Here is a 54,186-nt window from a genome sequence, read left to right on the forward strand (position 1 = left end):
CCTATTAAGGAATGAATTGGCTGCGCTGCTCACTGGAACAACAACCTCTGATTTTGAGGAAGGGGTTGCTCGCCAGAATAGGCTCACTGATTTTGTTAACAAAGGTGGCCTGCATCTTAACATGTTTTTCCTGAGATAACTGAGGTTTGACCCTAAGCTCACCTAAAGGTGGTTAAACGAGAAGATAAAGAGCTTTTAAGGCCCTCAGCTACTTGAAACTTGCTAATTTTAAAATTTTAACTTATGAAACAATGTTAAGCAATTAAAGACACGTCTACATAAGGCTCTGTTGGGATAGCAACCTGGAAATTTAAGATATGAAGCTTAATCCTAATTTCAGGATGCCCCCTACCCTTCCGCTCAGATTTACATTTTTAAAGCAGTTCTCTTCCTCTCAACCACAATTTTGTAAGTTTAAAAATAATATATTAATAAAATAAAATAAAACTGCAACTTTTTATCAAGCTGAAACACTGGGTACAGATCACATCCAAATAGGGCTTAAATTTTCCTAATTTTGATAGGATCCTCTATCCAAATGGAGCTAAAAATATGTCGAGAAGTTCAAGGGCTGGATCAGAGCCAGGTCCATTTTTGCATGGTCCAAAGCTAAGTAGGGTTCAGTGTTGGGTGAGTTCCAGTCAATTTGGAAAGGTTCCAGACCAAACCCATTTAACAATCAAGGCGGTGTTTCGGATAAAGACCTGATCCACTAGGCTGAATTCAGATCATGGACAATTTTATAATTGGGTTGCATCAAATGGGCCATTAAGTTGACCGTGCCCGTTTGAAGCCCTGGTCATTATATAGATACAAGGATCAGTTCTTTACAACTTCACTAAACATCCGTACAGATACAATTGGAAAAGATCACTAACATGAATAACAAAGAGCTGCTCTTATGTAGAGACAGACTCCCGGATGGCAGCCGCGTTAAGCAGGACAGAGAAAAAAACAGAAAGTCTTATTGCAGTAAAGAACCGCAATCTAAACCTTCTATGGCAACTCATCTTTCAACCAAATGCTCCACACCGGCAATGAATTAACAACCGTCTGCTGCACTGGGACCAGCTTTCCCTTTAGTCTAGACCATCAATTTGTCAAAGCCTTCCGATCCTTTCCAACCCCATCCAAGTAGTTTGTCAAAGCCTTATGGCCCTTTCGAACCCCATCCAAGTAGTTACTAATGTCAAAGTTGGTTACTGCTTTTAGGCCTTGTAGCTCAATGGCGGCGATGTCATATGCTTTGGCTGCTTCTTCCTCGGTACCTGGTTTCCCAAAGCAACAAAAATGGCAAATTTCAGTTTCATTGCTGGCTGTTTTTATTCAACTGCATTTAGTTCTTGGCAAGGTATAGGTGGAAATAGGGAATTCTACTCACTGAATGTTCCAAGGTAGAGGTCCTTCAAGCCAGCAACCCGGCCAATTCGAGCTTGCCAGCGGGTGTTGTCTTTCCGGTGTCTGTCAAATGAGTTTTGTTAGCCTCCAATGCTACAGAACCAACTTCTAAAAACTCTGGCTTGAGTCAGATATCAGCCTTTCAATTTTCCGGTTCCCGGTCGAGTCACTCAGGAGCAAGGTATTGCAAAATGGTAACGGTGGCCATAACAGCCACCACCATTACCTTTACGATACAGGTCGTAATGGCAGTTACGGCCCCCGTAACAGCCGTTATGGTCTTTTTTTTATTGAAAAAAAAACACTTGAAAAATCTAGATCTGCCCCATAATGTTGAAAAAAAAAATCAAAAAACAGTATCTACCCTATAACAGGCCATTACGGAGCTATTGCAGCCTTTACAGGGGGCGTAATGGGCTGTTAACAGCAGGTACAGGTCGTTTTTTTCATAATTTCTGTTACGACCTCATAACGTGTAACAGTTGCCACCGTAACCTTTACGTAATGGCCTTTACGGCACACCTTGCTCAGGAGGAACTCACTGATCCTTGAAAGACTACAGTAAGGGAGTGACCAGACTGAATTGAACAAACTGAGTTCCCAAGTCAGACCAAAGTTTTTTGACGTTTATACAAGAGAATGAGTTCAATGCACACAGTGAGCACCATGAGTTGGTGCCCACTCTATCTCCCGCCACAAGATAAAGGTTGGTGGAAATGTAACAGACATTACAAAATGAGAATTCTCAAGCACCCATTTTGAAATGTGTTGAGAATCTAGCCCACCATTATTGGATGGTGGGTATGTGTGCAGGACTCTCGATGCACATTGTGCACTTCATCTTTTTCCCTCTAGGCATACAGGAAAGAAGACCTCAATCATTGATAAAATGTAACATGAAAGAGAACCTTGTTACTCCTCTGTAAATAGAAGCCCCTCTTGAGAAACTATCACTCTTCCTGTGACAGTGGAGTCATGGAAACAAGCCCACAGTTCAGAAAAAGGAAGAAATTGGACGAGTAGATGATGATAATGATGATGATACTTCAAGAGTACCTTTTCAGAGATGCCACTAATTCCTCGGCAGTTACATTCTTCATCTCCTCGAGTTCGTTCTCGTAGTCAGAGATCTGCGGATGAAGCACTAGCACCATGAAGGTTGACGCGCCAGGTTATTGCCTAGCTAGCAAAAGACTTGGTCCCGATCAGGGAAATTCAAGAAAAGGAGGAATTCTACTTGCACATGTGCAGTCGCCTAAAACCTCAATGCCACACATGTCAAAATATGCATACATGCAGGAACCCTGCATGCATCGGGCTTGCCCCACTGTAATCCTGGCCCAAGAATCTGGTCTGTTCATCCATCAGGTGGGCCACACATGCAAGTGGACAATTAGGAAAGGATAACCAACAGTTCACACTCAACAATAGGCCCACCTGATGATCTCTCCGTGTGGTGTCTGGGTTTAATGACTGCATGTAGCATTCCTCGAGAAAAAAGGAAAAGTATAAACACCAGAATGGTAGAAAAAGCAGAAACACCAGACAGATACACTGGATCAAATGACATACAGGGAAGTTCAGTTTGGTACTTGGGCCCAAGAATTTGAGAGCTGCAAGGTCATATGCTCTTGCTGCTCTCTCTTCAATGTCATATCCACCTGCATGAGGGTTGCAAAGATTACAGTGAGTGCTACAAATCGTTGTGCAAATTCGAAACATAACCAAAGCCAAACCCCAATCAATACCACTGACCTAGATAAACTGAAGGACGGTCACAGCATCAAAATCCAGCACCAACCGCCGCGATGACACAGCCCAAAAAGAGACAAAGCTTTAGTCATCTGATAACAGAAACTAGCATAGCTTCTCATGGTATGGAACACAATGCAATTATTAAAAGGATGCTCAGAATTTGAATTCCTCAATGTCAGAGCTCAAACCAAGAATCACACAAAATGGAAAAAAGAACCCCATTGCATAAGAGAAGTGCAAAAGAGATAAAAAAGTTAGGATCATCATGAGGCAAGCATGCAACATCTGGTGGGCCACGTGTGTATGTGTGAAATGGATGGTTAAGAAAAAAGAAAAAGAGTCTACATTCAACATACACATCTGGCCCACCTGATCAGTGGACCAGCCTGATTTTTCAGCCAACGCATGTTCATATTTTATCCACCCAATGAATGGCCTGTGTCCCAGGCACAAGTGCACCACAACGATCCTCTTCAATCCATGTTCACGTGAATTTCCATAGGAGGGATCATTGCCTGAAGATATACCATGTCTTCCATTACGTTTTCGACCTTCTCCTCTGTGACTCTTATCCCATATGTGTGCTTCAAATCTCCCAGTCCATCTGTGCCTGCAACAAGCCATTATACCAACACAGTTATTTTATAACGCCTTCTTTCAAACTTGAGTAAAAAGAATTTTAAATAAAATAAAATCAAATCAAATCAAATCAAATCTCTTCTAAAGTAACATCATAGCTACCTGGTGACTCCATGATATATTGATGCTTTCTGACCAAATCTGTCAATTGACTTCTTTGGAGCAGAATCATCCCCATCTAGGTTCCTTTTGGCGGTGTCGGTCACAGATTTTTCACCGTTGTTTAATGGGGGAGGCACAGCAGAGATGGGAATTGGTGTCAGGGGAGCAATGTCACAGTTTTCTTCTGAAGAAGCTTGGCATGTACTTTTGTCATTCACTGTCTGAAGGTCTTTCTGTTTTCCTTGAAAAAGCAAGAAAAAAAAAAAAGTCTGAGATCATTGACACAAGAATTTGGAGCATACGTACAAAAGAAAATCCAAATCCATAGAAATTGGAAGAAACTCAGCCAGTTATCCCAAAAACAAGGGACACAATGCAGCAAGAAATAATCCGAAATTCCCAAATTTTTTGTCGAAGTACTGCTGGAATATGGAGTCATATGCCTTAAAAAGTCTTAAAACACAATAATATGTGTAAAATTGGAAATCTAAATAAAATAGAATGGTGTCCTTTCTAAGTAACACATTACAGCCATCTACATTAACTAAATAAGTACGAACAAGCATGGATAATCTGGAAATCGTCATATTTCTGCAGAAATTGTAACAAATGACCTTATGGCCTAAATTTGAAAAATGAATAACCAAGCATCCAGAAATAACCTAGATTTCAAAGATCACTTGATCAGCTTCAATTACTGAAGAAACCTAATACAAGCTCGAGAAATCATAATGATCAAAAGATATCTTCATAGATTACATAATTTAGTTGATTAGCTAGCCTAATTACTGAATTCTATAAGACAATAATAGAAAATTACCAGAGATATTTTTTGAGGTTTGCGTAGTTCATGACTTCAAGCAATCGGTTCCATTGTATTCTGGAAATTCATAGAACTAGCAAAAAAAATCAAAAAAAGGCCTAGATTTCTTCAAACATAACATGATTTAAGTGACTGTATATCTTACACACTAAAAAACATTAAGATTAGCATAGATCAAATACACACTAAATTACTGATATGTTTTAAGTCAGGCACTGGAGATCAACAAATTAGAAGAAATTCTTCAACAATCACATCATTCCAAGGAAACTATCTAATTTGAGTGTTGATAAGTCAGCAAAGCAACACAATAGAACATTAGGCTACAAAATGGCAAGACAACATTCTTCAGTGCAACATTTCCTATAACATCCACTGCAAAATAAAGGTAAGAAAAGGAGTGTGTGTGTGTGTGTGTGTGTGTGTGTGTGTGTGTCCTTGGAAACGATTTTAATTTTGTACACTTCTACCCGGCTACTAGGAACCTACACATAAAACCCATAAGAACCTGTGTGGTAGAAACACATGCCAAACTAATAATGGAGAGCATGGGATCCAACACAGTTAACAGGCTGGGACCAACTTTTCTATTTCAAATGTCTCACATCCATAGAATTCCAATTTCCATGGCCTATGATTTTCCAAAACAACTGCAACTATTCACTTCATATGGTTTTCAACTTCTCACTTCATATGGTTTTGTCTCAAGTCATTTCAAATGGCAGAGCATGGGAGGATTTTGTACAAGAACCTGTGTGGTAGAAACACATGCCAAACTAATAATGGAGAGCATGGAATCCAACACAGTTAACAGGCTGGGACCGACTTTTCTATTTCAAATGTCTCACATCCATAGAATTCCAATTTCAATGGCCTATGATTTTCCAAAACAACTGCAACTATTCACTTCATATGGTTTTGTCTCAAGTCATTTCAAATGGCAGAGCGTGGCATGTAACATGCTTTTGAGCATCAGGCTAGTTTCATAAAAAGTCTAAGATCACCAAATTTCTATAGCCAATTATCAGGATACAATGGAAACACCAAGTGTGCTAGAGTACCACAAACTATGTAATTTCTAAACTACTCCCCATTCCAATCTCCAAATCCTTCAAACCGTGCGGATTCAAATATGAAATAAAAGTCACTAGACAGCCATTGGAGTTTGCTTTTATAAGTAGAAAAAAGAAAGAACAAAAAGACACTAAATTCTTTTTCTTTCTTTCTTTCTTTCTTTTTTTTTTTGGAAAGGCAACAGAAACTTTCATTGAAAGAAAACAAGGCACTGAGGTAGCACCAACTACAAGCCCAAAACCAAAAAACACTATTCTTTTACCTATCCGTAACCAAGAGATGCAACTAGAAGGCCACACAAGCAGCTCAATCAAAGATCTGACTAATCCAACCGCTCATATCATCTTCATTGATGATATGAGAGAGAGAGAGAGAGAGAGAGAGAGAGAGAGAGTCCCATTAATACAAAGAAGATCCCCCCAACTGCCCTGAAAAGCCTCTAAATGGCACCCAACAAAAGCATTATTAGCCCTACCCCATTCTCCTACCAACCATTTAGCCTTGTATCTTGGTTAGAAGATGCGATATGGTCATATGGACCATATCCACAGTCCGATGATAAATTTGATAAGATCACTGATTAGTTTACACTGTGGGGCCCATGAGATCAACCAAATGGTCATCAACTTCATATGATTTATTTGATTTAATATTTTTGGGTTTAGATTGGTCTAACTTATTTAATAAGCTTCCCTTTTATATTTTAGTCACTTGTTGGCAGGCCACTTTTCAGGCATCAAATAACATCAAAATGACACAAATTAGCCCCACTTGATAGCTTATTGAGTCTGTTTTCAAACAATCCCAAGATCATGCAATTCAAAAGTTGTTCTAGTTATGGTCAATTTATAGAAGGTCTATGTGGTTGTGACAGAATTCAAGGCATTCTGGCAATTTCCTATTATATCAGAGTTTTTATTTAGTTGTCAAAAGTCTACATAAAGGTAACCTGCTTGTAACAACACATTATGATTATTTTGAATTCGAAAAAATCAGATTTGAAGTTTTTTCTTGCATTTGATTGTGTGTGTGTGTGGGGGGGGGGGGGGGGGCGCGGGTGGGGGTTGATTAGGATTGTTGGAGTTTTACCACAATCTTTATTTCTTTTCACTTTGATCCACTTGCACCTCTGGTTGCACTACCGAGATACTGAACCTACATGAGCCGAAATTAGGAAACCCTAAGGCATCTTCTAGAACCACCAAATTACCCATTACCTTAATCTCAGACATTTAACCGAGTCACATACCACAAATCCAAGATTTCGTTTTAATTGAAATTAGAAACTCAAAGGCAAACATCCAATGGGTTAAGAACTGCATATTTCAACATGAAGCCCATATGTGTGTGTGTGTGTGTGTGTGTGTGTGTGTAAACTGGCCATCTCAACTAGAAAAATTGACTATTCAGAAATACACACACGCACACCAGAAAAATCCATTGAAGTTTCAATATATCAATGAACAGGGAAAGAGAAGGTACCTTCAATTAAAATCTCTAGCTGATGGTAAAGAGGGAACCGTGTCTTTCGGTATAGCTTGGCCTCAGGGTGTTTCTATGAGTCAAGAGATATTTGATTCTAATCAGTAAAAAATCAGGCACAAAGACTAACAAAGAAATGCATGAACATAGTAACTAATCATCACAAGAAACCATATTTGATTAACTCACTAAGAGATATTGATCCCACACTTCGTTGTCAGCAGTAACAACACAGGCATGATCATCCCAACCAAATCCATTATGTTGACGTAGAGTTTGCACAGTGAGATAATGCTTTCTAAGTAGTTTATAACGACTCTTTAATTGTTGCAAATCATTTTGAACCCCAAAACGTAGATTAAATGCATCTCTAGTGGACTTCCACGCTTCTTTAGTCCACCCTGTGTCCGATCGTTTCCCGATGTTAGTTTGTTCTATCAATTTTTCAACTAAGAAGGCATCACGTGTCTCGTTCCAATCTACTTTGTCGCGGTCCTGGGAGATGGAACAAAGTGTAAACATCTTATATTAAATGAGAATGTCAGATTTCTCGCAATAATACAAATAGAACCATCAATGTGAATTGATTGCACTCTACTGGATGTAAGAAGCATGAAAATCCATTGTGTGGCAGTTCTTTGTTAAGATCAAATGCATATGCGTGATAACAATAATCATTGTATGGCAAAATTTAAAGATAAAGGAAACTATTTCTTACAGCATGAAGATAATTGAAACTGCAATAACTTGCTGGTTCATGCTTCATATAGGTGGTGCTTGAACCAGCCTTTTCAACCATCCAAAGTGATTTGCAGGATTGACATGGATGAGTCTGTTTGGGCTATTTGTTGAGGGTAACTTTTCAATACAAAACACAATTTGCAATAGTGTAGCTATTGCAGTAATGTTTGCAGTCAAACTTCTTTTTTCTTTTGTTTATCACCCAATGTTCGGTTGGTGCATTTGTTTTTGTCAACTTCTCTCTCCCTCATCAATCACTTTATTTAAAGTTTCATTAGGGGTGCCACAGATCATGCCCGCAAAACCCACATAAACCCAGCCACCGCCTCCTTCAAAACACCAAATCAGATGCAAGCAAATTTAAATACATGATAAGACAAAACAATGACAGCGGGCACTTGTTTGAACAGATCCAGACCAGATGGAACCCCAAAAACCTTTCGAACCAGCAGATTTTGGGGTAGTTCCCCTCCCTCCCATGGTTGGACATGTGTCCTCACCAATCAATGGCCGGTAAATTCTGGCAATACTGAATTGTAGACTAAATGAATATATCAGATTGGAAACTGTTAAAGACCGCCGATGTAATGTATGCTGCAAACTGAGTAATGGATAAGAATAGGATATTCCGAAACAAGTGTTTTCGATTTGTGATGGGTAAACTGCTAAGCTACTCTAGAATCTTAGTTTATTTGGGATCCTTAAACTGATTGGAATTTACCAAGATGTCAGAACTGGTACTACAAAATTTGTTTCCCATCTTTATGGATCAGCACGAAAATTTGCTGAGTTGATCAATTTCGAATACTGAGCATTGTGCATTTTGTACCTTTCAAAAAAAATATCGCGCTGTTCTTTTTGTCTTTTTTTTTTTTTTTTTTGAAAGATATTGCTGTGTAACACTTTACAATATAATGTTTATCAATGAGAACCTAACCTGCCGTCGATTATGAAGACCACTGTCTCCAGATATCACATTCCCTGATGAATCTGTAGCATTTGAATTCTGTAGCAAATCCTGAATTTCAAAATCAGAAACATTCTGAATGCAAAACAGCATAGTTCATAGATTGAAGAAAGAAAAAAAAAAAAACAGTTTCCATTGTTTGAATTCATGAAAAGAGATAAAATCAGTTGCTTTCACACAGAAGAAGTAATAAAACCACACCTGAACTTCGTCAAAGCTTTCCTTTGAGATAATAGCTTTTGGCTCAACACCTACAGGTAGGAACATTGAAATTGTATATACATCAATGTAATAATTATCTTCCTTCGGTTAGCAAGATCTGATAGAAACCAATTGCCAAAAAGATGCATCAAGAACACTGACACTGGTAGAAACCCATAAACCTAAATGACTAGATAACTAATTTTTGAGAAAGAGCGAGCTTCATTACACAAAATGACCACATTGCCATACATGTTCTCCAAACAATATATCACAAGCACATATTTATTTAACTTTGTCAGAATAGCATGTTAAAAGCCAACAATGAAAGGTGTTGTGGGAGTGGTCCATGCAATAGGTGTTAAACTTAATGAATAAAAAGGGATAGGCTTTCCTTTTCTCCAAGTGAAAGTTGTGAGTTTAGGATTTGTCTGTTATGAGATTAAATAAGTTTTAAAGTCTATTACCTAAGAGTCTCCAAAAACAAAGCTAACAAGAGTAGATAGATTTCCCCATATTTAGATTTTACTTTTTGTTTCTAGGTCACGAGACTCACAACTAGGTGCATGTCCATGGATTACCATGAACTTGAAGTACAATCATATGGAGAAAGTCCCTGAAAGAGTACCAAGGAAATTTGGATCATTAAGAGTATAGGAAGCAGCCTATGGCCATTTGCAGTCAATATGTTCTAGTGGGACAGTGTACTAGACTTGTTAATACTTCAAAATGGGTGTGATCAATGACCCAGGCACTTCAAGAAAACGGGAGTGCAAATCGGATACTCAGATAGCTGGACAAGAGTAAAGGATTTCCCTTTCCCAATCAATTTTGAACTCTAATTATCAATTATTTTGGACTTGTAGTGAAGCGCACAAATTGAGCAAGCAACTCAACTCGTGATATTGTTAAGGCCTAAGGGAGTGTTTTAACATGATTAGACTCATCACTAGTGACAATTCCTCACCGTAGCCATTTCCCGAAGTTTTGGATTTTAAGGATCTGCCACAACCAATCCTTTGTTGTACTCGACACCGATACCTGAAGTTGGGAACATAGGGTGTGATACCCATATCACACATTAATATCAAGCGTATATCCTGCAAGCTATATCCACAGACCCTTGTGTACAAATGCATCATAAATCACAAAGGAAAGCCATATAACTAAGCTGATGGTATGATCAATGAGCTATTCCATATTTTCCATAGAGAAAAGGGAGAGGGGGGGGTTCTTGAATCAATGAGAATTTGATAATCGAATCACAAGAATGGACAGGAATTCACCCTACGAATTTGAGTGGAGAGGAATGAGCAACTTTATTGAAAATTGAACTTCTCCTTAAAAAGAGTTGAACAAAAACTGATAAATGTAGAAAATGTGAAATGCCTACCTCCTACGCCACCTCCCCTTTTATAGACTCCAAAAACAATCCCTACGAATCTTTATTGAAAATTCCCAACTATTAGAATGATTTCAAATAATCTATAATATATATAAGATAATAAAAAATCCCACCGAACAAAGATTTGGCCTAAAAAAACAAAAACAAATTTACTGAATACCCTCAAAATCTTCAATTATATCTTCCACGTCAACTAATTGTCTTCTACACATGGCAAATCTGATCTCTGACAACAAGGCTCAAAATTTTGCAATAAATAGTCCAAAATCAGCGCATGATAGGCCCTATGGTGGGTTTTGTGCCTACATCATTACTTCCGTGTTGGAAATAACTCGACTCCGGCAAGTTGGATGTTTTAGACTAGTAAAAGTCCAGATCCAATCTTTTTGATTCGCCATCTGTAATCTATGTGCATTCAAAATAAGGATTGTTCTTCCATTTCACCAAATATTGCTTGTATTGGCCCCGTCAACATCAATAGTCTTCATGCCCAACACATGTTCAACTTCTCCTTTTTTTTCGAGTAGTGTTTATGCATATTGATAATGACTTCATCTTGCGCATTAGACACCTTGTCGCCGTACACGAACAAATTCACCACATTAAAAGTCAGCAAGATACCTAAGTCATTTGGCAACTCGATATCATAGGTATTGTTACCTAACTTCCTCTTGACTTGGCATGGACCAATCTTCTTAGACTTGAGATTGTTGTAAGGTCCCCTTGGAAACATTTCTTTGCGGAGATAAACCATAACCAAGTCACCTTCTTTAAATATCTTCTTGCGATGATTTTCATTTGTAGCTTCTCAATACTTGGTTCTGGTCTATTTAACATCCTTCTTCCACTTCTTTTTCTTCTTTTCAACTTCTTTATGCTAGACCATTCAATTGGTGGGAGTTTGGCTTGTTTGGTTGGTCTCATTTGGTAATGCGCGAGATTCGGCATGTTTTAATCTAGCAATAAGTCAATATGATGCCAAATGTTCTTCATAAGAGGAAGTTCATATGGGAGTTCTTTGGGTACCAAGTCTTGATATTCACAAAGGAGCTTTTGCATAAGAGGTGGATCATCCAACTAATTTACTTCTTCTTTAGCAACAAAGACATAGATGATGTCAGTCTCCTTTCTTTCTTTTTCATATTTTTTTACACCAAGAAATTTTTTACCCTTTCTTTATTAGATTTGAGCATCAGGAGTTGTTTCATATGGTGCAATGTGATATTAACATCAACCTTGACAAAAGAATAAGTGTTAACCCGAGACATATACACCATATCTCAATACCATTGGCACAATTTCCCCAAAAAATGTGGCAGGCCTCCACATATCGTCCTTGTACTTAGATCCAATTGAGAAGGAAATTGAGCACTTGGAGTTAACGAGGACTTCACCATTGTTTTTAAACCAATGAATCAAGTATAGATGCAAATGCTTATACTCTTTGAGTTTTAATTTATTCACCATCTTTTGTGAGACAATGTTCTCACTGCTTTGCTCATCTATCAAAATCACGCACATCTTCCCACCAAAAGTGCAAGTGGGGGTGGAAGATATTGTGTAGCAACCATTGCCCCTCATCAATTACCCGAGGCACCAATCGCAGTTCGTTGGATAACCACCAACTCACCCCTATCACCATACACATTTACTACATCTTCCTACCAGGCACCTCATCCTCATATGTATGTTCTTCGTATTCTACGTCATTCTTGGCTTTCATACAAACGGAAGTGTCTTCAATATATTCTCATTCCTCAACTAAATTCTTTAATTGTGGATTGATATTCAGGACTGAAAAAAAAAAAACAATGTCCCGATTGCTCACACTTAACACATGTGAAAGGAGTGTTATTTTGCCCTGTTCTAGGTGCACTAGCCCTCCGCCCATAACTACCTACCCCCAAGTTGGGGTTTTGGCTTCATTGTTGGACATTGATCCATCATCCCTCCGCATATCGAAGGCCATGTGGTTGCCTTACTTGGGAAGTTAACATGTTGCTCCATCGTTGATGACAGTCCTCGTGGGGCTCAAATCATCTCTAAAGTCCAAAATTAATTATCTCCTCAGGTTTTTATGCAAGTGCGTATGCATCGGACACCTTTAAAAAGCCTACTTATTTCCAATATCCGGGTGCAAATTAACAATATCGCATTAGTAACTATAGAAACACTGCATTCACATGCTACAGTTTAGTTCCATAAGGAAAGCAGTATCATTTCAGCATCTTCATTGGACCTATTGTTATGAGCTAAATACAAGGATTCAAATTAAAACACAAATAAAAACATACACAGATCTGTGAATACAATTTGTTTTTGTTGATTAGACACAAAGACATATTCTCTTCTCCACAATATCTGACTCGTATTTAGTCATCTTCTTTTCTTCTTTTTCTTTTTAAATTGATGTTCTCCTTTTCTTTTTCTCCACAAAATCTGACTCGTTATTTAGTCATCTTCTTTTTCTTTTTAAATTGATGTTCCTAGTCATCTTTTGGAAGCAAAGATATCTTTCCTTCTTATTTCTTGGGATTATTTCAATTCCCTAGACATGTGAGTCATGCAGTTGTGATGTTTGTGTCACTTCCGCAATGCAAAGAACTCCAGCTGCAGCACCATTCCACATCTAAAATCCTTTTAAATCCATGTATCAGAAAATTGATTTCTTCTTGTATAAGTGAAGATCTGATGTTATTCTTATTGACATAAATAGTAGAAAACAAATAAAAGTAGTGGGAAAAATTGAAAAATCATATAGTAGACTAAGGAAATAAATTTTCAAACACAATTCACAATGAATCATTAAATACAAAGAAGCAGAAAATTCAGAATATCAATCAAACTAGCAGGCCAGGACAGATGCAACCTATTACTATGAAATCTCAAAATTTTGAGTAAGAAATGATAACAGAACATAACCTTTCTGTAAATCTTCTAATTCACTGAATTCAATGAACTCACAATTTCAGATATTTGCCGCACAAATTGAAATTATATATCAGAAGAAAAGAAAAGAGCAATATTAGAGGATCTTGCCATTTCCATTCATTACATATAAATAACTACAGGAAAAATATACTACAAAGTCTTCAAATTTTGAGAAATTCACACACCTAGATAGAAAAGATGTTAGGGTTCTCATCTCCATCATAATCTCAGAATTATCAGAACAGTAATGAACAGAAAGAAACATCCTTCATATTCACACATTTGAACCAAATATGTAAATGATGCATGCTTTAACATAGAATCCATAACTTTGGAAAAAGAAACAAATCAACTAGAAAAAATAAATAAATAAAGCTTTTAACATTTCAAGAAAATGGAAAGAAAACAAGTACCTTCTATTAATATGGCTAGCCGATCGTAAAGAGGGAAGTTCGCCTTTCTGAAAAACTTGGCTTCAGGATGCACCTATGTTCAAAAGATAATAGATTCTCATTAGCGAAATCATGCACAAACTAACTTTCAAAATAAATCATAGTTGACGAACATACTGAGAGATATTGATTCCACACTTCTGTGTTAGCAGTAACAGCATGGAAATTATCATCCCAACCGAACCCATTTTGTTGAAGTAGTGTTTGTAGAATGTGATATAGCCTTTTGAGAAGGTGGTAGCGACTTTTAATTTGTGACATATCAAACTCTAACCCAAACCTAAGATTGAATGCATCTCTAACAGACTTCCATGCTTCCTTCTTCCACACCGAGGCATTGCGTTTCCCAATATTAGCTTGCTCTATCAATCCTTCAACTAAGAAAGCATCACGTGCTTCATTCCAGTCTGCCTTATTGCGGTCTTGGGAAGTAGGATGAGGTGCAGACATCTAATATTCAACGAAATTTAAAAAAAAAAAAAAAGGTTACATTTTTCACAATAACATTCATCATATATAGCATTTTCCAGTAAACATTGGTGGAAGCATGAAAATTCACTACATGGATACTTCCTGGATCAAGTTAGAATCAATGGAACCATGGAAGAATAAGACAGCAATTCATAGATGGCACAAGATGACAAAATTCAAAGAAAAAGGAGGTTAAAGAAATGTTTGTTTTCTTTTTTACCAAAACAAAAAAGGGGAGAGGGGGAAAGAAACAGTTGATTCATGCAAGGTTTAAAGAATAGGCCACACCTTCCCTCAGTCAAATCACTCCTTCAAGATAACTTTCAGCTAAACACCTACAGGTAGAGAAACTCAAATCAAATACAATCAACTTCAGAAGTATCTTCCTTAGATATGGTATCGCTCAGGCTAAATTTTACATAAGAATTCCCAGGCATTTCATTGGTGGATTGTGTCCAAAGCAGTTGGGTTTAATCTATAGTCATTACATAGAAAGTTCAACACTCTAATGCTCTTGATTTGAAGTTGATGGTACTTCACTTGGGAAGCTAATTCCAGCCAAGAGAAGTGCAAAATCAGAAGTGTGGAATCCAAGAAAATGCATGCATGGAGCATATACTCTGGGCCACTAACTACCAGTTGGGGAGAGCTGAAAAGCTACTGTGGAATTTTTTGTTTCATTTACCTTTTTCAACAATAACTAGAAATGGAAATGGAATGGGAGTTCAGAAAGCTTTTTCCATTTCCTTGTAACCATTACTATGTTTGCAAGATTTTCAGAAATACCTCTCAGTTGATAAGATAGCTTTTATGACCTTTAACAAAAAATTGATTTATTAGGTTTTCTGGTGTTTAAACAATGGGTTTTCCTGGAAATGGAAAAGGAACATAATGAATTTTTATAGAGGGGGCATTTCCACAAACTCGCAGATGAACAAACAACATGGTTTCTGTGGAGATGTATTTCCGCGTAAGCATTTCAACTCTCCCAAACTTTCTATTTGTTACGAACCATGTTAGCTTTTTTATTTGATGATGAAAGTGTGGCAGTACAATGAAAGAAACAATGACAGCAGACATGATATTCTTGCTGTGTGATGAAGCAAATCAGATAGGAGAAGATAGTTTGAGTAGTATCTGCTTTTACTTTCTCATCATTTCTTCGATCTCATGAGTAGGCGCACATCTTCACAGCGCACATGCTAACTCAGCACACGTGTGATCCAGACTATTCATCCTGTGGAGTCACTTTGAGCACACCCTGGCGAGAACACAGGCGGTCCATTCATCAGATGGGATGCACTTTATATTGAATATGGACTGTCCGTCATACTTCTTTAACCGTCCATATTTTCTCATGTTTTCGCAATTTATCTGCTGAATGAACCGACCTAATTTTTTGCCAAGGCTCTTCTCACTGTGGGCTGCACCTAAGGAATGGCCTAGATCCCTCATATCACATGTACACCACATTGCCATGCGTACCAAGAAGAAAGCCACAAATCCCACATGACTCCTGTCGGCAAGGCTCACTTGAAGAGAAACCTCCTACAAGAGTAACAACAATCCAATAGAGGTATCACAAGCATAGGAATCTGCTTATACCAACTTCCACATTAGTTGTCAAAATCTCCCTCAAGCAGTGGTGCCCCAATCTCCCACCACCTGAGAACAGGCAGGAATCCCAATGCAAATGGAAGTCAGGACTGTTTGATAACTGTTTGAAACCAGATATCATAACACTGCAGTGCACCCTCAATTTCCCTCCACCTGAGAACAGGCCACAAATGGAATTGGGACTGTTTGAAGCCAGATATGTAAAAACAGCGGGTTGCCCTCAATTTCCCGCCATCCTGAGGACATGCAGGAACCCCAACGCAAATGGAAGCTGGCACTGTTTCAAAACAGATGCGTTAACACTCCAACACACCCTCAATTTCCCACCACCGAACAGGAATCCAAATGCAAATGGAGATTGAGACTGTTAGAAACCACATACGTTGACACTGCAGCATACCCTCAATTTCCCTCAAACTGAGGATGGCTGGAATGTCAATGCAAGTGGAAATTGACACTGTTTGTAACAAGATATGTTAACACCACCGCCGCTAATGCTGGTAGATTGGGGGCAGATTGGGTGTTCCCTATAGATACGCAACGAAGCCAGCACACCCAATTTCCCATGGCCTGCAGCCCACGGACAGACGGTAAGAATCCCAATGCAGATTCATAGCGGGATATTTCACCGTAGAATTTTGAGAAGGGTGATTGCATGCACTTATAGTCTTTACCCAAACATCCCGCCCGCTCCAGCAAGCAGCTGGCGGGAGTCCCGACACGGATCCAAAACGGGATCTCTCCGGATCCCATCTCAGAACTGCGCCGGGATTCCCACCAGCCGGCCTTCAGTGGCTGATTCTAGGCCACACTGATTTCTCAGTGGACTCCCGAGCTGACGAACGAGCTAGAGTCCGATCTTAGTGAGAATGCGAGTAACATTTCAGGAATCATTCCCAGAACAGAAACACAGAACGAGAGGATTTGAAGAAAACCCCAACAACCAAGATAGCGGAAATGGAGCCTAGGATTGAACCCTAATTGACGGTTTGTCAATTAGGGTTCAATCCCAAGCTAGGGTTGAGAACCAACCCGCCCGACTTTCAGCCCTACTCCCATATACCTAATGATGGGACCCACGGAACTTGGTGACGTCAACACACTAGCCAGGTCGGTGATGTGTGGTACACCAGCCAATCTGCTTCCTTATACTATAGTCTGATTTGCGTGGTTTTACAGCCAATGGCCATTATCGAATCGATCTTACGGAGATGCACGGGGATTATGCACGTGAAGCAGCTTCAAGCCCAAATGATCACCTCCGGGATTTTCCGAAACTGCCCCTCTCAAACCAAGCTCGTCGAGCTCTGCGCAGTCTCTCTCGCTGGAAATCTCGACTATGCCTGTGACCTTTTTCGTCAGATCGAAGAACCCGTCACCAACGACTGGAACGCGGTCATTCGCGGCCTCGCCCAAAGCGACCCATCGGGTGGTACCTCTCAATGATTTGCCAGCCCCACAGACTCGACGCCCTCACGTGCTCCTTCACCCTCAAGTCCTGCGCACGTGTGCTGGTCCTCGTTGAAGGGAAGCAAATCCACACCCAGCTCGTCGGTTTCGGCTTCGAAGGCAACGTCCAGCTCCAGACGATCATCCTTGACCTGTACGCCAAGTGCGTGGATCTCGACTGTGCGGAGCAGGTGTTCGATGAAATGCCGCTGAGAGACGTCGCGACGTGGAACGCCTTGGTAACTGGCTTGGCTCAAGGGAGCCGGCCCAGGGACGTATTGACTCTCTTTAGCCATATGCGGCTTAAAAGGGTTTGGCCTAACGAAATCACAGTCATCGGTGCGTTGTCGGCCTGCTCACAGCTGGGCGCATTGAAGGAGGGTGAAGTCGTCCATTCCTACACGTGCGAGGAGGGCTTCGACATGAATCTGCGCATTTGCAATACGCTCATTGACATGTACGCAAAGTGTGGCTCCATCGACGGGGCGTTGGATATATTCAGTAGCATGGGCACTTGGAGCCGAGTGACTTGGAACACCATAATCATGGCGCTTACCATGCATGGTTGCGGGCCCCATGCAGTCGAGCTGTTTACCCAAATACGTCCGACTGGGGTCGAGCCCCGATGCAGTAACTTACCTCGCCATGCTCAGTGCATGCAACCATGTGGGCCTAGTCGACAACGAGCTCCGCCTATTCAACGACATAGCAGGGTCTGATGTGGCCCCAAACATCAAACACTACGGGTGCATCGTCGATCTCCTAAGCCAAGCCGGGTGGCTCGACGAGGCATACAGTACCATAATATCAATGCATTTGCCACCCGACGTCGTCCTCTGGCAAAGTCTACTGGGGGCGTGCAAGATGTATAAGAACGTCGAGCTAGCGGAGTGTGCCTCGCAGCGACTGTTTGCAATGGGGTCGAACAGCGGCGGGGACTACGTGCTCATGTCGAACGTTTATGCCGCACACGAGCAGTGGGACAACATAGGGCGTGTAAGGGAGGCCATGAAGAGCAACGATGTGAGAAAAGTTCTGCGCTTCAGCTTCAGCGAAATGAACAGTGTGATTCATAAGTCTGTGAATGGCAATCATGAACACCCCGATTGAAAGGAGATTTATGGCACGTTTGATAAGATCGGATTCCGAATAAAGGCATTTGGGTACTTGTCCGGGACGGATTCGTATTACATGACATTGGAGATGAGGAGAAGGAATATGCACTTTTCTACCACAATAAGAAATTGGCTGTGGCCTACGATTTGGTTAGGACGGAAAGTGGGGCCCTGATTCAGGTGATCAAAAACCTTAGGATGTTGATGATAACCATGTTTGGAAGTTGTTCGATCCAGCAAGTTCACCTAGGATGTTGGTGGTGACCATGCAATATGCACCGGCCGGGCATGTACTGAGGTTTACTTTTGCAGCTAAATGGCAGGTGGAAATAGCGTAAGATCAACCTGTCCATCACGTACAATGCCTAGTAATAACCATCCAAAACTCAGGTAGGCCATACCATGGGAAATAATTGGTATGGAACACCCACGATTAGTTTTGTGTGAGACCCACCGTGATGTACATATGCCATCTATTCCATTCAAATGATCTTTCATTACATGCAAGCATTACCAAAAAATTTTACAGCATTTCTATCATCTGATGTCTTGTTAGGATGCAAGCATTACCAAAAGATTATAGTATTCTAACACTCAGGTGGACCATACAACATGAATTTGGAGGTTTCTGGTATAGATATTTTGGGGTGGCCCCACTAAAGTGTTGAATCATCTTGATTTTTGGGATCAAGGCCGCAAAAGGGATCTTGTACATCACAAGTGGCATGGATTTTATGCTTTTTAAGTCATTTCTCCCACATTAGTGAAAGTAATTGAAGTAGGTAGCTAGCTATGCCACTTGGCCCAATCATATCCCACCACATTCCATCAACAACATACACCGTGACCCCACCCTAAATTCACATGGCTACCCCATGTGGGGACTCTATGGGCCCGCCATGTTGTATTTTATCCAAGCTTTCCATCCATTTTGCCAGCTTATTTTTGGCACCAAAAAATTGAAGCATATCCAAAGTTCCAGTGGACCACACCACAAGAAAAAATGGGGATCATGATGTCCACCGTTGAAACCTTTCCCAGTGCCTGCAGCTATGTTTATTTGTCATCCAACCTATTCATAAGGTCACACACCTGGATGAATGGAAAACACAAATAACACATTTGGGGGTGGCCCCTTAAGTTTTCAACCACAGGCATTCTATCCCCACTACTTAAAATGAGCAGACAAAAGGGGTGGACGATGTAGATAGAGCACATACATCACGGTGGCCCCGCACAGTTCTAGACTTGACATCACGTAGCTACATGGTGTACGGTTCACCCAGCAATCCACTATCCCCGATGCAGAGGTTTTCTGAAGCCAGATTGACTTTCTCCAGGCAATGCCAGTGTCCAAAAGCCCAGAATCATGAGTAATTCCATCTAGTCCAAATCCGTCACCAGTAATCCCCACATGAACAAGATCCATCCGTAAACCTGTGGAACCGGCTCCGATCTCTAACAACAATTTCTCGATCGTAGATCTTCGAAACCAACTTAATCACATCATGGCAATCACCGCAAATCCTAAGGTTCTTGATCACCTGAATCGGGGCCCCACTTTCCGTCCTAACCAAACCGTAGGCCACAGCCAATTTCTCACTGTGGTAGAAAAGAGCATTTTCCTTCTCCTCCTCTCCAATGTCATGTAACACGAAATCCGTCCTAGGTAAGTACCCAAATGCCTTTATCCGGAATCCGATCTCATCCAACATGCCATAAATCTCCTTCCAATCGGAGTGTCCATGATCGCCATTCACAAACTTATGAATCACACCGTTCATTTCGATGAAGCTGAAGCCCGGGACTTTTCTCACATCGTTGCTCTTCATGGCCTCCCTTACACGCCCCACGTCGTCCCACCGCTCGTGTGCGGCATAGACGTTCGACATGAGCACGTAATCCCCGTCGCTGTTTGACCCCATTGCAGACAATTGCTGCGAGGCACACTCCGCTAGCTCGACGTTCTTATACGTCTTGCACGCCCCCAGGAGACTTTGCCAGAGGACGATGTCGGGCGGCAAATGCATTGATATTATGATACTGTATGCCTCGTCAAGCCGCCCGGCCCGGCCTAGGAGATCAACAATGCATCCGTAGTGTTTGATGTTTGGGGCCACACCAGACCCTGTCATGTCGTTGAATAGGCGAAGCCCGTCATCGACTAGACCTGCATGGTTGCATGCACAGAGCACGGCGAGGTAAGTTACCGCATCGGGCTCGACCCCAGTCGGACGTATCTGGGTAAACAACTCGACTGCATGGGGCCCGCGACCGTGCATGGCGAGCGCCATGATTATGGTGTTCCAAGTCACTCGGCTCCTAGTGCCCATGCTACAGAACACATCCAACGCCCCGTCGATGGAGCCGCACTTTGCATACATGTCGATGAGCGCATTGCACACGCGTAGATTCGTGTCCAAGCCCTCCTCGCACATGTAGGAACGGACGGCTTCACCCTCCTTCAATGTGCCCAACTGTGAGCAGGCCGACAGCGCACCGATGACCGTGATCTCATTAGGCCGAGCCCCTTTAAGCCGCATGCGGCTGAAGAGAGCCAATGCGTCCCTGGGCCGGCTCCCTTGAGCCAAGCCAGTTACCAAGGCGTTCCACGTCGTGACGTCTCTCAGCGGCATTTCATCGAACACCTGCTCCACGCAGTCGAGATCCCCGCACTTGGCATACAGATCAAGGACGGTCGTCTGGAGCCGGACATCGGCTTCGAAGCCGAAACGGACGAGCTGGGCGTGGATCTGCTTCCCTTCGATGAGGGCCAGCACACGTGCGTAGGACTTGAGGGCGAAGGAGCACGTGAGGGCGTCAGGTCTGTGGGGCCAGCGAATCATTGCGAGGTACCACCCGATGGCTTGCTTTGGTTGCTCGCTTTGGGCGAGGTCCCGGATGATCGCGTTCCAGTCGTTGGTGACAGGTTCTTCGATCTGACGAAAAAGGTCACAGGCATAGTCGAGATTTCCAGCGGGAGAGACTGCGCAGAGCTCGACGAGCTTGGTTCGAGAGGGGCAGTTTTGGAAAATCCCGGAGGTGATCATTTGGGCTTGGAGCTGCTTCACGTGCGTAATCGCCGTGCATCTCCGTAAGATCGATTCGATAATGGTCATCAGGTATATGGGAGTAGGACTGAAAGTCGGGCGGGTTGGTGCTCAACCCTAGCCTGGGATTGAACCCTAATTGACGGTTCGTTTGTAATGGAAAGAAGACTAGATGGACAGATATCTCACCTCCGAGAATGGACCCCACAATGATATCGAGTCCAGCAGACGTCGATGATCCAACGGTTCAGCTTCGTCTTCGTCTTCACCTTCTTCCTCCTCCTTCCGTCGGCAACAGAGTGAGAGAGGAGGGAAAGCAGAAAAAATAAGAAGGAACCGGGAGTAAGAAAAGAGAGGACTTATTTGATACTCTGAGAGACGGTGATAGATCATACACATGCACTTAAAGTTCATCGACGTCGCACTAGAAAACCCAAACTACACTGTCCAAGTGGTGGGGCTAAATGTAGATAGATCATAAACATCTATATGAGAATATTTTAACCCATATATCCTCCGATCAATGGATTTTCTATTTTTGAATTTGAACCGTTAAACTTTTTTGATCAGGGATTTGATAACCACTAAACCGGAAAGTCAAGATATCATTTGAATTTGATTACTGATTTATAAACCAAATGAGGTGGGGGCCACTCTTCATACGGCTCAATTTAAGTTCCATGTGTTCCACATGTACAGTTTGTGAGTGCCTGAGCATGAACCATCATAGCCTGCCAGAATATCAAACCTTCCCTTGCAGGAGAAAAGGAGCGAAGGCCGGTCCGTATCGGGAATCGCAAAAAATTTGCCGGCACGATTCGACCGGTACACATGCCAACATGGCAAGCCTGTGTGCGGCGGGCCGGTCGGTATTTGCCGTGGCCGAAAAATCAGGCCCGTCCATTCATCAGGTGGGCCAGGCGCGTGTTGACAAGGACCATCCGTGGAATTTTCATTTCTTTTAACGGGAAAAAATTTGTATTGCGCGTACCACGAATCGGTGCGCCTGCATCTTCCACCATCAGATAGTGGTGAGCAGGAATCTGGACACGCACTTCCAAATGCGCTTTTGAAAATTTTGCATTTTGAAATGATCGCTGGATTCCCACCAACCGTGAAGTGGGCCCTTCCCAGCTGTTCATTTTTATTATGCACATCCGGACAATCCAATGATCGGATGACCACATGGGGCCCACCCATTTACGTCCTTGATCTCTCATGGGTGTATTGGCATTGGGCGCGAGTATGTTTGGATATGAGCGTGTGTAAACCAAGCACGGCTAACGAATCAAAGCATCGACTGCTTAGGGCGCGGATTAGATACTGACAAGGGCAGTATCCAAATAGCTACTGAAGTGACGTCACCAAGCTTTGTGGAACCCACCATGATGTATGTGTTGTATCCATATCGTCCATCCATTTGGAGAGATCGTTCTAATGCATGAGAAAGACCCCACCATAGAAAACAGTGAGGACAGTGACATCCACCGTTCAAAACTTCTTAGGGGCCACAGGAGTTTCTGATGAAGCTTATATTTTTTTTTCACTTCATCTATCTCTATGTTAACTTATGAGTACATTAGATCTAAAAAATACATCATGGTGGGCCCTATAAATGTTTCAACGGTGGGTGTGACTGATCCCACGGTTTTCTGTGGTGGGTCCACTTGAACTTTAGATCTATCTCATTCTTTTTATCATGCCATAAAACAATCTCTACAAATGGATGAACGGTATGGATGCAATACACGCATCATGGTGGGGTCCACAGAACTTGGTGCCGTCACTTCAGTAGCGATTTCGCTACTGACCTTGTACGTATCTAATCCGCGCCCGACTGCTTCTGGTGTATATCCCAAATGGGCTGCACTCGAATGTTCGCATTTTACATGCATCCACGATGATCTAGACCGTCAAAAAGCTTGGCCCCATCATCGATCCATGAAAGTCCAAAAACTACAGTGATCGAGACGATCTTTATGGACCATTTTCGTTTTAACCTCCGATTTAACGGCCACCCCACATTTTTCCCGAGTTACTGCGATGAGATTTGCTGGCCCCACATGCACCTTTGTCCCAGCACGCTTGATAACTGGGCATATGTGGGAAATCTGATCAGTGCATAAGGTGGCCTTCACCGTGAATATTATCATACTAGAAAAAGGGAAGCTGGTCGGCTTATCACGTGGGCCACCCCTACGTGAATAGAATGGATGGTATAAAAAATCACTGACAGTCTTCATTCAAAATATTCGTGCCGGGTGATGGATGGACCATCCTGATTTTTTGCATATGTTCATCATCGTGCTGGGCCCACCTTATGCACCTTTTAGATGCCCCACACGCTTGCCGGGTTGGCTCGTGCTGATTGAAAAGGCGCATGTCGAGAAGGTGAGTGCGTTTCTGCCGAACCTGCGCTCCAACTTTGGGGAGTCGTCGAAAACGGTCATTGTCGACGACCCACTCTTCAGTCTTCAAGCTATAGACTTCAATGGACCGGATTCATCTACAACACTTTGTTTGCGTAGACCCTAGCTATGTGGGGCACACCATGTTGCTTGTGTAAAATCTACTCCGTCCATCAGGTGATGACCATTATTTTCACCGTGGATACAAAATATAAGCTGGATTAAAACTCGAAAGAGTGGCAACAATGGGAACAATGCAAAAATGCTACTAAAATATCTAAGTTCACATGATATAGCTCGCACGCATTAGTTTTATATCAGGATGAGTTTTTGTATATAATGGTCATCCGGATACGATGCACCTGATTAACGGTTTTGATTAAATATACGCACCATGATGTCACCACACACCAACTTGTGGTTGTTATCCCATTCCCAATGTTCCATGTTGTGTGGCCCATATGAGTTGTGATTCTATAAAATTTTTCGTATCAGTAACTAATATAGAGGATGAAACCTGATGGACGGAGTGGATTTTACATGTACAGTAGGGTGGACCCCACGGGCATGGTTGTTTGTTATGTAGACGATTCAGTCCGACTTCAATGCGCAACAAGTGCACCGAGGGTACGTGGCCACGTATTTAGCATCATTGAAACCGATCGGCGGGTATCTAGCAATCATTTCATTATGGAAATTTTCGAACGTCCGCTTTGGAAATGAAAAGCAGGTTAAAATTCCCGCCCACAGCCATTGGATGGGAGATGCGCGGGCAGCGAAAGAACCGAAAGCACTAATTACCGAGACGACACGTTTTCAGGAAAAAATGATTGCAGTTCTCTTTTCATCGCTGATTAGGTCCTCCGAAAATGACTTGCGTGCTCATGTGTGGCGCATGAGTTATCAGTTTGCCGTTGTGGTTTTCACTCATAAGCCGTCGTTTCTATTACTCAAATTTAGGATATGATGTTGGCTCTTATAGTAATTGTTATTTATCTAACCAATGCAAGCTTCAAGGCTGATGAAATGTTTAAAGTTAGGTCGTTAAATTCTTGAGATAGTAACAAAAAGCTGGTTTGGATAAGTGTTTTTAGGCTTAGGGCCTGTTTGGCCAGGCAGATTGAGAATTATTAGGAGGAATGGGATAGTAAAATCTCGAGATATGCCAAACGAGTGGAACAAACCCGATGAACTTGTCCCGGGATATAGTAAACCCATGGATCTTAAACCAATCCACTGACATCACCATAATTACCTTAAAATTGACCTCATCCCTCCTAATCTCGTTCATTCGTACCTGGGGCGTGTTTGGTTGGACGGATTGGAAGGAATTAGAAGGTAAAATCCCGAGATATGCTAGGCGTGCCAAACAGACTCGGTGAAGTTGTCTTGGGAATAGCAATCTCATGGATCTTAAACAAATCTACTGACACCACCATTATTACCTTAAAATCCATCCCATCCTTCCTAATCCCATGGGATCCGTCCAGCCAAACAGGCCCTTAGGGCATGTTTGGGTGGTGGGATTAGAAGGGATTAGGTGGGATAGGATTCAAAAAAACATAATTATTACCCATGGCAGAGATTGTCCCCTGTTGCCATGAGATAAGATTAATTCCATGTTTTGTTGGTAATATGGTGGTACATTGAATGGATATACCCACCATTATTTGAAATTATTGAGAATAACACACGTGTTATATCTAAATTGTTCATTTGTTTTGTAACCTCATTTTATGGCATGGGCCTAAAAATGAGGTAGATCCAAAACTTATGTGGCCTCAAAGAAGTTTTCAACGATAAGTATTCAATCCTCATTGCTTTCTATGGTGGGGTCCACTTGAGCTTTAGATCAACTTGATTTTTTGGCCCATACTCTAAAATAATCTCAAAAAATGGGTGGACAGTGTGGATATAGCCCACACATCATGGTGGGACCTACACAACTTGTTAACATTAAGTGAAATTAGCATGAGACCCAATGCAATTCCATCTAATCTAATTCCAAGCTTTTCCATTCTTCCCAAACATGGAGTGGAATTGGCGGACCAGATGCAATTCCATCCCACCTAATCCCTTCTAATCCCACTGCCCAAACATGCTCTTAATGTATCCTAATGTACATATATATGAATAATGATTATTATTACCACCATAGTCACAGGTAAAGCAGTCACCACTCCCTCCCAACTGCCATGTTGAATATGTATATATGTAGAGTATTCATGGTGGTTTAGATGTAAGGGGATGTAAATTTTCCAATACGTGATTAATCAAAAAATGAGGAAGATCTAAAGATTAGGTGGACCACACCACAAAAAGCTATGAGACAATGGCACCTATCATTGAAATATTCCTAAGGCCATCCCAGCGGGATGTTTAAATGCCACCGAACGTGTTCATAAGATCATGCAAGCTTGGATGAACTGCAAAAAGTTTTTAATAGCAGGCATTTGATCCCCATTGCTTTTTATAGTGTGGTCTATTCCATTTCAAATCTATCTTGTTTTTATCTCATTCCATAAAATGATATTGTAGGATTGATGGACGCTGTGGATATAACTCATACATCATTGTGGTACCCATGAATCTATGCCGCGTCAACCCACCTCTGCCCATTCAAGTCTCTAGTAACTCCTATGGAATACCATGATTTTACCCAGTGGAGGTGTAATGATGTGTACTTTCCACCATGTTATTGTGATATTCAAGGATCCCAAAAAGCCCTAAGCTACCTGGGTATGTAGTCTTAGCTTGTTATATTCACTATTTGCCAAGTACCTGAAAAGGATAGAACATGGCATGACACAAATTACTCGGGTGAAAACCTTTCGCATGAACTTCCTATGATGATAAGCTAGGTGGGGCCACCACAATGTTTGTCAAAAATCTGTCCCATCCATTCATTTTTACCATGCGATGTAACAGCATGGCCAGAAAATGAGGTAGGTCCAAAACTCAAGTGGCTGGCACAATAGTAAAAAGTGAGTAGGGAAATGCAAGCCCACTGTGATGTTCATATGCCATCCATAACAGTCACAAGGTCATTCCTATTGGGATGAGTTGAAAACATAATAACATTAGCCTAACTCATAACTTTTGTAGCCTCGAGAATGTTTTGAGGGTAAAGGCTTAATCTTTATTGTTTCCTCTTATGCAGCTCACTTGGTTATGGATCTACCTTGTTTTTGGGTCATGCCCGGACACGATCTAGCAAAATGAATAGATATGGTGGATTTCTCACAAGCATTACAATGGCCCCACCTAGCTTCCAAGTTCTTGTGAAAGGATTTCCAAGCAGTTTAAGTCACGTTGTGTGTCCAGGGTGCTAGCTTGATGGCATATGTATAGTTATGGTGCGAATGTACATTAACACATGGTGCGAATCCTTATGGCTAGAAGCCGATAGTGCCACATATCACATATAAAGGCCACTTGAATATGGATAGTCGGACATATGGCACATAAGTCACACATGATGCATGTGCACAGAACACTGTTTGTTTTAAACTTTCATTGTTTGTTTTCACCTTTTTAGTTGGACATGCAAATTTTAAAGGCTTTAATCTTATTTTTCCCACTTATAATTAGGGTTAGAAAGTAGTTTTAAAAATTATGCATTTATATTAAAACTTTTTACTAATCCTTTGTATTACAAAACAAGAGCATGCCATGAGAGCAACTTCGCATGTTGCGGATGTAGTCATGTGGTGAGGTGAGGTGTATATTTCATCGGACACTTTTGTTTTCTTTTGCCTATGTTTTGTCCTACTTATACACATGAAGACAAAGCTACCATGTACCTACCTAATAATTAATGAGATAACATACATCGACATGTATCTATTACGTCGCTCACATGCACCTCAAGCCTTAATAGTTATCTACCTTATTTTTTATAAAGCTTTCTCATCTCCTTTGTTTATACATCTGAAATTTCTCTCATATTTGATTTTCCTCTAGGTTTTTTTTTTTTTTCAACTTTTGTTTTGGCAAATCAATACGAGTATTTTTGACTTTGTGTGGCTGAGATCGATAATGCACCGGATCAACATTATCATGAAAGGTAGTTGTTGTGCTTTAGGAGTAGACTTATTGAAACCTCATGCATTTATAATCTTCATGCGAGGGCAAATATGTTTTTAAGGCTGATTACAACGTGCCTCAACTCCCTAGATTTCTCGTGTTTATTATTATTTATGATTTTGATATTTTGAATTTTTCTGCTATATCTTTATATATTAGAACTAATGACAGGTGCTTGCAAGCATTTTAACATTTTTTTGCCAACTAAACAGATTGAATGTTCTATTTATAATCAATCATATGGTCTATAAACTGGAGATGTGATCTATAATTAAAGTCTATACACTATTGAGGTGATATAGTACGAAGGCTCATATGCTTTATTACAGTGGTAGAAACCAATAAGCAATTGGGCCATTGGATGGTAAGATTAGTTGGTTTAACTTTATCCATTTTGTGTACTATTATTTATATGGCTATTATTATCCCAGTCATTGTTACTTTGCAGCGTCTTATATGGATTTCTCTAATTCAAATGCCTTTGCTGATCATAGGTGGGACCACTTGGACCTTGTTCGGGAATTCACTACGAAGAATTTGTATTAGATGATAGTTCCCATACTCTAGTGCTAAGAGCTCGTTTGATTTTCTAATTCGGTGGTAAATGTGTAATGGTTATTTTCTTATGCTGTATTTACCGCACTCTTTCCTGCATTTGATTTAACCGCTTAACTTTTTTATGCAAAAATTTAAAAGGCTGCAAAATAATTATGGGTCCCCTGTGATGCGTGTCGCTTATCCATACTGTTCATCTATTATGCCAGCTGAATTTATGGCATGAGCCAAAAAACGAGGCATATCCAAAGCTCTAATGGACCACGCCACAGAAAAAGTGAATCAAACACTTGCCGTTAAAAACTTCAAAGGGCTACTATTTCTTTTGATCTAGGTCACTTGAGTGTTGGATCTACATAATTTTTTGGCTCATGTCTCAAAATGTTGTGGTAAAATGGATGAACGGAATAAATATGTTATATACGTCACCGTGTGGTTCAAAAACTTTAACTAGCACTTTTGAACCGGTTTCCAAAGCAGGAATTACCAAAATTTTCCAAAAGGGTGAAAGTGTCATAATTACCCATCTATGGGGCGTTTACACTTGAAATTCATAGGGCCAACCTTAACAGGTGCGCACACAAAAGAGACCCATTCATCACAAAATGTATATTTATAGTCGGATAATCCATAACATCTAGGTAATACAAAGCTCTAACTACAACACACCTACATATTAGATGTTGAAGTGCGTATAATATGAAGGACAAGATAGCTACCTCCTCCTGTAAAGGTGAGATATCGTTGCCCGTTGATGTCTTATCCTCCTTGAAAGGCAGACTGGGTAATCTCAATGCCCTTTCCCTCCCTTGCCATCTGGCCCCAACTCTTTTATTATGTATTTTAATCCATCCGTGGGTTCCTCTAACAAATACATGGGACTTTGATGAAACTAGCAATTTGTATACCCATCATCAAAACTCGTTAAAAACATTAGTGGAGTGACAGTGGTAACAAAAACAAAAATGTCAACAAGTGATAAAGACAATATGTCTATATAGGTTATGATAAAGACAATATGTCCAAATCCATGAGCACTATACTAAAATTTTCACCTAATATGCATTGTAACTGCAATATAGGTCGTCCAAGTGGGCCCCACCCGTTGGGAGAGAGGGATGGGATGTGGTGGTTATAGGGTAACTAACTGGCCATTACTGTTGGCAGTTTCAAAATTACATTAAGTAATTTTTTCCTGTGGTTTAACAACCGCCTTTGCCTCTTTTTGTATAAAATGCGCCAAGGAATCATTGGCTAATAATAACAAGAGAAAATATCTGGAATGCTACTCAGGTTGCAGAGAGATCAATCGTGATTGAGAAGTCGATTTCATCATTGCCACGTGATTTACAGTAAATCTTGCACAAAGAAGAATATTCCTTTGAACCTTTGAACCTCTTTTTATGATAGTCAAAGCAGTGTGACATTCTCTGAGACTCGAGACATTTCAAGAGAGATCCACCATACAAACTTCCATCCTCCACTGGCGTTGGATAAAAGGAACCAATTCCAAGTAGACGATTTATTATATATATGTGGATTTTTATGACAATTTCTAAGTAATCTATATTTTTCCAAATAATGCTTTTACTATTAAAAATGAATTGGAGGTATTTTTTGACGATTGAAATTCCAAAAATGCCTTTATTATTATCTTTTTTAAGGTAATAAAACTCAAGACTTGAGAGGCTCTAGTGTTTTCTGTATAACATCCAACCCATTAAATGTACACACCACAGCATTATGATAACACAGAACAAAACATTAGGTCAATCAAATCATCAAATGGCTACACTTGATTTGGAATATTTTGAATGATCAATGTTTATGAATTGCCCTACCTTACTGTGAAATAAGCTATATTTTTTTGGTCGCCCAGTAATAACAACGTTGGTGTGCATATGTTGAATACATATGTTAGATGTGAGACACGTACTTGTGTGGTTTTATAACTTTTGACTTTTCACTTTATTATAAAGTAAATGCAAAAATTTTAAAAATCACAGCCCAAAGTTAACGGAGTCAATATTTGGTAAAGTCCAATTTCTTGATAAAATTTGGGGTGAAAAACCCTCATAAATATATAAATATAAGTGGTACAAAGTTCAATTGATTGTGTTATACGTCCACACGGTGGATAACTTACAAACTTTCATAATCGAATCCATCCAACATGTTTGCCCCATCATGAGAATCACACTCAGCAAAAATCAGCCACATTTACTCATGGAGACGGACTATACTTGTTATTTGCGATCAATCAATAGATAGTTCATTTTTTTATTTTTTATTTTGGTTATTGTTTTTGATTTTTTCTTACACTGTAACCCACCTTATAAGGAGCTGGGGCTGATTTCTATGCAAGGAGATAGAAGCTTCTTAGGGCCCGCGAAGAAGCCTTCCTAGGGCCATCCAATCTGTTCATAAGTTAACCCAAATATGGACGAAGGGAAAACACAAATATGAACTTGATCCAAAAATTATGTGGTCCCAAGAAGCTTTCAATGGTAGGCATTCAATCCCTGCTTTTTCATGTAGTATGGTTTAACTGACCTTGGGATCTATCTCGTTTTTGTTCCTACATGAACTAAGCTAGCTCGAAAAGCTCGTTCGGCTTGGCGCTATCTAGCTCGACTCGACTTGACTCGAACGATGATTTAAGGCAAGTCAAACTTCATCTGACCCAGCTCGTTTTGAAAACAAGCCAAGTTCAAATATAGCGGAGCTTGACTCGACTCGACTCGAAACTGGTTCAATTCAGGCTCGACTCGAATATATATATATATATATAAAGCGTAAACCCTATCCAACTCGTTGTCCCTTTCTTACTCTTTTCCTTCCTCACCTAACTCTCTCTCTCTCTCTCTACACTCGGCCACTCACCCAAGCATAACTAAGCATCTTTTTGACTTGTTTCAGTCATATAGCTTGCGTGTGCCTGAGCTCTCCCCTCTCTCTCCGCACCAATAACAAGGTGCCTTCTATAGCTCTATCTAATATATATTATTAATTGAATATTTTATTTAGGGGTTGGGTTAATTGGGTTGGGTGGCTGGGTTGAGTCGGGCATAGGTTGGGTTGGGTTGTTGGGTTGAGTCAGGTGCTGGGTTGGGTTTGGTTAGGAGCAAGATCAACTCAACTAAAGGCAAGCTCGCCTCGACCCAATCCATTGGCTCGCCTTGACTCAAAAGGTTTGACAAACAAACCAAGCTCCAAAGGTAAGCTCCAGGAGAGCGTAGATGAACCAAGCCAGGCTTGGCCCACCTCGACTCGACGCGGCTGGATGTACTGCCCTACCCATAGTATAAAATGAGCTGGAAGATGGATGGACGGCGTGGATAAAACAAATACATCCACCATCTTTGACTCAGCTAGCTGGCTGGCTGGCTGGTGGGGTCACCAGCCAAACCGCGTACCGAGTGGAGCTCACCTGTCTCATAAACTATCTTTCCGAGGGAAATAGCACAGCTATCTTGTATTATTTTCAGCAGAGTACTTCTTGCAGTGCTCTCGGGCCATTCCTCAGGTAAAATCCAATCTAATTCTTCTCTGCACTTCTCTTGTGTTGGTTCTCTCTCTCTCTCTCTCTCTCACACACACACACACACACACACGCGCGCGCGCGCGCGCGCACAGAAATTTTATGCTGCAGATGGTTTTCATTTCCACTTCTTCTTTTTGGGATTTTTTTTTTTCAGGAAGTTAATGGAATGTGTATTATCCATTTTCACCATTTGATGCATATAAAACTTAAAATTCAAGGGTTTGCCCACACATTGTTCGATAAAATGCCTACGATTTCTAACAGCATGTTACGATGATATGCGGTTTCTTGCTGGTCATATTCCATATATATGTGGCTGTCTAAGCTGTGCACCGCACGCAGGTTAACCATGATGTGCTCCTTCACAGGACAAGCACCACACATACATTGAGGGATTTGTCCAATACACAGCAAAAAAGACACCCACCTGAGTGCAAGTGATATTCAGGCGCTGATGCAGTATTTTGCTGCAAAAAATGCAGAATTTCTGTCAAAGTCAACGTTTGATGAGGAAGCTCTCTTTACAACATTGCTTTTGGATCGACAGTGGGTCCTGCCATTTAGTCTCCATTGTCAATAATTTGATTGTTTTCTGTATGAAATACCAGCTGAACCATTATGGATTGTTGTTCGCTCAAGTAAACCAGCAGGGGCAGACAATCCTTCTGGGTTGTGCATTCCTATGTGATGAAAATCGAGAAACTTTTGTATGGTCGTTTGAGTGGTGGAAGTCGGCCATTGAAAAAGCACTTGACACGATTCTTACTGATCATGATCAATGCATCTCCAAAGTTGTTGCAATTTCAATTTCCAAAAACCCAACATGTTTACTGCATGTGGCAAATCACCCGAAAGTTCCCAGTCCGGTTAGGTGCAAGTTGGGCATGTGATATGCCGATTTTCTACAAAGGTTCTACCAAGTTTACAATCAAGAAACGAAGTTGGCTTTTGCGGCAGAGTGCTATTGCCTCTTGAGTGATTTTGTCCTTGAAGATAATGGACGGTTGAATTGAAGTCGATATTTGACTCGTGCGAGCAGTGGGCACCTGCTTCTTTGCTGGAATGACAACCATCTAATATGGTGAAATCATTAACTCTTTCCTCAATGGGTTCTTCAATACTTCACTGACCTTGCAGGAATTCCTGCGTCGATATGAGGATGCGCTGGTGGCATACAGGCTTGAGGAGGCAGAGGCATCGACGAAACAGAACCAGTACATGCCGACCTTTAAGACCTTTTCGCAGGAGCTGTCACATGTGATGGAATATGGGGTTTATGTAGAAGTAGTTGGTGGAGGTTTATATCTTCTGTCACTAATTGAAGGGTGGCAGTGCCGCAGTGGTCAGATTGTGAGATGGGGTACCAATGAAGAACAATCACTTGTAGCTGTCAGGGTTTCGAGTTTAGTGGAATCTTACATCAGCAGCATGGGCTCTGTGCTCAAACATTTAAACCATTTTTCCATCCTTGGCAAATATTATGTGTAGCTGGACAAAGGCTTGGGTTGAAGGCCGGTTGGTTGGTTCAGCCTCGGTCCCCTATTGCTGGCCCACTCAGTACTGCAGAATGGCTCTCATACCTTCCTTAGCAAGCAAGGCTATCACGAAAGCTATATCAGATGAAGAACTCTTCATAGTGGCAGGAGATCGACTTGTGAACCTGCACAATACAATCATGGAACGCAAGATGAAGTGGACCAAAGGACATGGAATCCCTGAAAGTAGGTAGGCCGAAGGAGATGAGTCGAAGAATACAATGGAGACAAAACAAAACAAAAAAGAAAAAAGAAAAAAGGAAAAGAATGCAAGGGAAGACTAGTGCAGGCAAATAGTTCAGATGGCACAATTACTGATTTACTGTAGTGAGTTAGCACTGAGAAGAAGAAGAGGATCTTGGAGATGAAAATGATTTGTAAATTCTCATTTGCAAGTAGCAAGGAAGCACAGGATAATGGTTGTTGGCAATCAGTGCCTTGCATATGGTCTATTACTGTTTACTGTTTAGTGTGCTTTGTCTACAACTATTTGGGTGCCTCTTGTGCATTCATCATACCCCATCCAGTGGATGCCTTGCATCACAAATGCATTTTTTTCCGAATGTGTCTTTTCCAAATAGATGAATGCAATTGGCGCCTTTCTTTCTTATATATTTGTTTCCTTTTCCCTGTCTTTACAAATGCAATCTCTTGATGCCTTATTCAGAGCTCTAAGCAAGTTCGCCACTGGTACATTTTACTAGTTAATATGGCATAATGCTTTATTTAAAAGAAGAAGAAGAAGAAGAAGAAGAAGAAAGCGTCAAAGTGATCTCTAAGCTTAAAAAAATCATTACACATGACCCCTCTCTTCATATTATTTTAAGTCTCTGCAGTTGTTTCTCCAGTGTGTCTATATCTGTCTTTCAATCTTTTCTCCTAAACCCGCCTCAGATTTTCTAATGTTTTTTCCTTTTCTGTTTTTCATTATGATTTTTTTTTTTTTTTTTTGGCAGTTGATTTATCACTTATTGGTTTAGTGGGGAGTGGTGCATGGGTCATTACTAAGGCTTGCAACCCTTTGTAGCTCAAAATGAGGAATTTATATGAGTTTGTGTTGCAGATCTTGATTTACATATAAGAGTTGAAGACATTGGGTGAAATTTTAGCCGATCGATGACCATATCTCAAGCTAGACACATTGGGCTGCCTCTGATGAATCTTGTCAGACTTAAAGCAGTACCCATTTTACAGCAACTACATTTGGAGGAAAGGCTGCTTCGGACCTCTTCAGATAATTGGTGTATCATAAATGATGGAACAAGTGCGCCCACCATAGTCATGGGGATATCTGGGTAAATCTCTTTATATCGGTCTTTTCTGAGCAGCAATTTATTATATTTCATGTTTAATAAGTAGCTGTGTAGCGTTGGTTGTGGATACCATTATATCTTTTAGTTTCTCTATCCTTGAGGCTGGATTTTTTGATATTAGCATGTGGAAGAAATTAAGTAGGACAATGATAAATTGCATGCACTGACTCTTGATGAAATCTCTTATGCCAGGAAGCCTTCTGAACTTATTGAACTTGAACCTGTGCTAAGAGATCGGGTTCCTGTTATCAGAAGGTTTACTGGAGGAGGCACTGTTATTGTTGATGATGGGACCGTTTTTGTCACTTTTATCTGCAACAAAGATGCTATTCCTGGCTTACAAGCATATCCCCGACCAATCATGTCCTGGACCAGCAAGTTGTATGGTGAAGTATTCCAAGGGATTGGTGATTTTCACCTCCGTGAGAATGGTATATGATGCATTGATGCATTGCATGCTCTTTACTTTGAAAGAAATTTGCGTACTTTTGTAAGGGGTAGTTTGGCTCTTGGGAATTGAGCCCTGAAAAATGGAGTCCATTAATGAAGAGCTGAATTTGTGTCTAGTAGTTGGAAAGGTGGGAAACAAATTCCGATTGGAATCCCTTTAAAAATTGCCTTTTTTATGATTTCCATCTTCAATACGAGTTGTAAAAATTTTCGGAAATGGATTCCCATCCAACAATTATATTTTTGAAAAGGATAAAAAGGCCTTTCATCCCCTAACAACTCTAAGTTTCACCACCACCACCACCATCTAAGTCTTATCCCAACTAATTGGGGTTGGCTACAAGAAGCCTGTTTCACCATTTCACTCTATCAAACTCGTTCCTACTACCCAAACACAAAAACTAGATTCCTGAAAGTAGCACGTCCCCACTCTTTCTCCCTATATGCTTGAGTAATAAAAGCAAAAATGCCAATAATACCTTGTATATAAAAAATAATATTCCCAACACATCAAAGACCAAATAGGTGGGCCATAGTCTTGTAACTACAACCATTGACACTCCTCATTAAGTTGGAGCATAGATGTCTTTCATGTCCAACTTGGAGACTAGTTTGTCTAATTGAGGCTTCCTAAACAGTGCGACATGATCACTGGTCATCAGGGATTTCTCAAGGCTTCTAAAATTGGAAGTCATTGATTCTTACAAGTTAAAAGTATCTCAAATTCTCAACGCCAGTTCCCCATGTAACAGTCGCTAATATTCTGTTTGGCTTTGAATCACTTCTCATTAGAAACTAGACGCATAATTTTATACAGTATTACAGAACAGATGAATGCAGTGCGGCTTATGTATGCTGCCCGTATGTATGACATTCCTCATGCGATTGCAGTGGACTGATGTGATCGCTGTTTCTTGTGAATGTGGCATTTCCAGGGTGTCTTTTAGTATCCAGTTCTTGGTGGCATGCATACTGTCTAATAGTATTATGTTTGCTTTTATGCAATCTGGCTCATTTAGTGTGTCTAAAAGTGGTTGCACATGGTTTCCAATGTGACACATTTGATAGTGTCCATGACTACATGGTTCACAAAACACATACTCTTGTAGATGAACACTAGCCATACAGAGGTTTAGTATGTTTCTGGCTTTCTGAATTGCACTTTTTTATTCTTGATTCGATGAATGCTATCTAGTTAAGGGGACTTAAAGCTGTCCAAGATCTTGCTGCCCTGCTCAATCTGGATGTAGTTGCTGAAAATGCTACTACTGGTAGCAAGTTATTAATAAGCTTTGAGAGTTAAACGCAGATGATACTCTCAGTGTTAGATATAGACAAAAGTGTCCAAAAAATTGATGTGCCCTGCAAACCTGACCTGCTGACCCATGTTTCAGTTTGTGCATTACATTGATGGGCCTCAATGGTAAAAACTACATGGTTCGGATAGAGAGATTGTACAAATGGGCCCCTGTTGTAAAAACTGCAATTGCTGACAGTTTGTGTGGTACATTTGGGTTTTCAGTTGTACAAGTGGGGACCATGGTTCAGTAACCCAAGCCATTGAAATGATGGGCCTCGCCCTCAATGGAATGCACCAGAAGCCCTGCAAGTTGAAAGATCCTAGCTACAAAAATTTGGCCGTTTTTTGGTTGAATTTTAACTGTTGCTGCACTTAATTGCTTACCGGTCGATTTGTTGGACCACCCACTAGAGGTCTAGGAATTTTCCATCTATTAGATTTTTGGTGCATGGTCCATCCCCAGTTAGGGCCATAATATCAGTGGTTTAGATCACTGTACTGTGGGCCCCACCTGTACACAATGATAGTTCAACTGGAATTGCGCAAACATTTTGATTTGGCCCATGCATTCTTTACTTCCTCAAAGAAATGCATTCATTTAAAACTATCATACAAACAAGAAGGAAGAATAAATTAGGGCTGTCTGAGCAGCTGCATTGATGCATCCATGTTACAGAGCTCTTACTTGGCAAAGAGAACTCTTGCATTTTCTGCATCACTTGAAGCATCCTTCATTGCTTTTTATGTTGTTTTTAAGGGATGAATATGACCTAAACAGCATTCCTGTTGTCTTTTGTTCAGATTATGTATTTGGCAACTGCAAGTTCGGGGGGAATGCTCAATCCATAACCAAAAACCGATGGATTCACCATACATCATTTTTATGGGATTATGATGTCAGGAATATGGCATACCTGAAACCACCCATACGTGCTCCTAAGTACCGTTCGGTACGTGTTTCTTTGCTGTTTCATCTTTTCTTTCAATTCATTATCATCATCGTCGTCATTGTCATGTAAGCCTTGTCCAAGCTAATTGGGGTTGGTTACATGAATCCTTTTCTGCTGTTCCACTCTATCAAGGGCCGCCGTAACTTCAGTTAGACCATAGGTCACCAAGTATTTTCTTACTACCTCCATCACATCCTTTTGGGCCTTCCCCTTGCCCTTTTAGAGCCTTCAACTGGCACCAACTCACTCCATTTTTTCTTTCTTTCAATTCTTTGGAACATTCTATAATCGTTATTTCTAATACAGTATGCTTTCAAGATCTCGGTTGCCTCCTAGGCATGGTAAGCACATGCCAGGACTCTTTTTTTTTTCACTATTTCATTATGCCAATGATATAACTTGATATTCTTTGTTAAATAAACCAAAGAGACTGATTTGTTTGTTAACACTTCGTGAAAATGCAATTTTGACTGATTATTGAATGCATGGAATTACCATAGTGCTGAGGTGTATTTGGGTCCTTTGACAATTGCAGTTCCTAGAAAGCTTCTCAATTCTATTTACAAAATAATGTGCAGGAATAACAATGTTATTTGGTTGCATATGAAAGTAAAAGATAACAATGGTGTTCTCATAGCAAAGAACTTCCAAAATAAGAAAATGACTAAATGTCCCTGGGATGCTAAAAAAGATGCACCTAACATTTTTTCTTTTTGAGTGATGAATACTGCTAGTAGCTACCATAACATAGGCACAGAATCTAGTAGCAAATCTCATGCGCAAGGGCTTTTCCTGTTAGACATTTGGTCTCATTGCTGGCTACTGTGAGATTATGAGAGGCCAAGAGCCTGATGGGAGTGTGACCTCAGAATTTTGAAGTTTGATGCCCAATTATAAGTACCTTACCTGGTATAGTTTGGTGATGTAAAGGTTATTTGCTCTTTCCTGGATTTAACAGGATCACCTTTGTTTAGTTGACCTCTGATTGGGCTGAAGGGAAAGGATTCAAATGCCTTTGGGCCTGAACTCATGATGAGGGCCATACAATTTAAGGGACTAATTTCCGAATAATCGGTTAGCATCTGTTATGACATGAAACTTGAGAGCATTGCTAGGTCCACAAGGATGTACAAGCCATATCATACACCTCGTGTGTCCACATGGCAGCTAGGTGCAATGTCCAAGCTGTCCATCAGGTTGGTCAAAGTGGTCCATTCATCAGGTGGGTCATGACACTAGAAATAGGTGGGCGTGTTTGAAAACTTTGGCCCAATTTCATTTCATTTTTTTTCCAGTCTTGTATTTATCTTATATTCTGTGGCCTACCTGGTTCTTGGGCCGGGGCATCTACATGGCAGAACCCCTTTGATGGATGGATTGGATCTCATAGTTATGTGCCATGCTGGCACACTTGGTGGTGTATGCATGAGCTGCCTTGTACACACCTTTGTGCTTAGCAAAGCTCAAAACTTCATGCTTTGAATTGTCTTGCCAACATTGGTCCATCTGGATTTGGGGGTGTTTTGAGAAATGACAAATGTGACATCTTCATGTTATTTTCTGGTCTGTGGTGAGTTTGGATTTAATGAGATGGAGATTTGTGGTCTTAAGCACTGTGTTTCATGTCCTCTTTTCAAGAACTCACACAATGCCATTTTATGGGCCTCCAATGATGAGAACAGCCCTTCTAGTTATGCTTTTTGTATTTATGAAATCAAATCCATATTGGCCAACAACAGTATTGTGTTTTGCAATGTCCCAATGATGGTGAATGAAGTAGCCAACTCTCTTGCCAAGGGAGTGACTAGAGGGCCACTCAAAAAAAAAGCATCTTGGTGTGCTTTGCATGATGTAACTCCTTCCCATTTCAATAATGTTTATGTTACCTCATAAAAAGAAGTTTATGCTTTTAGCATCAATATTTTCTTTTTACCAACACTTGCAATCATCAACATCTGACTGAAGGTCATTTAACGTTACTCATTATCCATACCAGGCACGACACCATGTTGAATTTCTTCGTCCTATGAAGGACTATTTGCCAGCAAAGTCTACTTTCATCGACAAGACAATTGCTACTATTGGAAGCCATTTCTTAGTGAGACCTGTGTGGTTGGAAGCAATCGGCACTCCAAATTCAACATACCCTCAATCCACCAGGCTACTCACAAAGCAAGAATTGGAGGCTTTTGTCATCTCAGCTTCATAACCACAGCATTTTTCAACAATCTGGATTATTATCAACTGTTGGTCAGCAATCCATAGAAAAAATGGTAAATCTGAATGCAATTTAAAGAATATCTTCTATTGCTGATTTGAACTATTCTAAAAAAAGTGTTTTGACTGTGACATTTCAATTGTTTTACATCCAATTTATAAAATTTTCTGTCTACAATTCCCCTTTTTTATTTTATAAGTTTATTTCTCTTTACATCCTTCTGTTCTTTAAAGAAGAGAAGGATTTAAATTCAATAAGTGCATGTCTCTTTTTGTTCCATCTCAGTTTCTATTTATTTTAGCCTCTTTACTGTAAAGCTGTGATTACAAGTTCATGGTTGTTTTTTGGATCATCTCTGCAATCTGTGGTGGATTCTTCCTATCCAATGTTATGCATTGATCATAGCTCAAATATAATTACTTTATAATGGTACATTGCATACCAAACTACAAATGTTAGAATTTCAAATTTTGGATAGTTGGATAATTATAAATTACAAATTTGATTGAGTTTATTATGGTTTTGATCCATTCAAGATGTTGATAGATGTTGGTAAGAGCTAGCCGATTCTACCAGCTGTGCTTTAGTAGCTAAAAGTATGAATTAGCAAGATTGCTTTGAGTTGGTTGTCAAAAGAAGAGGAAGAAGAAGAAGAAGAAAGCCATTAATTTGGAACTTGGACATCCTATTGACTGATCTGGAATGGATAGTTACAATAGGAGCCACACATTTTATGGCTACGAGAAAAAATGACAGATTATCCAATCCATCTGTAAATTTGCCTTTTCTTTATAGTGATTCATTAGCATTTGACTAAAGATTTCAAATAGTGATGGAAGTTCTTTGGAACCATAATTGATCCTTAATAAGCCCCACTTTTTAATAAGTTATCATAATTGATCCTTAATAAGCCCCACTTTTTAATAAGTTATCTTGACTGTCCATTTCATGGGCTATTGACTGGATGCATGTGGCGGCCTTTTCTCCTGCGACAACAAATGAGTAGAGCATTTCATTCTCCCTGAGTCACCTTATAGTTTACACTAGCTGATCTGCTTACAAGTTCTCAAGCTTCTGCAAGAACAGACTCTTCTGCAGCAGCGTATAGAATCTTCCGAATTGCATCTGCCACCTTCATAAGAGAGAAGATGGAATGTATGAGAAGATCTAGAGCACACATTTGAGGGCATTGACAATTAAAACTGAGTTTATCCCATGCAAGGAATTTGCACAATAAACAAGGATGATATGCATATAAATGAAAACGGCAATAGAAGTACTGCATTCAGAAATATTATATTTATGGCAGTGCACAAGCACGTACTGGTAGCTGCTCCAACTCAGGCGATTGGCAAAGGATTTCAATGTCCCGTAACTTTGCAAAGTAGAAGTCTCTTTCTTTCTCCAACTGGCCTGCTGAAACCTCAAGCACTGAAATCTGCATCGCAAGTGTAGAAAATCCAGTCAACATTATTTAAGCATATTGATGGAGCTTGTTACAGCATTCTTAAGTCCAAAAGGCTGGATCATATCTTCCTAATTTATAATACAAAGGCAAAAATCAGAATATAAATGTTTATATAATTGTTTTAGAATTCCAGGAATCAAAACCGTCAAAACATAAAGAGAACTGAATATTCGAAAGCACAACTAGTGAACTACCACAAAACTAATTCCAAATACAAATAAGACTCTCAACCCCATAACTATATTGAACCCATTTGCAGCACATTCTGCACCAAGGGAGTTCGGTCTTTCATAATATAAGGATTCTTGTTGCCCATGCCTACTCAGGGAACTTGCTGCTTTTCTTCAGATTTGCCAGTTTTTGTGGACAGTATCTTCTGAAGAACCCTGTTACAGCAGCTTCTCATTGGTTTGAGCGGACAGCCTGTTAGATGGAATCGCTCAGTACAATTGGCTCAGCAATAACAACTGTCCCTTGTTCATCTATATGAGGGGCCATCATTCATTAGAGAGATGGTGATGTATAACAGGAGAGCGGACTATCAAGTTTACCAGACTTGAGCTTTGCTACAACTCATTGGTTTTTGCCATCCTCTCTGTTTTCTAGTCATTTTCATTGTGCTCGTATGTTCAGTAGAGCCCACGATCTCTTAGTAGCATTTCTTTTCTTCTTCTTGTAACCTTTCAGCCCCACTGGAGAGAGCATTCACCCCTGCAGCTGACTAGCCTGGTTTAGCTTGGTGGAAGAAAACAGTTAGAGCTCCACTTGTAAAGAAAACTGCTGTAATGGCCGTAACAGTATCATTGGGACCTGTTACGCAGTACAGGGCTGTAATGCCAATTCTGAAAGAAAGAAGAAAGAAAAGAAAAAAAAGCCTGTAACAGTGCAATATGGGGCATGTGCATTTTCTTCCTATAAAAAACTTGTTGACCATTACAGGTTTGGGGGGCCATAACAAATGTTACAGCCCATATTGTAACGGCCATGAGGTTGGCCATCATGACCACTGCTACCATTATTGAATCCCATGTAGCAGCCATATTTAAGTTGTGCTAACTTTTTAAGGTCTGTCTGGATACACCCACATAAGTAGCTTTATATATATATATATATATAGAGAGAGAGAGAGAGAGAGAGAGAGAGAGAGAGAGAGAGAGAGAGAGAGAGAGGCATGCTAACCTGTGCACCTTTGCACACGTGTCATGGGCCTCTAATCCGAGCAGTCCATGTGATGCAGCATCCCATGAAACCCCAAGGGATCAATTTTCACCCTGATCTAAAACTCCAGTGGGCCATAGCTAAGAGAGATGCAAATCAAGGTTGGAAACTGTTTTATTTTTTCGTGGCCAACCAAAGTTTTGATCCAAAGTAAAAGTTGGGTCCCAAAGGTTTCAAGGGGTGTTGCATCATGTGGACCGCTCAGATTTTGGACTCACATCACGTATGATGAGTTCTAAAAAAGTTCTTGCGAGTTCCACGTGAACTGGTGGGCAGCTGAGCATTTGGCTATGGGTTGGGGGGGGGGGGGGGGGGGGCTTAAACTTGTTTACAACCATAAGTATTTTTCTACTTCTCCGCATCGAAGGTGGGGTCCACACTATGGATGGTGAACATTGAAGATGGGCCCCACATGATGGATGACCGACATCAAGGTGGGTCCCACGTAACACACAATCCACAACAAGGGCTGACCATTTATGATGAATGGCTTACATCTAATGTGGCCCTATATGATGGAGGCCCACTTCAAAGTTAAGTCCGGCATGTAGACGGTCCACGTTAAAGGTGAACCCCGAATGATAGATGGTCCACATCCAATGTCCGATGTGATGGACAACCCACATCCAAGGTGGTCATGCATGATGGATAACCCACATTGAAGGTAGGCCCCACATGATAGATGCTTCACATTAAAAACAGGGCCAACGTGGGCCTAACACAATGAACGGTTCAAATCAAAAGTTGGCCCCAGATGATGGATGGTTGATGTTAAAGGTGGACCCCATGTGAACAAGTAAAAACTGAAAGAGAATTTAATAGAAGTTGAGAAAAGATTAATGGAAGAGATTTAAAAACTAATGCAATGTTGGAAACCCAGCAAACTTTTTTACTTTTTAGTTGATAAGTATGATGTTTCCTAAACACATATCTTGAATAAGTATAAACCAAGACAAGCTACTTGAGGCATAAGTAATTTAAGCAAAACAACTAACCATCTAAACAGTAGGGCTGAAACCAAAGGTTCCTATGCCTCAACCTTAAACCCAACCCAACCCAACCCAAACTCAGGTTGGGAATTCTCAACCTAAGCCCAATCCAAGCAGGCTCGGTCAGGTGGATGCATGCTAATATTTTTGTTATTACATTAGTCTATTATATTTCATTACACGACTTGTTTTTTATACCTATGATTTTATTAATTATATATTCAGTTATTTATAGTAAAGAACTTCATTTTTTATAAACAAACAGGCTAAAATATAGGACAATCCTTTAAAAGTCATGTTGTGTAGCACGCGATCTATTTGGGAGAGAGAAATCAGACATGCTTTGTTAGCTTGAGTAATTGAAAATGGACCAATGAGACCCAACAACACTGGAATTTCCTGTGCCTTCAACGCAGACAATCTGCACTCAGTTATAATTTATAAGTAACTTGTATATCGATCGGGTTTGGGTTGGGTTGGGCAACCCAAGCCTGACCCAAGTTTCATCGGGTTGGTGTTTATATAGCCCAAGCTCAAGACCAAACCTGATACATCCTGCCCGAGCCCAACCTAATGTCCGGTCGGTTGGGTTGAACCTTGCCTGACTTTCAGCCCTACCAAATGGCCCCTTACCCTCTAACCCCTTATCTACAGTTTAACTAATAAACTATATTAAACCCATGGCAACTCTAGCTTCTGGGCGGATTCAGTACTCGCTAGAATAAAACCAATGATTTTCCACATATCAAATAGAGGACTTGGTGTTACTTCCTACAACGAATAGTTAGTAAATGCCGTTTCTTGGCCTGGACGCTTCAAAAGATGTGCTGTACCCATGTCCAAGACTTCTAGTTGAGTGTGAAAAAATCCATACCCATGACTTGCCCATGGCAAATCCATGACTTACCGAGGTGACCCAACAGTTATCTATAACCACACAGAGTCTTTGATGATCTATACATCTGAGAATAGCACTGACCTAGGTGGAGCCAAAATCAACTTTTTGACTAGGCAGCTGAATAGGCCCAGCCAAACTGTTCGGAGTTGGGGTGCAAATCAAGTAACCAACCCCAGGATGTTGAAAGCCCTATATGCAAATCAGTTATTCCTGTCTATTGTTAATAAATCTATAATTGGTTTATTAAAATAAATGGATCTTTATTTTACTTAGATTATCAAATTGCACTTAACATTTCTACAATGGAACTCAGAGACGTCTCTTACGGAGACCATGAAACACAGTTTGCTGATCTGTTTCCAACTTAGCAGTGGTAACTCAAGGTGGACCACTTACCAGCCTTCTGATGTCAACAAACAGTTTAGTGGTGTAATCAAGATTCATGCCAAAAACATGCAAACCTTTTTTCTTTTTCTTTTTTTTACACACGCACCTGCCCGACACATCCACGCATGCCATAGTGGGACTTCACCACCTATGGGTCTCGAACCCAAGACATCGTGTTGAAACTCCTCAGAGTCTACCACTGAGGTAAGGACTCGAACCCAAAAAAAAAAAAAACATGCAAACCTGTTAACATAGCTTGCAGCTATGCTTTGAACGGGAATTGTTGCTGTTGGAAGATAATCTCTGAAGTCAGTTACCCTCAATTATAGTTGTTCAGAGAAATGAAACCGCACAGGAATATAGAAAGCAAAGCAAAGCATTTGATAAAAGGTTGGAAGCTCTTGATTTCAGTACCCGCTCAGTCAATGCCCGAATCTGACTGGCAGAATTTGCCCCAACTGATGCTGCACAAGCTCTCTCTTGATTGGGACCTGCAGTCAATAGTATTTTCAAAAGGAGGCGAAAGATGTACTGAATTGGAACATAACCATGTACAACAAAATGTTGCAAGCTGACCAGAAGTATTAAACCCAGCTCCATCCACAGAACCAAAATTGAGTAAGTTGTTCACTTGCAATGATTTTGATCCTTTACTAGAAACCTTGGGATTCCGCTCCTTCACCCCCTTGCATCTTCTCTCAACTGGGTTATAATTCCTAGGAAAGTAAAGCTTGGTTAGGAACATGCACTCTATCCTGTTTATCAAAATGTATGTAAACATCTCAGGTAAAGAGAAACTAGAAGAGAGGTTGCATACTCATTCATAATCCTGCCATTTACAGAATCACAATAACGCTTTAGCCACTGCAGGAACTCCAGGTTGTCCAATGGTCGTCCTTTAACAAGCTTGTTGACTTCAATATGCTACCATCGTGTCAGTTAGAAAAAGAAACAAATTAGCATATACAATTAACGAAAGTAATAAGTTAGCAAGTAGATGGTATTGCTTCTGCTTTATTGCAGGCAGGACTTTCCAGGCTAGAGACAGCAAACTCCAAGATGTGAATACAATAACAATATATGTAAATAAAAATGCCAACCACTGAAAGAATCATCGAAACACCAACCCTTGGGACCTGTTTGGATGCCACTTAAAAATGAGTTCATCTCATTATTAGAGATCACATTTCTTTAAAGATTTTTTTTTTTTTAAAAAAAAACTTGATAACCAACAATCATGATCTCTAGTACATAGTTATGATTAACTCAAATGAGATGAACACATTTTTAAGTGGCGCCCAAACAGGCCCATAGTGAGGGTTAAATACAATTTATTACTCATGAAAAGTAAAAGAAACTACAGATGTGAATGCTCTATTGGTGGGTTCACACAGACTGTGAGGAAAAGTTCATAGGAACAAATGAAATACTATGGACTAGATAATTCACTGTGCTTGATTCTAGATTACTGATAAAATCTGTGTGAATCCATGATTAGATACTCTCAGGATCAATTCCACCTGACAACCACAAATGATGGCCATAATCCACAGAGAAGCCCATGTCGCCTGGAAAGGAATGACAATAGTGGACACTGATGTCCAACTGTCCAGATCCCATTGTCAAAGACTGAGAATAATTAGCAAAGGAGAAGACCCTATCCCTCAGAAAACACTTGTTCATAGCATGTGATTGCAGATGCTGTAGATCAACCCTAAAAAAGGCATTTAAAATTCCATATACATACTGCTACATCTTATCAGGTCTATTGTAGTATGAGGTGGTAAGGAGACGAGCTTAACATTGGGCTCGTGTTGTACTCCTAAACAATATGATGATTGACAAAAGATACTGCTTCTAAATTTACAAGTTTATGAACTCAGTAAAGACTTCTAGTGGGAAATGACAAGTTTACGCCAAGTTAATGAATTCAGAAAAGAATTATAGTGGTGAGAAATGACTAGGACTAGGGGTTTTGACTTTGCTATGCACCTCTTCCCTCCCTCCCTCTGATATGGACAATGGTGAAATTGCAAATTATGGTCCAAGCAGCTCAAGAAATTTCCTTTGAACAGTGATAGTGATTGCTTATTGATGGATAATATCATCCGAGTTAACTATTTCTAAGTACACATTATGCAGACCTCATTCAAGAATGCTGCCTATCAGAAGTAGGCTGCACATTACTTGCATTTTCTAATAATTGTTAGTTTATTTAAAGAAAATTTTAACCACCTAATCTTTCCTTCTTTTTTCTTGAAGGGTTACCTAATCTTTTTGTTGCAAGCATTTAAGGGTCAAAACTCACAAAGCTTATATGATGTGTGTGGCATATGCTTCCCTTTATTATTATTATTATTATTTGTTGAAAGATGGATGGTACCACCAAACCTTTATTAACCAAACCTTTATTAATAAAATCACTTCAAATTACACCTGGAATAGGGGGGAACATTAAGCCTAACCCCAAAGGAACTACAGGGAAAGCAATGGAAAAGCCTAACCCAACGAAACTATACAGCAAGCAATAGAAAAGCCTAAACCAACGGTACAATAGAAATCAAGTGATAGAGAAGGATGAAAAAATTATGAAGATTTTGGAGACACCTTATCTTGGTCTCCAGTAATACTAGGGATATGCCCGGCGATTTTGTCCCATGCACACAATCTTTATCAGGAATCTTAGCCAGAGGAATTTCCCATCAAGACTTGCAAGCTTTCTCAAATGCATATTCATATACATATTAATGTGCATCTTGATATGTGGAACAGATACTCAAATTATATTCTCCTTTATTTTGCCTATAAGTGATTGGTTAGTCAATTTCTTTTTCTCAAATTTACAAACTCCCCCTAAATTGAAGCTAGTTCTGACTTTTGATGCTTTATCTTCCAAAAACATGAAGATGTGGAGCTTTAAATTCAAGAAAATGACAATCAATGTTTTTGCAACCTCAGTTGATTTTAAAATGGACCATACGGCTCGTGCACATTGAAACCTTAACTTGGATCATAAGGACTGCTATGAGGGACACATAAATGAACAACTGAAAGTGATCTAATAGATGAAGCATTCAATCAATTGACATAACAAGCAAAAAAATACTGAGCCAATATGACACACAAGCCACAGACTACAAAAAGAAATCGTCAATGACCAGAAAAATCTTGCAATTATTTTATTCCGCTGAAAAGACAACATACCTTTTCTATCTTTAACTTGTTGAATACTTCTTGCAGAAGTTTGTAATTTTGGATCATATCATACTCTGTCTTGGCTTCAAAATTCACCTGGAACAAACCCGGCAATAAACCTACCATCCATTAAATACCAATCGTGCAAAGTGAAGGAAGCACCGCCATCAGCATCATCATAGCCTTCTCCCAGGTATTTGGGGTTCTCAAACAGTGAACCAAGGTCAATTACATGCATGCATGGATGCATGCGCGCACGCCAGTGAAGAAAGAGCAAAGGATGGTGATATGGGTCCATACCTTGTGCATTGGAACGACTCCTGGATGGCTCATATCCATCATTTGACACTGAATGGCACCGGATGCAGCCTGCTCATGTTTTTTTCTTAGTGAATGAGAAGTCTTGGGAATATGTCAATGTTTCTGATATAATAATAAAACTGTTTTTTTACGAGTACAATATAGTAAAATCATTTGAAGCTTATATCCTCAAAAGTGCCAACAATCACATGATAACATAACAAAAAGTGTTAAATGGTGGGCGGTAAAGGGAAACCTGAAAACCTAATTAGAAATGGCTGTTGCATGCTCAGGAATAAGAGGAATGGTGACCCGATTACACAATTAGTAACCCTTTCTCTCTTGTTTAATTAAAGACCCGTTTGAAATCCACAATCCACTACAAACTAAGTTTCATAACCATGGTGTGCTGTAAAGGTCGTTATGTAAAGGTAACAGTGGCAACCGTTACACGTTATGGAGTCGTAAAGGCCATAACAGCCGTTACGGAAAAAATAACCCGTAAAGGCTATTACAGCCCCTGTAACAGCCCGTTACGCCTCCCTGTAAAGGCTGTAATGGTCCATTATGGGGTTGATACATGTTTTTTGGGTTTTTTTTTTGAGAGACCATAACAGCTGTTATGGCCCTCGTAACAGCCCTTACACCCCGTATCATAAAAGTAATGGAGGTAGCTGTTACGGCCACCATTTCTGTTATAGAATACCTTGTTCATAACTTCTATAGACTAGACACTTTTTACAGAATTCTTGCACTCAGCCGAGCGACAAGTTTTCCAGATTTTTTTTTCTACAATTGCATTTCCCTGGTTTAATTAATTAACAACCAACTCACTAAATTTCGAAACCTATCTAAAAAGATTGAAAGGACAAACTAGACATTGCAATAAAATAACATTAACTTAGCCCACAAAGCTTTGTAGAGGATCTGACCTCGGGTAACATATGCATGCACAGTATCAAATTTTATTTTATTTTTAAATACATAAAATCCTCTCTGCATGCGCCTTTTCCCCTGATCTTATCAATATCCAATTATTCCCACTAAAAAAAGGAAGAGAAGTAGAAAACTGTTTCATCAAGGATGAATTATATGAGCCATGATCTGCTTCCGTGCATAGCAATCACAGGTTTTCAATTCTGAGAAGTGGGGCCATGGTTTGGTAATCAAAACAATTGGTCTGCTGCATCCCACTGTGGATGGACTATGCAGCGAAATCTCCTCGATAGGAACATCTTAATCTTTCAATTTCTTGTTCACAGATGGACCGATGAGAGGAGCAATACAACAACAGTCCACACTCAGCTGAAAAGCATCCCGATATTATCTGTTGGGATATTTCAGTCTTGCAGATTTTTGCAGAAATGGGATGCAACAGATTGATGGTATGGATTACTGAACCATGGGCCCCAATTTCCATAATTGAAAACCCATGACTACTTTGCAAAGACGCAGTCCCCTATCATATACTTCCTCTTCATTGAGACCTAATTCGCAGTCCACAAAAAAATAAAAAAAAAATAAAATAAAAAAAAAAAAAAAAAAAAATAATAATAATAATAATGGTATAAACGATAAGAGTTCCTCTGAGACAATTTAGGGGTCGTTTGGATGCCTGTAAGTTTTTAAGTTGTAAAACCTGAGAAATACATAGAATTATGGAAGCATGAAACCTGAGAAATCCTGGAATAATACCTCTTCGATTCTGTTGAGATTGAGCTGAAGGGTGGCATTGATCCATGCCAGAATCTCATTACGCCCAACGAAATACGCGCCGTCCATCATCCCTATGTTCGCTGCCATCGTGGACATTTCGAATAGAAACCAGATCGAAGAGCTTCCAAGAAAATTCAAATTTCAAAATTCAAAAAAAGAAGAAGAAGACGAGATTGATGACCAGAAATCCAGATAAGATGGACAGAAAGAAGCAGGATAGAGCAGGAAATGCAGGAAACTGGAGGATTTGTATGGGAAATAGGAGGAAAATGGGAGGAACGAAGGATAGATTAGTTAGGTTTTCTAGGGAGGGAGGGAGGGAGGGAGAACGAGGGAAGGAATGAGGAGAGAGCAAGGGAAATAAATACAACCGGGAGACTACAACTTCGAAAATTAAAAACGAATATTCTAGGACGATTTGCGCGAGTAGAAATTGGAGTGCCGATCTCAGCAAACATGCATACGTGTTGCACATGTTATAGATCTGGACCACTCATCATTTATAGGCCGTTGTATATGATCTTAAAAAAATAAAGAATATAGACTCACAGGTGGGAAGAACTTTTACTTTGAATACGTACGGTTGGACATCTTTTCTTTGGGAATGTCCGATATCCGTCCAAGTATGAACCAACTGAAAAGTAGGCTCGTAAAACTTATGTTATCGCAGCATCCCAATATGATGAATGGACCTGATCTTTCACATTTGTCTGTTTTTTTTTATCACTACTTCAATCACTTCTCGCGCGCGAATCGCCTTGACATACTTAGTACCCATTGGTTTTGTTCTTTCTTAATAAAATTCGGATCTAAATATGTGGAGGCAGGCGGTCGGACGGAGAGAGACGGCCTTGGATTTTTCGGAAGGCCAAGTGCACTCTCGGCCGAAAGATCCAAACCACTCATGGGATGGACCCCACCGTGTGGATCCGCTGACTCGAAAATGGGCCGGCACAAGCATATGTTGGGATTGTGTAGGCACTAGAACACATGAATGGGCACTTGCATGGGCAAGGGCAGCATGGTTGCAGAGGCGCTAGTAATGAACTTTACATTTTGCACTTAGCATGTGAGTGGTGGCTTGGTTACGTAAACTACTAACAACGGTTAGATCAATGGATCAGAAACCGTCAATCGTTTCTGAGAACGGTTAATATCCTTGATAGGCAAAACGGTTCAAAAGCAGACGTCCATGGATGATCCAACAATTAGATTGTTGATCTAACAATATGAAATGCCGGGGATTAAGTGTCAATGATCTTAAACATTCTACAAACATTTTGAAACATTTATGACAACCAAACAACGGTCCATACCCATACAACTATATAAACTAGACCATTTGTGTCCAAAAATTATTCAACTCCGGCAAATTCAATTCAATCCAATATCCAATTAGAACTATTTGGATATAATTTTTCCTATTAAGATCACTCAAAAAAAAAAAAAAAAAAACCTCGATGGCTCAAACTTATTGAGTCACCAAGTTCAAGCATTAAATAAGTTTGCCAGATACACGAACCGTGTAAACCGAGTCATTATTGCAAACATGACTATATGAAGGCTAGCTGTATCCTATAAGCAATTTGCATGTACCCAACTAGCGATCTCAATTCAATTGGAAAATGGGAATTCAATTGTAAAATGGGACGAATTAAGCTCTAAAGACAACGTATCAGATGCGTGATTCAGTCCAATGTCATATTTTATTTTTCATGTTTTTCAATTTCTAAATTTATTTCCTGTGAAATGATCTCCAACATATGGGTAGTGGGCCGGTTAGCTAGCCCAGCCCGCTTTCAGGGTGACTTCAAGCCATGTAATGTGAAGTTAGACTTGGGCTACATAGTCCATTTAAACATGTTAAGGTAGAGTTGAATTCTATTCAACCTAACCTACACATGCAGGCCATCAACGGGTTAAGCTAGATCAATATGCTTCAATGGACCTAGACCTAAAGGCAGAACAAGACAGCTAGATCACTATGCTTCAATGGACCTAGACCTAAAGCCAGAAGATGACAACAAAAGATAAGAATGGAATATACATATGCACGACATCTACCATATCATTGTATTCCATTCTTAGACCTGGTTGTGTCACTCGAGTCCAACTCAATTACAATTAAATGGTTTTAGAGTGCATTTCAACATTGAGTTCATGACTTCGAAGGCCCACACGAAAAAAAGAAAAATAAACGACCACCTATAAGGCATTTAAAGTAAAAAGTGGGAGGGAAAATAGGGCAATGCATGGGGAGGAAAACAAAAATTTAAAAAGCAACTGGTAAGGTACAAAAAATTAAACAGAAAGAGAGGGAGGGAATATGTCCAAAATAAAAAAAAATGCAAAATATATTATGTTGGGGTGGGACGTGTGTTTATATTGGATGCCTTAAAACACGAAATTAGTGAAAAATACAATTTTGCGCCGCGGGTTCTATGGAATAAACTTAAGAAATGGTAGAGATTTATTTAATAGAAACTCGGCTGTACGCGACAAACTGCATTGCGAAAGCCGCTAGTTGGATGGTTAGGATTTGCTTGATTAATGTAATTTTGGATATATGCTCCATCCACAATAGGCCCATCATTTTGGATGATTAGATAGTTGTCCACCATTGAACCACCGCCATTTTTCAAACCTCATGACCAATAGAAACACACTTCACTATAGGTAAGGGAGGGAACAAAAAGGGAAAGGAGAGAGTAAAAATAATAGGGACAAAACATTAGTTAAAATAAAAAGAAAAAATTATGAAAAAATAAATGAATAAGCATGCGCGCGCGCGCACACACACACATATCATAAGAGAGAAAAATAACAAAAAGGAGAGCATTTAAATAATAAAGAATGAATGGCAAGAGCAAAAGATGAAAAGGGGTAAGAACTATAATAGCTATGTCATGCTCGCTCTAAAAGCTTGAGCTGGTAAAGAATAGTATACCAATGTATATATATCAAAGTACTTTAACAGTCCTCCAACACTTGGGATGAAAGGCGGCGCCATAACATATTGGCCAAGGGTGCAAGGACACTCATAACTCATATTCAAGAGAAGGAATAATTACAACTTACACCATAAATAACCTCTTGTAGGAGAATATATTAGGGAATCATATTCATTGTTCTCAAGATTTGAATACAATATTTTCTACTTTGATATTGTGTCAAATCACCACTTAATTTAAAAGCTCAGGGTGGCAGATGTTGGTGCATGATTGTATATGAAGGGACTTTAACAACAAAAATGGAAAATTTGAAAGAGTTGAAAAAAAGAGAGAGAAAAAAGACTATATTTAAAAGAAGTAAGGGTGTGTTTGGTCAATATTATGAAATTCAATGTGAGTGAAAAATGAAAATGAAAAAATAAAAATAAAAATCAGATCATAAGAGAGAAAACTAGCAATCATGAACGAGAGATTTGGTTAGCTCTAGAAATTGGTACTTCTCTTCCTCTATCATCAATTTCCTCTTTAAGCAAATGAATCTTGCATTTGAGCTCTCATCCCTTTAAAAATAAAAATAAAAAATAGATATCTGATGAGAGTCGTACATGGATAAAAAGAAAGTGCTTCTATGAAACAAATCTCCAAGTGAAATTAAAGAAAAAGGATAAGGGATAAAATATGTAAAAAGGATGAAAAATCTGTTACAGTGAGAAAGAAAACAAAACAAGTAAAAAAGACAGAACAGGTAAACAGGAATGAGAAACTTGTAATGGTAAGAAAGAAAATAAAAAAGGAAAAAATAGAATATTTGAAGAAAGTAAGGGTTCTTTGGGTTACACAGATACCATGAAATTCCATGTGTGAAAAATGAAAATGAAAAAAACAAAGACAGTTTCTTTACAAGAATAGCACGAAATTCAATTAGTATGAAAAATGAAAAAGAAAAAGAGAAAAAAAACAGTTTCTTTACCAGGATAGTATGAAATTCAATAAGAGTAAAAAGAAGAAAGAAAAAATGAGTTTGAAAAATAGA

The 54,186-nt window shown here is 40.0% G+C and overlaps 4 protein-coding genes across 9 annotated transcripts; 1 reads left to right on the forward strand and 3 right to left on the reverse strand.

Moving 5' to 3' along the window:
* Positions 1–690: 690 nt before the first annotated feature.
* Positions 691–22,054, reverse strand: LOC131242130 (uncharacterized). The gene is made up of 14 exons (XM_058240565.1): positions 21,862–22,054; positions 14,088–14,420; positions 13,932–14,004; positions 9,183–9,232; positions 8,952–9,032; positions 7,463–7,768; positions 7,274–7,346; positions 3,895–4,135; positions 3,681–3,763; positions 2,971–3,059; positions 2,455–2,528; positions 2,307–2,357; positions 1,382–1,461; positions 691–1,268 (listed from the first exon to the last, which is right to left on the reverse strand). Exons 2-14 carry the CDS (start codon positions 14,418–14,420, stop codon positions 1,093–1,095), a joined length of 1,710 nt encoding a protein of 569 aa, XP_058096548.1. The 5' UTR covers positions 21,862–22,054; the 3' UTR covers positions 691–1,092.
* Positions 19,099–21,863, reverse strand: LOC131242129 (pentatricopeptide repeat-containing protein At1g34160-like). Its single transcript, XM_058240564.1, has one exon. The coding sequence runs from the start codon at positions 21,739–21,741 to the stop codon at positions 20,020–20,022; it is 1,722 nt and encodes a 573-aa protein (XP_058096547.1). The 5' UTR covers positions 21,742–21,863; the 3' UTR covers positions 19,099–20,019.
* A 10,043-nt stretch (positions 22,055–32,097) lies between the features above and the next one.
* On the forward strand, positions 32,098–48,646 carry LOC131242131 (uncharacterized). 5 transcript variants are annotated; one of them, XM_058240566.1, is made up of 5 exons: positions 32,098–32,247; positions 33,403–35,095; positions 35,306–35,544; positions 37,665–37,813; positions 39,810–40,221. In XM_058240566.1, exons 2-5 carry the CDS (start codon positions 34,917–34,919, stop codon positions 40,020–40,022), a joined length of 780 nt encoding a protein of 259 aa, XP_058096549.1. In that variant the 5' UTR covers positions 32,098–32,247; positions 33,403–34,916; the 3' UTR covers positions 40,023–40,221. The 5 variants fall into 5 exon arrangements, 4 of the variants coding, with proteins under 4 accessions (XP_058096549.1, XP_058096552.1, XP_058096550.1 ...); XM_058240569.1 differs by having other exon boundaries at positions 34,757–35,095; XM_058240567.1 differs by having other exon boundaries at positions 34,864–35,095.
* On the reverse strand, positions 40,929–50,516 carry LOC131242132 (microtubule-associated protein RP/EB family member 1B-like). Of its 2 annotated transcripts, XM_058240570.1 has the most exons (8): positions 50,182–50,516; positions 48,487–48,555; positions 48,196–48,282; positions 45,809–45,915; positions 45,568–45,707; positions 45,406–45,482; positions 41,356–41,469; positions 40,929–41,163 (listed from the first exon to the last, which is right to left on the reverse strand). In XM_058240570.1, the coding sequence occupies exons 1-8, from the start codon at positions 50,296–50,298 to the stop codon at positions 41,098–41,100; spliced, it is 777 nt and encodes a 258-aa protein (XP_058096553.1). In that variant the 5' UTR covers positions 50,299–50,516; the 3' UTR covers positions 40,929–41,097. The 2 variants fall into 2 exon arrangements, with proteins under 2 accessions (XP_058096553.1, XP_058096554.1); XM_058240571.1 differs by lacking the exon at positions 48,487–48,555.
* Positions 50,517–54,186: the final 3,670 nt, after the last annotated feature.

The sequence above is a fragment of the Magnolia sinica genome, chromosome 4, assembly GCF_029962835.1.
Source record: "Magnolia sinica isolate HGM2019 chromosome 4, MsV1, whole genome shotgun sequence".
In the NCBI taxonomy this organism is placed as follows: domain Eukaryota; kingdom Viridiplantae; phylum Streptophyta; class Magnoliopsida; order Magnoliales; family Magnoliaceae; genus Magnolia; species Magnolia sinica.

Bases quoted from the DNA above. Each gene is read 5' to 3' on its own strand.
- LOC131242130 (XM_058240565.1), bottom strand. From the start codon at position 14,420: ATGTCTGCACCTCATCCTACTTCCCAAGACCGCAATAAGGCAGACTGG. The intron at 2,529-2,970 runs GTATGTCATTTG...CTTCATCCGCAG, and splicing joins GTACCAAACTGAACTTCCCT to ATCTCTGACTACGAGAACGA. The intron at 2,358-2,454 runs GTACTCTTGAAG...CCACTGTCACAG, and splicing joins TTAGTGGCATCTCTGAAAAG to GAAGAGTGATAGTTTCTCAA.
- LOC131242129 (XM_058240564.1), bottom strand. From the start codon at position 21,741: ATGACCATTATCGAATCGATCTTACGGAGATGCACGGCGATTACGCAC.
- LOC131242131 (XM_058240566.1), top strand. From the start codon at position 34,917: ATGACCATATCTCAAGCTAGACACATTGGGCTGCCTCTGATGAATCTT. The intron at 35,545-37,664 runs GTATATGATGCA...TCTTTTGTTCAG, and splicing joins TTTTCACCTCCGTGAGAATG to ATTATGTATTTGGCAACTGC. The intron at 37,814-39,809 runs GTACGTGTTTCT...TATCCATACCAG, and splicing joins GTGCTCCTAAGTACCGTTCG to GCACGACACCATGTTGAATT.
- LOC131242132 (XM_058240570.1), bottom strand. From the start codon at position 50,298: ATGTCCACGATGGCAGCGAACATAGGGATGATGGACGGCGCGTATTTC. The intron at 45,483-45,567 runs GTCAGCTTGCAA...TATTGACTGCAG, and splicing joins AGCTGGGTTTAATACTTCTG to GTCCCAATCAAGAGAGAGCT. The intron at 41,164-41,355 runs GTACGTGCTTGT...TCTCTTATGAAG, and splicing joins CTGAGTTGGAGCAGCTACCA to GTGGCAGATGCAATTCGGAA.